This window comes from Thermobia domestica, chromosome 5 (genome assembly GCF_964235325.1).
Source record: "Thermobia domestica chromosome 5, izTheDome1.hap1.1, whole genome shotgun sequence".
NCBI classification, from domain to species: domain Eukaryota; kingdom Metazoa; phylum Arthropoda; class Insecta; order Zygentoma; family Lepismatidae; genus Thermobia; species Thermobia domestica.
In genome coordinates this window covers 136166904-136238992 of record NC_137458.1, presented here as the reverse complement: position 1 = coordinate 136238992, position 72089 = coordinate 136166904, and positions in this window count along the sequence as shown.

The window sequence follows — 72089 nt, the reverse complement described above, 5'->3', positions numbered from 1 at the left end:
TTGTCATATGCTTGGCGACTAGCTAAGAAGAAAAATGAAATCTTTAAGTTTTACGTCCCATGTTTATGCCGGTTAGGCTAAAGTAGACGGTGATAATGAGAAATCAATGAAATGGTGGAATGACGAAAGTGGGAGGAAACGGGATAATCCCGAGAAAACCCACGAGCACCGAGTTTGTAAACCACAAAGTCCGCACTTTGAGCTTATGAGAGTCACTTCCTTATGAAAGTCAAAATGACTTACTCGAGATTTCCTTCTTTAACTCAAAAACAAGTGATATAGACCTTCGTCAATGAGGAAAATATCACGAAACGTTCTTCAAGATAAGGCTACCTTATCGTTTTTAGCTGGTCCCGATTTACATTACTGTAATTCTTCCTCACCGTCTAATTTATAAAGAAGAAAAGCCGGCAGATATTATTTTCGCATTCTATGAATTGCATCAACACGTGTAGAAATAGTGTGTGCTATGTTTATCTCACAAAACTACTAGTTTATTTTCTTATCTTTGTATGTCGAATTGATGGCAAAGTGTGAAAGCAGAGAACTGCCATTTCAGTGAAGCGAGTTCGAATACCGGCGTGAAATTTATTTTTTCTTCATTTTAAGATATTGTTTACGTAACTGATATTGTAATTATGTTGTTCCTTTGTTATTATTATTATTATTATTATTATTATTATTATTATTATTATTATTATTATTATTATTATTATTATTATTATTATTATTATTATTGCAAAGTCGAGACCTGGCTACATATTTTGTATTTTATGAATTTTCTGATTGGATTTCACGTCTTTTTGTTGAATAATCAACATACTCCATTGAAGGGGACTTGGCGGAGGGAAATATCATCCTGTTCCTTTTTATTTCTTCACTTGCATGCTACACCAAGCCTGGATACTACATTTCACCTTTCTAAATCTATGGGAAGTACTCTAAAGGTTTTGATGAATATAAGAGAGTAAGTCAATAAGTGATGAGATCAATGAACTCGTATTAACAACATTTAAAGTATCAGGTTGTCGGAAAAGTCATGACGTATTTCGGTAAAATATGACAAATGATGATTTATGGATATAATGCGCTATCGACAGCGGGACGCTCATCGAAGCAAGAAAATTAAAACGTTTATTTTACTAGTTTTCTCAACCAATTTTAGTGAAAAGGACACGAGCTGGTAACAGTGAAACCAATTTTATCATCAGTTTCGACTTAAAAACGCCAAAATTAACTTTGTCTTTATATGTGTGTTTGCGTAGAACAATAACTCTTTCTTCGAAAAGTCGCTGAGAGACTCTTTTTACTTCAGTTTCCATGGGAACGAAAATTAGCAAGTTACCCCAGTTGCCTAAGTGACATCTAAACTAACTTGTGGTTGGACAATTTTTGGTCATCAACCAATAATGGACAATGTTATATTGGGTGAGTGATTACTAATCACGTGACCCACGGTGACCAGAAAAGGCGCAAATCAGTAGGTCGACGAACATCGAAACCCCATCACGTGAGGGAAGTTGGGCAACGACTACGAATCGTGTGTGTGAAGTCACCCACCCAGACTTCCGGGCTTCTTCGATTTTGGTCCGCGCTTCTTCGATTTGTCGCGGAGAATCGCGAAGGGACCAACTATCGCCAGACATGTGAATGCGGTTATTATTATATATTATTTTTTCCTGACGAATTGTTCCTAAAGTGAGCTACGGGGGTAAAGATTTACCCGTGGCTCTACGTCATGAAGTGAAAAATCTTGAGATGAGTGCGTATAATTGTATCAATTTAGATGACAACTGTAGCCGATCATTTGAAAGTGAACATGAAATAAAGTACATAGACGCGCATTATTTTGTTATAAAATTACATGACGAACGGACTTGATCTGATTCTAAACGTTCATCGTCGAATATACATGGTTACAGGAGCACTCTGACTATCCAAATTAAAAATACGTCAAGGATTTATGCCTCTACAATCGACTTAACACCGATTTAACATATTTTGGGGGAGTAATTTTGTGGTTCATCGGCGTTTTGTCACGTCTCTGCCGCTGGTGGTATAATTTTTAAAACGGAAGAGGGGCCACCCTGATCGTCCCTGCAGGGCCACCATTTTTTAGCGAGATGTCGCTAGTTGCCCATCATCAGTGGTGGTCCACCGACGCTTACGACATAAAGTACGGATTAATGTGAATCCGAACCACATGACCTCCCGCCTGCAATCGAACCCGGAAGTATTTCTTCTTTCTCAACTTGTTCCTCAACTAATATCGATCCTTTTCGATAATTTTTACAAACTAACCCACTATCTATTTACTATATGTAGAAAGTACACCCCTCCCCATAAAGGAGAATGTTAAAAAATGATAATGGAGACGTTCTGTTTATTTTCAACAAAGATGTAATATACTGAATTTCACCTCCGTAAGTTGAACGGCTTGTGAGATACTCAATTTTTTCGCAAATGTTCCCCACTATCCCTTAGGATATTATTAAAATGATCCCAATATAATAACGTCACAGTTTGAATCATGGCCTAACTATATACATAAATCCATTTTATTTGACTGCAATTTGGCCCTGATGATTAGGCAAACATAGTTACATTTATTTTTATATAATAGTTTATATATAACAGTGATTGAAAAATGTATTGTTTCCAGTAGTTAGCTCCTCTAAAACTCACGGGCTGTGTCTCGAAAGATAAGTAGTAGTATACGTCCTATTGCTATTATTACAATTATAAATATCAATATCCAAAAATGTTCAAGTTCTTTTTTTCACGTAGAGATAGTCAACTCAGGTAAGTAAACAGAAACAAATGAAAAAGAGAAATGGAGGCCTAGAAAGTGAAAGGTAGACAAATTCACTAGTGTTAAGAAGTATATTTTTAAATCACGTTCGATCCTAGTCACAGGAGCTAAATACGAGGTTCTGGTAAGTTGGAATTATCCGCTTTTCGCCACGTACCAGAAATATAGCAAAAATGAAGTGTCTGTTACTGGCGGTCTTCGTGGCCGAAAGTATTAGCGCAATGAGCTAGTAATTATAATTGATTTTGGTGTGGGCTAAGGAAAGTATTTATTTTTATATTTTATTTTTAAAAATACTCGAAAAAAGTGGGAATACAATACTCCGGTACATCAATTATTTATTGATTTTAGAAATGCGTACGACTCGGTTAGGAGAGAAACATTATACAACGTTCTTACAGAATTTTGAATACCGAGAAAGCTAATTAGATTAATTAAGATATGCTTAAATGAATCCCAAAGTAAAGTCCGGGTAGAAAAACTTTTGTCCACGAGCTTTGACGTCGAAAATGGCCTGAAACAAGGAGATGCGTTGTCACCATTATTATTTAACTTTGTGCTGGAATACGCCATAAGGAAAATCAAAGATAGCAATAAGGGCCTAGAGTTGAACGGTATTCAACAAGTTTTGGCATATGCTGATGATGTCAATTTAATAGGGGATGATAGGAGAACAATAGAAAGAAATGTTGAGATCTTATTAAACGCTTGCAGGGACATGGGTTTAGAAGTAAATGCAGAGAAAACTAAATACATGGCAGTGCGTCGGGACCGTAATACGGCAAATTGTGGAAGCGTTAAAATATTAAATAATACTTTTGATAAAGTGGATACTTTCAAATATTTAGGATCGATATTAACAGACGAAAATTATATTCACGAAAAAATTAAATGTCGACTAAAAGCAGGGAATTCGTGTTACTATACGGTTCAAAATCTCTTGTCGACGCAAATTCTGTCGAAGAATTTGAAGCTTAAAATATATAAAACGATAATCATGTCTGTTGTTCTGTATGGCTGCGAAACATGGTCGCTTACTCTGAGGGAAGAACATAGACTGAAAGTATTTGAGAACAAGATTCAAAGAAGAATATTCGGACCCAAGAGGAACGGGAATGGGGAATAGCGGAAACTTCATAACAAGGAACTACATAATTTATACGGTTTACCCAACATTGTTAGGATCGTCAAGTCTAGGCGGCTTAGGTGGGCAGGTCATGTAGCTAGAATGGAGGAAAGTAGAAACGCTTTCAAAATCTTGACTGCAAGACCCATCGGAAAACGACCATTAGGAAGAGCTAGACGCAGATGGGAGGACAATATTAAGATGGATCTCGCAGAGATAGGAATACAAAGTAGAAACTGGATCCAACAGCTAAGGATAGAAATCAGTGGAGAGCTTTTGTGAACGCGGCATTGAACCTTCGGGTTCCATAGGCCATAGAGTTAGTTAGTTATTTTATTTTTAAAATTTTCAAAACACTTTTTAATTAGATGAAGATAATACCCAAGAAAATGATTATGTTACGTGTGAAGTTTTTCTATGTGGATCCACAGTATAAGTAGTAGTAGGAGGTGAAGGAGCGGGTTTGGAGCCCCGCAGGGCTCGTTTTATTCCACCTTGACTGCCATGATGTAAATTTAATCTGAAACGTGCCTCGATGGACGCCGTTCTGGGCCGCTGGATATTAAATCCAGGACAACTATATAAAGTATTCGAGGGGTTAGAGTTGTTAGACCTATTTTCTCTATCATAAGAAATTAACTGGGGTATATTCAAATATATGGCTAAAGATTATGAATCTGAATAACTTTAACATTAAATTCAAATACATTAATAATACACTTGCGAACTGCACTAGAAATATACCGTTTTATAGGTAATTCAATATCAGGTTCTTTTGAACGGAAAATCAGTAAATTATCTTTTCTTATTTTATTTAAAAAAAAAAACAAATAAATGAACTATCAAAAATGTATCGAAAATACAGATTAAGTATTGAAACAATTGAAGAAAATATTAACAGTTATGAAATATCTATAAGTACATTCTCCGTTCATACAAGCCAACACGTGTTCAAGTATGTCAATTGGATACATTAACTGACAATACTTGATTAATACTATAATACATTAAATCGTGAATAACTAATAGATTTTAAATTCCTCCTTAAATTCAATAAGTATTTAGAATAATTAAATATATCTCACAATGTGATAAATTGAATAAATTACTTGTATTTAAATTGAAAAAAGTATAACACTCACCTTTAGACAATTTCACTATTATGCCTTGTTAAATACCAGCCAGGAGGAGTATTTCACAATATTGCCTCTGAATTCCACCAAATAATCACACAATTAGACTCCAATTACAGATTTATATAAATTATAATATTATATAACACTTGATTAACTTCAATAGAACTTTAACACTTTTCACCAACTCGGATATTAATACACTTGAACTTTTGAAGAATTATCGTATTCCGATTAAATTTAAATATATATGTTATTGAACCAGTATAATTTCGATGTGCCCAGTTCTACATTTCGTTCCGAATGGCCGCTTAGGTAATCCGCAGCTCATTCGAAACGCAGTAGTTCTATAGTTTTCCTCTAGAGGCGCTGCATATACCGAGTGTTCGGAAGTTTAACATAACCTCTAGGATAACATGATTTCTATCTCTTTCTTTCTTTTTTTTTTTTTTATATTCAGAATTAAGTGTGATAAAACTTATCACACGCAACAAATATCGCCCTCCCGGCATATAAAAAGTTGAGGCAACTTTTTATTTTATTTATTTAACCATATTAAGATATTCCATTTTGACCTTTAATTATGAATAGATAGTACTAGTTATTTTTAGTAGGTTAAACTTATAACTTACTTCTACACTACACTACTAACTATTAATTCTAACTAACCCATCACACTCACTATAATTCATTACATACAAAATAAAAATTTAAACGAAACTTAAGAAAAAAAAATCCCCCAAAAATTCTAACACACCACTAACAATCTATCAACCACTCTAAGTTAGTTAAAATTAAATAGCTATTACTAATGTTGTCTATCTATTCATAAATTTACAATATATACTCATTAGATGTTCTTAAAATACTCATATATACCTTATATTCTAATATGAAAATCAGGAGGTAACAATATACTATAAATCTCACATATATTTAATTTACAAAAATTTTTATCCATTGTACTCATCTGATATAGCACCATTATTTTCCATCAATCATTAGAACTATTTTTCGGATAACCTTTGAAACAATATTTGGAATAATCTTTGGTACCATCTTTGGAATAATCTTTGGAAGCTTCCATATATCTGTTATTCTCGGTTTCCATTAAAATCTCCATGTAGGACATTGGACAATGACAATTCATACAAACAATTCTCAATACATAGACATAAGGACATCCAGATCTGGAATACTGATAAAAACATGCATTAGTAACACATTAAAAACCTTTTTTCTTAAATAAATAATTTTATATAACACTACATTTGTCTAAATAGCTGACTAGATGGAAATTATTTCGAATAAGATCTTATAAACTGACTAGATTTTTTTTTTCTTTAGGCTGACTAGATTATTACCTATTTTCCATTTAGCAATATTTACGATGCATTATTTCTAGGCTCTCTGTACTTTTTAGTTAAACTAACGTGGCTTTTACGTATATCCCTAGGATTATTAACGTTTACTACTCTAATAGTATTTCTACCTAAGAAACTCTCAATCTGATAGGGCCCAAGCCATTTTGCACATAATGATTTAGTTCTCTTTTCTTTTAATGAAGACGAAACTTGTGGCTTAATTAATACTTTATCACCAATCCTATAGTCAGTTTCAACTCGTCTTTGATCATACAATTTCTTTTTACGTTTCCAGGCTTTATCTAGATTTTCTAATGCTCTATTCCATAAGTTTGGATCCTTTAGAGTTAAATTCATAGTACTTATTTTCCACTTAACATCTAGGGGATTGCAAACGTTATAATTGAAAACTAGGTCCATGGGACTACATTTAGTTTCTTCGTGGACCGCATTATTAACGGAAAATTCTATTTCCCATAGTCCTTTGTCCCACGAACTCTGTTTATTACCAAAATATATTCTTAAGGAATTTTTAATTGTAGCCACGTATCTTTCACTGGGATTAGATGCCGCGTGATATGGTGAGATACTAATATCTTTAATCCCGTTAGCATATACAAAATCTTTAAACTTCGCTGAGGTGAAGATTGAGTGATTGTCATGACATATACTGAATATAAAACCATTTCTACACATCAATTTGTACAATTTATTAATTACACTTTGTGTAGATAAGACCTTTATCGGTTCTAAGAATACTCTTTTTGAAAAGGAGTCTACTACAATTAGACAGTATCGTCCCGACTTACTCTCTACCAAAGGACCTAGCAAGTCTACAGCCCAGAGTCCATTAACAATGTTCTCATACTTTGATATTAATTTACCTGATTGTTTTCTGTTATGACTTTTATTTAATTGGCAATCTACACAAGTAGATACGTATTCTCTTATGTCTTCTAGGATACCTCTCCAAGTAAATCTAGCACAGATCTTAGCTATTGTCTTATTAATGCTAGCATGAGAACCTGGTAAAATTTGTGTATGAAAGAATTCAATAATGCTGGGAACTAACTCCTTCGGCAAACAAACCTTATAGGGATTCCTAATTGCTTTTGTCTTTTTACAAAGAATTCCTTGAATTATTTTATAACCTTCAACCTCTTTCCTAGCTCTTATATCTTTTATAATATTAGCTAACTCTGGATCTTTGAGTTGATGTTCTTTTATGGAAATATTAGCATAAGGCATATTCCAGATGTTTATTAAACAATAGTTATTAACCTGTTCCGCATGTGATGGTTCGGTTTCCATTTCTTCAAAATTGTTTTGATCATATAATCTAGATATGAAATCGGCTGAAATATTCATATTCGAGGCTATAGATTTTACTTCAAAGTTAAAAGCAAAGAGTCTATACAATAGCGATCCATATCGCTTGACCCTCCTCATATTTCTCATAGCATATACTAAACCAGAATGATCCATCCTAAGTTCGAAAGGATTATGTAAGTAGGTACTGAAACGTTCCATTGTTTCAATTGCAGCTAACATTTCCAATAAATAAATAGGTTTGTTAAAGTCGTGTTTCTTTAAACGCCGACTGTAAAATGCAACGGGAACTAAGTTATTATTCTCATCGTACTGTTGGAGGACCCCGCCTAAACTCTTGAGAGAGCTGTCAGTATTGACTATAAATTTCTTACTTAAATCTGGAAGTTTCAACATAACATGGTTGACAAATAATTCTTTTACATCGTCGAGAGCTTTCTGTTGTTCCACTCCCCAGACAAATTCCGCTGAAGCCCCACGTAAACGTTCTATTGGTTCCATGACTTCATGGAATTGCGGTACAAACTTAGCATAATATTGTAAGAAACAACACAAAGATATTAAACCCTTTTTTGTTTTTGGTGCAGGTAGTTTTCTTATGACCTCTAACCTTGAAGGATCCATATACATTTTCCCATTTTCTATAATATAACCTAAGTAAGAAATTTTATTGGAAAAGAAAGTACATTATTTAGTTGACAAAGTTAATCCTTTTTCTTCAAGTAATCTTAACACTTTTTCCAATAATTCCTTATGTGATTCAACATCTGGACTTTTACATATGAGGTCATCCATGTACCATTGTACCCCTTCGTCCTTCAATGGATATAATAACTCAGTCAAGATTTTAGACAAAACATGGCTACCTGCAGCCAAACCAAAAGGTAAGACCTTAAATTCATACAGCCCCCTATGCGTAAGAAAGGCAGTAAGGTGTCTACTTTCTTTTGTTAAAGGAATTGTTAAATAAGCCTTCAAAATATCTAAATGGCTAAATACTTTTCCATCTGATAATTCTGCCAATATATCTTCAATCCTAGGAGTGAACTGTGTGTTCAAATACAAATGACGATTAAGATCCGAATAATTAACAATTAACCTCTTGGATCCGTCATTATTGTTCACTAGGAAACATGGAAAAGCATAGTCGCCATTGCTGGGCTGAATTAAATCTGCTTCTAACATTTCATCTAATATTTTATCCATTTCTCTTTGCGAACTCCGAGATAATGGATAAGCTTTCTTACGTATAGGAGTGTAGTCGTTAAGCTGTATTTTATACTCAAAATCTTTTATTTTTCCAACCTGCGATGCAAAGACATTAGAATATTTATTATAAATCTCATCAACGTACCCTTGTAAGTCTGGGTTTGCCTCAAGTACATCTGGATCCACCCTCAATGGACAAACCATTTGCTCCATATGGGTATTAGAACCACTTTCAATAGAAGGATCAACTGCACTGGCAACACTGCAAAACCCATGAACTGGACCACTGAGATGCCCTCCAACTCTGAAACCAATGTCTGACTGGTTGACTGTCCATCAGTGTCCGACTCACGCAAGAATAGCTTGGAAGTGTTTCCGGCTGCTTCACTGCAAAATAAATCACCCGGACGAGTTTCTGTTTTCAAATTAGGGGGGAGGGTGTTTAAAGTAAAGTTTAATGGTACATAAGCACCTTCCAAAGGAAGAAACAACTTATTGTTCACTAAGTCGATGTTCGCTTTTAGAATTTTAAGTTCATTTATCCCAACTATGAACACTGGTTCTAAGTCACTCACTAAGAAAAACTTCATTCTGTAAACACGGTATCTAAACTTAATTGGAATGATCACACACTGATCTAATGTTAACTTTTGTTTATCAACCCCAACTCCTACGAATTTTTCATTAAATATCTTAATTGGGTATTTTAACTGTTTATTCCAATTAATAAACCTTTGTTTGTTTATTAGTGACGCCGTTGAACATGTGTCCAAACCACCTCTTATGTTTTGTCCCAACACAAAAGCATCCACCAATGCTGCAGTCAAAGTTCCACAGGAATTGGCATTTTCTTTTTCTATTTTATTTTTATTATCACTAACTTTAGTTTCAGAATACGCAAATCTTCTTTCCCCTATCACTCGTTGTTGCGAATCATGACAAAATCTATTTTCATTTCTTTTAAATAGGTGATTTTTACTTTTATAGCTGTTCCCTCCATAACCGCCACTGAAACCAAAGTCTCTGCGCTGTTGGTCACGCGTATTACTATCTGTCACTTTCGCATTAACTGATATTGCTTTTGGGACCACTTCGTGTTGTTCTAATTGTACTCCCTTACGTCCATGACTTCTACCTCCCCCATGGGATCGAATCCCGGACCCCTTCATAAGAGTCAACACTTCATCATTACTTTCACTTTTTTGTTTCTCGGACCACCCCAACCTTGACCGATTACCTGCAAAGCGTCTTTCATTATTATTTAAATTAAAGGGTAATTGTTTATTGGGGGCACTAACACCACTATGAATGCTCCGGATTTGATCTTCCGACCCCGACATCTGAGTAGTTCCCTCTAACCGGTCACTAAGATCTGCAAAGCGTCCGTCCGAGTTTAAGTTCATATTCACTTTCACTAACTGCTTATTCACTAGATATTGTTTATGAGCCCTACAGTTAGCAACACGATGCTGTCCGCCACAAAAATAGCACTCAATTTTGTTTTTCTGGGTTTTACTTGTATCGGAGTTTCTCACCAGTGCATTATACGATTCTAAGTTCCGCTGATGTTTCTCATACTCAATAATGTCTCCCATAAGATCTTCCATAGACACTGGGTATCGGTACTTATAAATATCAAACCTAATTTGTGGCTGCATCCCATCCATTATTAAACTAATTAATTCACTAGAGTTATTCTCATTCACAGTACCATAACATATTTCATATGCATCGCATATATTGTTTACAAAATCTAGTAAATTTTCTCTAGGCTTCTGTATTACTCTTACATACCGATTTAAGAGTTCTTGCTTTCCTAAAGGTGTAACTAATTTAATAAACAAATAATTAGAAATAAACCTCCAGTCATGTGACCTTTCATACAAAGCAAGCAACTCTTGATTCAACCTCCCTTGCGCTTCACTTAACGCAGCAACTAAAACTGACTCTACTGGAAAAATTTTTTGTTTCATAATTTTATGTACTGCTAATAGAAATTGAAATAAATTAAGATCATTTGTTCCATCGGTACTAGGTATTGATTGAATTTTCTCATTAAATAAGTAACCTGTAATATTACTATTTAATTTATCTGCCCTAATATTGAAAGGCATAAAACTATTTATTAAGGGATTTCTTCCAGTATTTAAATTTGTAGCTTCATATGAATTACCAACTACAAAAGGATTCTTACTTTCATTTTCTTCGTATTCATTGCTCTCATCGGTAACCACAAGGTCAATAAACGAGTTGGTAACAAGACTTCCACCACTCTCACTTTCTACAGACAAAAGCTGTTGTGAGCTATCACGCGACATACCAATTGCAGCTAGCTTGCTTGTTTTGTCACTAGCGTTTGAACATAAATCACGTGTTTCACTGTTTTCATCAACAGACAACGAATGCCTTGACCTTGACTCACTTTCAGTTTCTAAATACGAAAGATCCCATCGCCGCCTAGCATTAGGAGGAATGACTACCCCTGCATTTCCATTTTCAAATCCATTTAGCACCAACTCCGGCTGATTTCTTTCACCCATATTTTCTAGAAAAATTACAAGGCTAAAGAAAAGTATTATTCTTAAACCAAAGTAATGTCTGCTAGAACTACCTTTCTTTAGGATAAGCGTTTGACTCTTTACAATCATAGATATTAAATTTTATAATTGCTATTTCCGTAATAAATCTATACAGGGTGTTCACAAAAGTTTTACCTAAATGACACCACCTACTACTATTCTTTCCACCTAATTCAGCATTTGAAAATACTAGCCCCTCTATTTTAACTCCCAATTTTCTTCCTATAGAAGAATTTTGGATTCGGAACGAAATGTTTGAAACGTGCCTCGATGGACGCCGTTCTGGGCCGCTGGATATTAAATCCAGGACAACTATATAAAGTATTCGAGGGGTTAGAGTTGTTAGACCTATTTTCTCTATCATAAGAAATTAACTGGGGTATATTCAAATATATGGCTAAAGATTATGAATCTGAATAACTTTAACATTAAATTCAAATACATTAATAATACACTTGCGAACTGCACTAGAAATATACCGTTTTATAGGTAATTCAATATCAGGTTCTTTTGAACGGAAAATCAGTAAATTATCTTTTCTTATTTTATTTAAAAAAAAAAACAAATAAATGAACTATCAAAAATGTATCGAAAATACAGATTAAGTATTGAAACAATTGAAGAAAATATTAACAGTTATGAAATATCTATAAGTACATTCTCCGTTCATACAAGCCAACACGTGTTCAAGTATGTCAATTGGATACATTAACTGACAATACTTGATTAATACTATAATACATTAAATCGTGAATAACTAATAGATTTTAAATTCCTCCTTAAATTCAATAAGTATTTAGAATAATTAAATATATCTCATAATGTGATAAATTGAATAAATTACTTGTATTTAAATTGAAAAAAGTATAACACTCACCATTAGACAATTTCACTATTATGCCTTGTTAAATACCAGCCAGGAGGAGTATTTCACAATATTGCCTCTGAATTCCACCAAATAATCACACAATTAGACTCCAATTACAGATTTATATAAATTATAATATTATATAACACTTGATTAACTTCAATAGAACTTTAACACTTTTCACCAACTCGGATATTAATACACTTGAACTTTTGAAGAATTATCGTATTCCGATTAAATTTAAATATATATGTTATTGAACCAGTATAATTTCGATGTGCCCAGTTCTACATTTCGTTCCGAATGGCCGCTTAGGTAATCCGCAGCTCATTCGAAACGCAGTAGTTCTATAGTTTTCCTCTATAGTTAGTATAGTTATATAATTTCCTCTATAGTTATATAATTACTGAATTCACTACAGCTCCATTTTTCCCTTCTCCCAGAACAGTTATGTCTTAGAGTAGTGGCTTAAGCGCTAATTTCATAATGTTGAAGACGCGAGTTCGATTCCGGTTGTGGCAATCCAGGAAATATTTATAATCTACAAAACTGAACTTCTGATGCCTACTAACATGAAAAATATTCAATTTCTCTGAGTCCAAAGGTTGAGACGAATTCCTTCACAGGTGAATGGCAACAACACAAAAGTATGTCATCCGTATCAACATTCGTTCTTAACTGTCTGGGAAGTAACGTGTTTGAACAAGAATTGATGAACACATAAGGGCTAAACACGTTCTTACTGCTTTTGTATTGGCCAAAAATGAGTTGCAAGGAGTTGTTCCTAGTTGTGCACAAATTGCAAATAATGATCGAACTTACAAGGCTAGTCACGGGAATGATCCTATTTAAGAAGTCACCTGACCTTTCTACTTATAAGAGGGGCGAAACAAAATGCTTTACTGTTATCAGCTAACAAATATAATTTCTTGTTGTCATAAAATGATAATTCTATTTGTAAATCCATATACGTAATAATATTATTGCGTTCATGTGTAAACCTGAGAAACATCTGACATACTGTTATTTTTTTCTGTTCCTATGAATACCTTCGACTATGTTACTTTTTCTTTCCATTGTGATAATAATAATAATAATAATAATAATAATAATAATAATAATAATAATAATAATAATAATAATAATAATAATAATAATAATAATAATAATTAATAATTGGCACGACAGGATTTGAACCCAAGTAGCTGGAATGGGAGATTCCTGCTTTCACATTTTTTTTTTAAACAAATCGTCCCAACCGGAGTATTGTTCACCACTGGTACCTCATGTCCTTTCGACATATTCCAAACACTACAGGAACACGAATACAAAGGACAGTTAAAATTCCGACCTTGCGCTCCACAGGAAATCGAACCCTTAGACGTTTGCGCCTCATGATCGAAAGCAGAATGCCCGAGATTACTCGGCTAGTGCCACCGGCTCAATTTGCAACAAATTCCTCATATGAATATAAGAAAATAAACTAGTAATTATGGAACATAAACATAGAACTGTCTATTTCCACTATTGTTGATACAATTCAAAGAATGTGAAAATAATTTCTGTCGTCTTTTCTTCTTTGGAAATTAGAAGTTATGGTAAAGACGAAATGTAATGTAAATTGGGACCATCCCTGCAACCGGTTACCAGCGCCGTAACTTAGATTCTTTTCTGGAGGGCAAGCATTAATAAGCTTATTTGGGCTCGCTTGAAAATGTTGTTTTTTCTAATTCTTGGGTCCCTCTTTCCAACTTTCTCTTAATCTTTATGGACCCCTAGGAGCCTGTGGGCCCTCCCGCATGGTAAGGTCTGCGGTTCCGTTAGTTACTCCCTGGGCCCATTCCATTCATGACAAAATTATTAAGGGACAATATAGATAAATCTCAATGCCATACGAATAAATATTATTTATAGAGCCCCTAATAATTGACATTTTTTACTGAAATGGGTCCATGACTCATGTTTGTTCTACTTACCTTTTGTGTGCTGTTTTGTTTATGTAATGTAGGGGCCCATTTTGAGACATAATTTTCTTACTGCACATACGATAGGAGTGGAGCTGGTATCGTATCGTATATGGAGTAAGAAAATGTTATCTCAAAATGGGCCCCTTCGAATGGCGAGGAGGTTCTCAGGGGGCAATTGCCCCCCACAAGTTACGGCTCTGCCGATGATGTAGCAGGGCCGGATTTAGGGAGTGCACCGGAGCATGTGCACCCCCTCCGTTATGAATATACTCTACCTAAAGTGAGAAACTGGCAGTGGAAATAGCAATAGTTTCCTAAAATTTCATGTCATGTTTCCGTTTCGTGCTTAAAAGAAAACGGTTTTGCTAAACACAATAGTTTAAGTCAGTTCCTCATAAATATCACAAATGCCTAAAGGCATTTAAAAAAATTAAATTTGATTCAAATGTACTGATAGGTACATTGGTTCACCCCCCCCCCCCACACACACACACACACACTTCAGAAAATCCTGGATCCGGTCCTGTGACGTAGCCTCAACTTGAAGAACGTTTCGTGATATTTTCCTCATTGAGAAACGTCTATATAACTTGTTTCTGAATAAAACAAGCAAATCTCGAGTAAGTCATTAATACACTCACACAAGTTGCTTATATTTTCTTATTTATATTTTTGTTTATATTTTTTATATTTGTTTGTTTGGAAATCCCAGAATATGTAATTTAATGGTTAAAGCACCACTATAGGATCCTTCATTTGTTTATTGTACAAGTAGTGATATTACCGTTGAACGGCAGATGGCATTAGTAGAGGGCGGAAGTTCTGAAAGTAGTGTTTCAGTTGAAGTCAGCTATTGTGGTTCCTATTAACAAATTACAGTTTTATGTGTTGTAGTTGCAGGCGTAAGCAGTTACAATATTCAAAGAGTTTAAAAGTTCGAATCGGCCAGTTTAAAGTAATCGTGACATGTTTTGTGTATTAATCTTTTATTCCGTGAAGTCCGGTAATCGTGGCATAATGAGAAAAGCCAAAGACCTTTCTTTGCATAAAGTGGAAGTTATCATAACATTTTTGGCTGAAGGAAGATATACATAATGACAAAATGCTAGTATAGTTAGGCTGGGGCAAAATCTGTGAGTAGAATCTATGTTGCAACGAGCATGAAGCAAATGTATCTGCAAAATAGGGCTAGGAAGTTTGGGCGAAAACCAAAGCTATCGCTAAGAGGTATCAGAAAGCTAAAAAGATTGGCGCTGGTATAACAGCAATCCAGCGGCGAGGACCACCGAATTATATAACGACGAAATCCCACAGTTCATATAAATTTATTAGGCTACTAATTCATGAAAAAACATTTCGTACACTGCATCAATATATTACCTTTTATTATATCGCGTAACAAATTAAACATTTATTCACCTTAAATGTTGTGCATGTAGTTTACACAAGATGGATCCGGAATTAAGAATTATTTATTTTTCGTTGTTATGACAACTAGAAAAGAAATTACATCTATATTTCTTTTCCTTCATAATCTTCTTCTTCCTTTCTTGAGCAGCTTGTGTATAATTGAAAAGTACTTCTGCCCGCAAATCCAAATAAAGGTATAATAAAGAGTGATGAAATACAAGTATCGTTATACTGGGAAACAGAAACGCAAATTCTAGAGACTTGAGCAGACAAAACTGGTTGAGTATGGTGCAGACATTCGCCTGAAAGTGGCCGAAGGATTCTGTGTGTTGAGGGAATTAAAGCACGCAGGCCAAGAAAGAAAGCAAAAAATATTCCAATCATGGCAAAGAAGCGCTTCGAATAGACACGAGGCCTAGAACATTGGACTGCTGATGATTATAGAATAGTGTGTTTCAGTTTTGAAGGATGTGTCTGTGTGTCCAATGAATATTCACAATATGTACGACGTAGACCTGGGGAGCAATTCAAGTTGGAATGTCTCCAATAAACGGTGAAGCATCCTACTTCAGTGATGGTCTGGGATGTGATGCCTGTCTGACCAATATCTACAAGTTCTTCAAAAACTGTTTCCGAAGACTTCAGTCTGGTTCGATGACGCGCACTTCATCTTTATTCATGATGGAGCTCCACGCCACCGAGCCAAACCTGTGACAAAATTCTTCGAGGACAACGAAAATAGTGTTCTTCCGTGGCCGGGAAATACTCCTGATATGAACCCGATTGAAAAGTTTTCGAGCTTCATTAAGGGAAAGCTAAAGAAGAAATACATTACAACCAAACGTCAATTGATTAAGGAGATCAATAATTTGTAGTATGTTAATGCTGAATTGAAGGCAAAATGTGCTAAACTCGTACATATCATATCACAAAGTTTAAAAGACGTAATAAAGAATAAGGGATTTCATACGAAATATTAATCTTTGTGTGAAAGATCATTTTGCAGTAAGTTTTTCATTTCATTTTTTGTTTCCAATTTGGATATACACACTGTATAGTAATTATATTTGAATGTCACGTACGCATTTGTTTTCTTGATATTGAAAAGCATGTGCCACACCCACTAGCAAATGATACAGAGTTACAATGCTGTAATTTGGACTAACTTCGAACGTGTTTTCTCACGTAATATTGTAAGAACAGTAAAATATTCAGAAACTAAATGTTGGGTCTAATAATTTGAACACGTCTGTATGTTATTCGAGAAATCTCTTGATTGTATAGCAAGGAAATGTAGTATATAAAACTAAATTTTTGAATGCCGATTACGAAAGTTTTATTCCTGCTCGTTTCAATCTGGTTGTCTTATATTTCCCTTGGAATTGAGCCTTACAACCCTAGTAACATTAACGACTATTTGTTGATAACATATTTATAAATCTTGAAGCAGTTGTATGTACTTGATGAAAGATAACGTTTTCCTCATTTTTCCCCCTAAAACTCCAATCCGATATATGTATTTTTCATGGCCCGGGAAAGATTACATATGTCTGGATAAAAGAGAATATAAAATAGTCCAAACTTCTACACGATTCACCTATACAATTCTGTAAAAGTGAATATATTCGTGCACGTCAGTACATATCTCATAACCCAGTTTATTCTTACATTTCTGAGCAACATAAATAGGTTTACGTGTAATAACGTGTTATAATTTAACAATTTTAATTTCACCTTGTTTATATAATCTTGTACTTGGATACATATCCTTATGATGTGTTTTTTTAATGGATTTTTGTACGTTACATTTACTAAAACAACAAACTACATATCCAGTACAAAGTTGAAAAAATTTAAAATGAATTTTGTACCTAAATCAGTTACAATTTTCAATTTAATGTTGAAAATATATCAAGTACCCGTTGCGCTCTCACATTGTACCTTAACATTAGGATTCTCAATGCTAAAAGAAGATAAGTTCCAAAACCTATTGTGGACCATTGTAGTTTTTAGATATGTCTTTATATGCGGCATAGCAAAAAAAAAAAAAAAAAAAAACTCTTTTCACAACTACCTGAGTTCACAGACAATCCTGCAGTAACTTGAAGTGTATGCACAATTTCTTCTTATCATATGCTTCAAAGGTTTCTCAAGTTGTATATACTTAAGGATATTCTTAACGATCACAAAAGACCACCGAATATAAATGAAATTGTAAATGCGAACTACTTCGTCTCAAATGCTCCCACCTGATACAAAAATCTGCGAATGAGTATATATATACGTCACGGTGGCTTTTAAAGATTCAATTTAAATCTAGTGCTTGAAAATTCGAATATTAATATTTTGAAAGAGCAATAATGACATATTAATGCTTATCACTTAACTAGGAACCATTTATTTTAGTAGAAAGAAATAATTTTCTCTTTCTCTTATATTGCTATAATGCTTGAATAAACATAATTTTGGTTTCCCTGCCACCTTCTCTACTTACTTCTATTGGAAGACAACATGGGTACTACACACAGAAAGTACTGGGAGTTAAGTATTTAGCTACAAATGGACAGTATTATCTCTTGAATTTTAAAACTTAAAAAAATTTACATTATCAACCAAAATTACATGTGAACACATCGACAGAAAGAATATATCATATTTCGTTTAGAAGTTAGGCATATATTACGACATTTTTTTTAAATCATGGGTTCTAAACATTCATCTGTGCTGAGTACAGAATTTTAATTTGTTTACAATTGGAAACCTACTATTCATACAATCAAGTTTCCTTTAGTTTTTTCATATAAAAATATTTCTATTTTGAGAAAAACTCTAGTGTTCTTATTCTAAAATAGTATATGATACTTATGGTTGAAACACTATTTTGTCTGGCCTTAAGTTGAAACATACGAAACAATTTCAATGGAAAAAATAAAAAGAACAGAGAAAGGGAGAGAACTTCAATTTTAGTTTGTTTTTGTTAAATCCCTTCTTTCTTTAGTTTTTACCTCTGAACAGATTTCAATCTCTTTCGCTTTCCACAATTTCTAAAATAAAAAGAAAAACAGAGAAAGAAACTATTCATCCTTGTAATGCTAACTCCATCTGTATAAAACCTCCAACCGTCAACCCACCTACCTACCACCTTCCCCAACAGACCTATAATACCAATTTTTTGTTTGCTTTTATATATATATATATATATATATATATATATATATATATATATATATATATATATATATATATATATATATATATATACTATTTTACTTCAACATGCTCGATCTTGTAGCAAGCCCTAGCTTTTAAAGTTTAAGCTAAATTATTCATGCTCAAAGAAGTGCTGAATGACAGGAAGTTAAAGCAGCCCTCGGAGATTATATTCTTCTACTGCCTTCCTATACCCTCCTCCATTTTGTTCTCTGTATATATATATATATATATCACTAACTTTCTCTCCGTTTTCTGTCATAGGAAGATATATAAAAATAAGTAAACTTTTGTTCTTAGTCTTGTAACTGTTTCATATATATTTCTAAACAAAGTACTTTATAATATATACGAATGATCTCCCAGATTTATATCATGTATACTCGTATGTATATGTATGTATGTATGTATATAATTTAGTGTGCGTAGCATGTAACATACTTTTAAACATGCGAGAAGATATTCGAAGAAAACTGCAAATTAAAAACGGCAAAAAATATTGCTTCAAATATTCAACATAATATTGTATCACTCCTTACAAAATGACAATAAAACAACTAGTTGTAGTATTAGCAATAAATAATAATAATAATAATAATAATAATAATAATAATAATAATAATAATAATAATAAAAATAATAATAATAATAATAATAAAAATAATAATAATAATAATAATAAACTCTGCTAAAGGGAGCAAAGAGCATCACAAGATTCCCTGTATGTAATATAGGATATGATCAACCATTTTTCTACATGTTCTTTTAATACAGGTAACCAACTATTCTTTGCTACTGTGCAGGTTGAAAAATGGATTGTTACGGAGTTCAAACTGTATAATAAGGATAGCTAATGTTAGTTTCACCGTTATTGACTCTATCAGTGAACTCAGCCAAGAGCCATTGCAAGAACACAGGTTTTAGAAATTCGCTTACATTCAAGAGTTATCGCATGAAGTGACTGATTACGTACTACCAGTACAATTTTATAGGTCCCACAGCCTGATCCTAATAATAATAATAATAATAATAATAATAATAATAATAATAATAATAATAATAATAATAATAATAATAATAATAATAATAATAATAATAGTAATAATAATAATAAACTATTATACGACGATGAAGAACTACTAATAGTTATAATTACATAATACGTAATTATATTGAAAATATAACTAAGATTGTGTTGTTAATTTCCATTACTTTTTCTGATCGATCTGTGCTTTCTTGGTTCTAGATCATCGTACACAAAAATTGTGGTACATCCGCTTGTTAACACACTGCAAGAAACAAAGAAACTACTTTCGGGCATAGTAGAACACTTTACACATTACCGACAGTGTTTGAACACCTCCAGACGACACATATTCACCCCTTTCAGATACTTTGTTGTCCAGGTATGTCCTTGTATGTACAAAATGTTGAAACTGTATGTCATCACTTTGTTTTGCAACTGTTTGTCGAGAAGAAGTGTTTTAAATATGTCATACTAAATATTGTTTTATGAGAATTGACGCTTTTGGACATGCGAAGCACACTTTATAAATACAAGTTCACTAATTTTCCTTTCAACATCTGGCTAAAAGTGTTCCAATGGTGTTTCATTTTTTACAGTGTATGCATATAAGTAACCGTACGTATACAGAAGCAAACGTTATACACTTATTGTTTTGTAAAATCATTACTAAATGCAATTTAGTGTTTGTTATCTTTGATCAAAATTGACTGGCATAGTATCCTTTCTTCAGTTTCCCAACAAGAAATAAAGAATGAAGTTTGTAGAATTAGTTAACATATAAATATATGAACGTCAACAGTATTCATTCACAATGGAAGATCTCTGGTCAAAATCTCGTTGCTGCCTATCTAACATGATTCTATCGCAGTTCCACACTGAGATCTACCCTAGTATACATTCTCCAAAATATTCCTAGCACTGTGCGACATTATGATTTATCCAATGATCGATCTATATGTTCAAATATTGAAATATCGATACTAAAAATACTAGTGACCAATATTTTGATATTTTTTCGTTATTGTGAAATTTTAATATATTTTTAATATTTCGATATCCATCATTTTTTGATATTTTGATATTTCATATCTCAGTCTTTCGCGATATATCAGTATTCGACTTCTAATATTTCGATATTTTTAATATTTTGATATATCGATTAATTTTGATATTTTATCGAATATTGACTTCTGATAATCATTTTTTTATCGCACAGTTCTTTTGTTCTTACTTCCTCTTACTAACAGCACGTAATACATAAGAAAAAATGTAGCTGATATGGGACAATATTTATTTACATCTACATTCAAAATAAGTACCGTCTTCAATCTTAGCCTAGTTGATGAAATCCTGGACCGGTCCTTTTATATATCGATTTGTTGCAAAATATGTATTTTGCTATCATTCTTCGAAATTTGCGAAGTGGTGCGGGGTGCTACGTATTTCCTGCATAACGTTGTACCATAACGTAAGGCGAAAGCTTATCACATGCTGGAAGATGCAAAATGCCGTTTACGCTCTGTCGCAAATTAGACAATTTGGCACTTTCTACTAACTGAAAGTTCACAAAGGGAAACAAACGGGCAAACTAATAACAGTTGCTTGGAGCATTCTGTGATGAGTGGTCACAATGTGTTTCTCATCACTTACTGGATATCATATCACGAAGAATGGAAGCTTTACATGTTGTTGTACGGTCATACACTATCTCTAGCATCAGACATGTTTTCTTTAGTGCTCTAGTAGCAACGGCTCACTCTCTGTGTCTATCTATTTATGGGATATCCGTGTATATATATATGACGTAATTTAGTGAAACAGAATGTTTATAGGCGATAAGTTAGTTAATTTCCTCCTACTTCCCATTTCTAATAGCAAATAATACATAACGGAAAATCGGACTAATTTTTATTAAGTGAAACACATTTACTAAATCTATGGCTGTCCCACTAGAAGGATATAGAACCGAGGCTTCCTCTTCAATCAGGAACGCTGATTATGAATTCTTAATACCTGAACCAGAGATTCACTTTAAAGAATTTATCTTGAAAGTATAAATGAATAATGCATCTTTTCTGGTACCAATATTGAAGATTCAACAAATAAATCAGGGAAGTATATATATATATATATATATATATATATATATATATATATATACGGTTGATCATTTCAATATTTCCACGGAAATATCTCAAAAACGGTTGAACATAAAGGAACTTAATAAAAACACAAATAGGAAATACTATGGGGCAAATCGAATGGTGATGTCACGGTGCCCCCCAGGGCCGCCTTACATTGTGGCCCAGACCCAACTTTGAAATTTTAAACAAAAATATGGGTCAAGTGATGCTTCGTTCGATACATCTTCATACACTAAAGAGCGTTGTGGCAAAAGATTGTTCATATGGGTCACCGTTTTCTAAATGGCCGCCAAGACATGGTGCCTGTATCATATAAAACGTCCAGTACCACTAATATGAAAATGGTTGAAGATAATAACGGATGAACAGAATAAAACTCCTATAGGAAATCACAAAGGGTATTTATCGTTCCACGGTTCGAAAATGTAGCAACAGAGGAGAAGATGATTAGAATAAAAGTGCCATAATGCAAAGCAGAAAATCTAATTCCTAGAAAATTATCGATCCAACCTCCTCCGTAAATAGATGAAGCGGAGATAGATGTCTGTAATGGAAAAAAGTAGGTAAAATTCTTGTTAAATTGTTGCAGGCAAAGATTTGTGCAAAAATGAATCAACTGAAAACCGAAACCAATTTGTCGAACAATACAATTTTAGAACAATGTGTACAAACGTTGGTTTTGCTCGAAAGTCGTCCTTACAATATTGGTTCATTACAGTACCAGTCATTTGTACACCCAAGTGTTTCAGACAAACCATACCTATTGCAAGTAAAGTGAGGTTCTCATTTGAGATTTTACCATTCATTCCCGTTTCACCAATTTACGGTGGGAGATCGGAAAGATAATTTTCAAAGAATTATATTTCCTCTTTAGCATTATGCCACTTATACTTTAATAATCTTTTCCTAAGTTGGATTATTCTTGAGGTGTGGAATGATAAATACCCTCTGTGATTTCCTATACCAGTTTGATCCTGTTAATTTATCTTCAATCGTTTTCATATTAGTGGCACTGGACGTTTCATCTGATACAGGCACCATGTTTTGACGGCCATTTTGAAAACGGTGTCCCATACGAACAATCTTTTGCCACAACGCTGTTTAGCGTATGAAGACCTATCGAACGAGGTATCACTTGACCCATATTTTCGTTTAAAATTTCTACGTTGGGCCTGGGCCACCATGAAAGGCGGCCCTGGGGGACACCACGACGTCATTCGATTTGCTCCATGGCTTTCCTGTTTGAGTTTTTGTTTGATTCATTTATGTTCAACCGTTTTCATTTTAGTGGTACTAGACTTTTATGTGATACAGGTAACATATCTTGACGGCCATTTTGAGTACGGTGACAGATATGAAAAATCTTTTGGCACATCGCTTTTTAGTTTCTAAAGATCTATCGAATGAGGTTCACGCGCCCCATGTTTCCGTTTAAAATTTTAAAGTTGGGACCCGGGCCCCTTTGAAAAGCGGCCCTGAAGGGTACTGCGACATCAGCATTCGATTTCCCCATTGTATTTCCTACAATGGAATACAAGGTGTGGAGGATGCTGTGCTATCCGAAAAGACATGCACCTTACTGGTTTCATAAGAAGTCTTTGCACTTATGCCCATTTGCATTTCATTTGATCTCTCTACAATGATAGAAACTTTTTATTTGGGGTTATCACATTCATTTGGGCTGTTGACACAAAAACAAAACCAACTTGTCACCAAGATCAAAGGTTTAACATTATTCAATAGAATGGTAGGTCAGTATGCCCTGTGCCCTGACAATAATGATCAGTATTTAATCTTTTTTTCTTTAAAGGGTGCGGGAATAGGGTTAACTTCATAATTCTTTATTCATCAATTATTTTATAGGAGCAAAGAGACCTCTACTCCCAGCCACTAGAGGGTTACGCCCTCTCTTTGGCAAAGATTCTTGAAGGATTTCTATTGATGATAAGATAAATGAAGATGGTCCAAGTGCAGAAAGTATGAACATAAGGAATAGTAATAATAATAAGTCACAATTTATATTGAAGTTGAGTGCAGATATATGATTGAGGTGCTAAGGTGCTAATAGGCATTGAAATACATAGAATAAAGAACAATGATGATGATGATGAATGAGGTGAAGTGCTAACACATCACAAACAGAGTTTGATTAGTGAGACAGATGCAGGGTTAAATCTTCTGTCCCGAGGCGACTCGGGACTAATGAACACATGGGGAAGCCCTTGTTAATGGTGAGGATCTAGTGCTGAGATGGAAAAAGATGTGGTATATGATGATCAATGACGTATATATCATATATTTCCCTTTCAGCCGCAGGAAGGTGCTCGTTTTTAACATATATAGATACAAAAGTATTTAAAGGTGAATGTTTGTATCGATAGGCTGCGTCAGTAAGAACGTCGGTGTGAAGGATGTCCAAGAAAAGTGGATGGCCTGTTTGGATGCTAGAGCTGATGTATCTCAGGCAAAGTTGTGCGAGATGCTCGGTGATGTTTGGAAAGACTATATATTCGTATGTGAGCCACGTTGGGTATAAAAGTTTAATTCGATACGCCAGTCGAATAGCATGTCGTTCCAGTATGCTGAGTTTTTCATAAAAAGAAATAGAAGCATTGTACCAAGCGGTATGCCCAAAAGTAAGGATCGGACGGATGAATGCTTTATATGTATGAAGCAAAACATCTGCTTTTAGTCCCCAAGATTTTCCTGTGAGACGTCGCAAAAGATTTAATCTAAGATTGACCTTATCCGTTAGTTTTTTCAAGTGAGCATTCCAGCTGAGCTTCGAATCGAAAACCACGCCTAGATAGGTAGCAGTGGTGGAAGGGCATACATGATATCCATCAACAGTTAGTTGTAACAGAGTTGGGTTTCTACGGACTTTGGAACGACGCTTAGGTGGTAGAAATACCAGAGCTTGCGTTTTCTCGGAGTTGATCGTTAACTGCCATTTCTTGCACCACTTGACAAAATTATTGATTGTTGTTTGTAAAGCAATGTTAAGCTGATGTACAGTTTTGCCGAGAGCATGAAAAGCTGTGTCGTCAGCATATTCAAAAATGGAGACATTACGTGGTACAGACGGGATATCGGAAGCATACAGTATATATAGTAAAGGACTGAGAGCTTATCCTTGGGGTACTCCAGTAAGAGGAAAAATCGGCCAGGAGAGTGCCGTACCAACTGTAACATAAGCAATGCAATTTGAAATAAAAGAATATATTAGCCTGAGATAGCATATAGGAAGATTAAACGACTGCAATTTTTTAATGAGGCCATAATGCCAAACCTTATCGAATGCCTTCTCTAAATCCATGAGAATGAGACAGGATGGAAAAGCTTTGTTATATTGATTAGTAATTATTGAGCTGAGACGAAGTAGCTGATCATTTATGGAAAAACCAGGGCGAAATCCCGCTTGATGAACAGGTAGCAGAGAAGTGGCGTCAAAATACTTATGGAGTCGGCATACTAGAGTTTTTCCAGTATCTTACTGAAAACTGAGGTGAGTTGGATTGGTCTGTAAGAAGCTACTGAATGTACAGGTTTATTCGGTTTATGGAACATACATATTTTGGAGACTTTCCAATCTGAGGGGTGATATACTTGATACGGAGAGACTCAAGATGGAAGAGAATATCTGCAAAGGGCATACGCTGATAAAGTTCATGTGTCGGACTAGGTAGTTTGATTCTATAGGCAATGCGAAGTGCATGTCGTTTCAATATCTTCAGTTTATTATAAAATGAGAGACGTGCGGCGATCCAAGCTAGATGAGCGTATGTGATGACTGGACGTAAAAATACTTTATAGGTGTTTAGTACAGTGGTTGGACTGAGACCCCAAGTAGTGCTTGTAAGACGTTTGAGTAAATTAAGACGATTGTAAGCTTTGGTTGTGATATGCTGCAGATGAGTCTTCCAGGTAAGATGTGTGTCTAAGATAAGTCCTAGGTATGTAACAGTTTTGGTGAGTGGAAGACGTGTGTCGCTTACTGTGATATGAAGAAGATTGGGGTTTCTCTGCAACTTAGTGCGCTTTTTAGGCGGTAAGAAAACTATAGTTTGTGTTTTGAGAGCATTAATCTTTAGACGCCACTGTTTGCACCAATCGACAAATAAATCTATAGCAGATTGCATTGAGACGTTCAACTGATGGATGGTTTTACCTAATGCTAAAAAGGCGGTGTCGTCTGCGTATTGGAACACATGGATATTAGTGGGTAGAGTTGGAAGGTCAGCTACGTAAAAAAGATAGAGCAATGGAGAAAGAGATGATCCTTGCGGTACTCCAGAGTGAAGAAATATTGGATGGGAGAAGGTGTGATTAATGGTAACATATGAATCGAATATAAGTAAGAGGGAGACGAAAGTTCACAAGTTTATATATAAGCCCGTGGTGCCAAACCTTGTCAAAAGCTTTCTCCAGATCGAAGAGAGTTAAACAAGACGGCCGGGAAGTATTATAGTGATTGGTAATGTAGTTAAGGAGACGTAATAAGTGATCATTAATGCTGAAATTAGGACGAAATCCTGCTTGATAAGATGGCAATAGATTATAGCGGGTGAGATGTGTATGTAGTCGTTTCACTAGGATTTTTTCTAAGATCTTGCTGAAAACTGGAGTCAATTGTATGGGTCGATATGAGGAGACATTGTCAGCTGGTTTGTTGGGTTTAAGAAACCTAAGTATTTTTGAAGTCTTCCATTGGAATGGTATGTAGCCAGTGCGAAGAATGAACGTAAATATGAGAGAAAGAATATAGAAAACTGCGTAGGGACTTTTTTTTTAATATGACGATGTGAGATATTGTCGGTGCCAGGTGCGGTGTTACGATTGCGTGCGATGGCTATACTGATAACTTATGGAGTGATGGGTTTTGTGAGAGGGCGATTTGTGTTGAGTGGATGAGCAATGTCTGGCTGAAGGTGACAGGAGGAGAAGTCAAAGCGATCCACTGGGTGATTTCGAACAGGATGGTCAGGAATAAGTGGTGTGAAAATATCTTGTAGGTATGTGGCGAAGGCATTGGCTTTGTCGAGATCAGTCTGTACTGGAGAGTCATTAATGATGAGTGGGTATGTAGTTTTTGTAAATTTGCCAGAAACAGCGTTGAGTCGTTTCCAATATCGTGTAGGATGAGAAGTTTCGGAGAGGGAATTGCAAGTTTTGACTCACTGTCGTAACTTAAAGGCTTTTACATAATTTTGAACAGTACGCTGAAGTGCTCGATGATGGCGAAGTGCTTCACGATTGCCAGTATGGATATATTCACGGAAGAACTGTCGGGATCGCTGCACCATAGCAAGGTATTGTGGTGGAAGTTTAGGCTTGTGTGGTGTATACTGAGATTGAGGTATACATAATGCAGATGCTTGATTAATGTGGTGGGTGATAGTCTCCAATGAATTATATAGATCTGGTTCTGTTGTAGGGGGCTCAAGACCTTCTAAATGTTCACTGAGATATGATCGGTATTTTTCCCAATCTGCTTTGTCATAGCGAAGAATCATACGAGGTGGGGGAGCGTCGAGATGTTGAGGTTTCCGACATTGGATACGAAGTTTGATCGGCACATGATCACTCCCGAATGGATCGAGGACGTCTATGGTGGAGCATGACGTTAAAGAAGCTGATGTAATAGCGATATCAGGTGTAGTATTTGATTCTGGTCGTGTAGGTTTTGGAAGATGATGAAATGTACACGTCGTATGGGTAGTAATGAAATTCAGAAAGGATCTTTGATCTCTGTTAGATCTACTATGGAAATTTATGTCAGCAAGAATAACGTAACGTTGAAAGGTGCTTGAAATGTATTGGAAAAATGGCAGAGGAATTGGATGTCCTATACGAACATAGATAGTGGCTATTGTGATGTAATCCGATTTGTAGTAAAGAGTGAGTACAAGATATTCTGGCAGGTTCTGAAGTGCTGGAGTGTGAACACGATATGGTACGTGTGGTGAAAACCCTATTGCTACACCGCCATTTGCCCGACGTGCTAGTAAAGTATTGTCGTTGCGAATGATTGTATACCCTGCTATTTTGCCTTTCAATTTTGGAGTAAGATGTGTTTCGTCAAGTAGAAAAGCATTAACTTCCTCTTCGTGCAACATTGTTCAAATAGTATTTTGTGGGTGTAGAGAGAGCGTATGTTAACAAACATAAAAACAATACCCATAATGCCCATACTGTGATGATATTTACAAGGTTTGTGAAGATGGGAATGTATGAAAATAGGCAGTTGGACCATTGTAAGTAGCTTGGAACTGAAGATGGAAGACTGATTGAGCAGCATACTGGACGTGCTGTAAAACTAAAGGACGTGCAAACGGATGGATGTTTTGCAGAGTGAGAGTAATGAAAGCAAGAAGCTGTTTAATAGTTATTGGGTGATCAGATGTGCTGGGATCAGAAGTTTTTAATCTTTGTAACTGTGGATTTAATATTTGTCTAATTAAGGGGTGCCCACAAGGGGGGTCTATGACGCAAACTGCGTCATTGAAATATTTGGGGGGGGGTAAAAATCTATATAAATATGTTTGATGGGGGGGGGTAAAATTAATCGAAAAGAAGATTTTTTCATGGAAGAACACCTACGGATAGACAATTGGAGGGGGGTGCGTCATGGACATAAGGGGGGGGCACCACTGTCTAATTGACAGATTGAGAGTAACTGCTTTTGTGCTTTGATAGTTGTCTGTTCTTAATTTAGTTGGTAATGTTACTTTATAGTATATATGATAGAATTAAGCTACAATTTATATATAAAAAAGACATTAACTTGAATTTTGAGACATTTATTCTTAGTTTTGAAAAAAAAACGAATCTACGTTTTAAATAACGTTATCGTAATAATACTAAAGTATAACGTTTATTGAGTTTGAAATAGAACTTTCCAGACAACATACCATCAAAACTTCCTTTCTTCTAGAGTTAATTCAGCAGCAGGGACGTAAACAAACCTAACTATTAAGAAAAATTCTATTACCAAATAACTTTGATGAACACTTTAAAAAAAGAAATTTAAAAGTAATTAAAGGGAAGAACATTATCCATTGAGTCTTTTAGAAAGCAGAGTCATTAATTGATATTATTAAGTTGTTTACTTATACGCTGTTTATTCGAAAGAGAGCGTTCTTGGGTGGAAGGGGGTAAACATTTCAATTAGTTCTGTACAAAGTAATGTTAAATACTGCTATTAAATCTCTTAAAATTGGAGCTACGTAAGTAAGCTGTACAAGAAGAGGAAGAATTATATACCTGCCGTTTATATTGCAAAAGATACTTGTTTCCTGGATGTGTTCGTGAGGAGGTAAAAAAAAAAATGCCAATGAAGTACCGACATAGCGGAACTTTATTGAAGTTCCCATACATACACACCATCCTCTTCGACTTATAACAGTGAAAAGGATATATATTTGAGCATAAAGTACTTAATGTAACTGCAGACAAGAGAAGTTAGCTTCGTATGTGTATATACGTAAAATATATTGGCTGGTTTTGTTGTACTTTGTTTAAACAGGTAAAAGACTTTTAATGGCATTATAGAAGCTAGTTTCTACGCGGCAATTGCTATTTTAATCCCTTTTAAATTCACTAACACACACACTCACATATTCATATCGTTATATGTATATATAAAGCATAAAGTACCGTATCTACTGAATATTTTCTTTGGTTATCATATTATCTTGTATCTCTTTTAGCCTTGTTTTTACTTAAGCCTTTTACTCAAGTCTTATTATACAAAACGAATGCAAGTCCGACCCCTTTAGGGCACGCTTTGTTGTTCGTCTTTATGATCAAATTTGCAGACAGTAACATAATTTTACAAAACTTAAACCTACTCAACGTTGACTTTGTTGCACGTGTGTGTTGAAGCAGGACAACCTCTTTTCAAGCCGCTTTTAAGTATTTCTCTTAACCCTTTCCGTGAGCCTTAACTGAACAGCCTCACAACACCTTTTTGTTAGCCCCACCCCCACCTCCCTATTCCCTCTCTCTTGCTAGCTTGTGGCACACGAAATAGGCTCTTGTTACCGTTCTGTCTCTTATTCCTTGTGTCAACTACCCCTTAGGCAGTTCTTCGCTTCTCATCTCTTCTCCCGACAGTAATTAAATACTTTCAATTAAAAGTGTGCTTTTCACTTTTCACCCAGGATGCTTTCACTAAATGTAAGGCAAATAATTCTACACAAGAGGAAGGTGAGAAAACAAGATATAATTTTCTATTTATTTATTTATTATTAAAGAAAATAATTTGAGAAAATAGTGAGAAAGTTTCAAGAGACGATATTTGCACATAGCAAACAATATGCAATACGAGTTCAAGTCATTATATTTGTCGGAATAATAATTTAGATCAATGGTTTGCAACCTGCAGGTTCCACTCTAGGGGGCGTGAGAAGTTTGCAAGTGGGTCACACAGCACTGATAAAAAAAACTACATTTTATAATTACGAATTTCACGAATATTGTGACAAAGAAATTAAATACTGTACAAACACAAAATAACTATTGGCTAAGAACTGTGGTTTGATTAGGAACAAAGCTGGTGGAAAAGAATATTACACCACAATGGGATGCAGAAATCTTGGAAGTAAATTTTTATTACTATTATTAATTATTTAAGATTTGAGAATTCGAGGCTGCATCTGAAAATCACAAAAGAATTCAGACCGACGATCACTAAGAATTGGAGGGACACATCTAAATTATTGTCTATAACAATAATTGTGGCCTCAAGTGAGAAGTACACGATGAAACAGTGAATTGGATGTACACTTTTCTGCAACTTTAAGAAGAATCACTAACGTAACAAAAAAAATATTGCAACAGAAAAGTGTTCGTTTCAAACTGGAATTGATATTCTCAGTTAATAATACACATTAACCGCCATATATGTTGGATTTAACTCATACAAAATTTAAGGCCAGGGCATCATAAACCAAAATATAACTAACACAGTTTCTTTATTTTGGAATCCGTATGGTGTATAGGTGACTCAAACTACCTTGTTGTAACATTTATCGCACGCACGATTTGGGAGGGGTCCAAGTTTTGGGAGGTGCAATATTATAAGCCACTGCTTCTATGTAGTATTGAATGGTATTATTCTACACTAGAAAAGACGATAAGTAATAAAATACACAACACTTCCATGTATATTTTCAGAAAAAAAATAAGGAAAAAGTAGAGATGAATTTTAGATTAAATTTTCATGGTACATCAATTATTTCCGTATTGAACAAGTATTGTTTTCTTGAGGGTGTATAAATGAATGTCTAGTTAGAAATTTTGGGGGTCCGGGCCCGATGAACCCTCGTGTGAGTGTGCCCCTCCATTTAGGTAATCTGATAGGTTGGTCCACTAGCAAGACACCTGCGACATCGTTATTTTACCAGAAATTCAAAAGTCCATACCCGACCTTGATTAATTCAATAATTGAACGTGTATTCGAAACTGGTAGTACACGTCCCAAGGGAAATGTTTAAAACACACAAGGCAACAAAAATATATTGAATGCTAAAAGATTTTACCATATGGAATAACAGATGTCAAGTTGTAAAGTATTATGCGATTCATCCCACTCTAAAACACTAGAATCTTATTTAGGAAAAAGACATGGTTCAATGTCGAAAACTATCACTGGCTAGAAAAACTAAGCAGACATACAGTTAGCAGAGACCAAGAAGGACAATTCTCAGTAAAAATGATAAAATATTCTCTAAAATATTCGTTTATACTCGTATGTCGCATTACTAATCAAGCCCGATACTCAAGTCCGGATAAAAGAACTGAATAAGAATATCTTACATTCACTTTATTTTTATTGAACTTCTGAATTGTCAGACCCAGGCCCGTATCGAGGGAGGGTCTAGGGGAGCCTGGCCTCCCTATATTTTTACTGGCCCCCCTAAGATTGTCACGGTAGGCTTGCAAACGAACTATAATATGGTTGGATCGGACCCCCCTAACTTCAGTCGGGCCCCCCTATATTTTTGGGCTGGCTACCGGCCTGTGTCAGATCACTTGGTCAATGCATTACTTAAAAACTGGTAAGTCAAAATAATATTTCTGATATTAGTATATAATTATTAAAATTGTTTGTTTAATTATAAAATAATTAAATAAACAGGAAGTGCACACAGAAATTGAACAACTGAAAATGAAAAGATTTTTTTTTTTCCCTGACATAACCAATGTTCACTGTCCGATCCACGTATTACACGCTGTACGCATTACACGGTATATATAGTTCATAATCTAGTTCTTAACAAACTCGCAATCAATGTTAATACTGACAGAAACGTTGATTTCTGTCACTTCCGGTAAGTATAGAGAGTTAATGTGGTGAAAAATCCTTAGACGCTAAATTGATTCCAAAAAATTGTTTCTAGCTATCTTTTATCGTTTTTGTCTATATAGAATAATATTAAAACCGGTAGTTATAATATATGTCTCACTTCCCGTTTTAGTAGAAAGTTAAGGATTGATATGAAATGTGTTCTCATTACGTTTAGTCGCTTATGAGGAGACCGCTACATGCAGTACTGTCTATATGCTCTATAGTGATCAATGCTAAAACTGAAATGGTTAATTTCCAGCACTTCAAAATCACCTACATGAACGAACTTGATTCCTTTTAAACCTCTGCACCCTGGTCAAAATTGAAAGTGTTTAATCAAACAGCTCTTGTGATATTTTGTCTCCTGTGCAGACTGATACATATTTTTAGTCTCTCAGACCGACAAATACACAGAGTGGAGTATTTGTGATTATCCATTTTGAAAATAATATGCTCGACACTAGAGAGACTTGAACTGTAAATATTTTATTTTATCTTTTTTTCAACACTTGTCAATTTACATGTATGACACGTAAGCTTACTATTGCAATTTGTATGCATTTCGGAAACTTATTTTTGAAACACTAAGTCTGTAATTTACAACTTCGGTTAGAAATGCATTGCAGAGGACGATTAGAGACATTTTGCACATATATGACACATCGACAGCATCTGGGGTTATGCTCATAATTTCTTTCCTGATTAGCCTCATCAGCTCTTTCACATTATTCTACTCTCGTTAAAATCTCCTTATTCTTCAAACATATCTAGAGTAAGAAGCCTGCAACACCTAGGTCGTGAAGAGGAAGATTACGTGAGCCACTGAATACAATCGAAACTCGAAATGATAGACCGGGAAAAAAATTCCATAATGTACGAGATAATATAAAAAAGTTTCGAAAGTAGTTCTGTAACACGTCAACAAGTGGCAGTGCAACGCTGCACGCACAAACACAGGGAGCACTAGCCTTCATAAGTCAGCGTACCAATATACATCGTCCTATGTACATCTTGAGCTGTGCAGCTGGTGCTCTTCTGACCACGTGCTTTACCACGTCTCCAATTTCATCATGAACAGCAAGTTAGAGCATGAGCGAAAGTGATTTTTTTGGTAAAATTTAGCAAATCCGCCACAGTGTTGCTTGACATGATTCATCAAGTGTACAGCGATGTTGCACTGAATAGTTCCAGATGTTTTGAATGTCACATACATTTCAAGAGCGGAAGAACATCACTGGAAGACGACAAGAGGTCATTATGACCTTCAACGAGCATAGCATCCAAAAATATTAAAGTTTGGCGAGTATGGTTGCCTAATCATTTGGCAACTTGTGCATGAGGATCGTCGAAAAACAACCTACAACATTGATGAAACCGTCGTCGGTGTGTCATTCGGAAAAGTGCAGGCAACTCTCTGATTTGAACATTCCCCGTGTTACATCCAAGTTTGTCCCCAGACTGCTGACCCAGTCGAAGTCTGCCAAAAACTCTGTCAGCGTACCGTGAATAACTCGTTTTTCATATCGAGCACCATTACCGATTACGAAACTTGGGTGTACGGGTACGACCCTGAGACAAAGCAACAGTTTTCATGGTAGGAAACGTGATCTTCACGATCGAAAACGGCGATCTGAGGCATGGAAAAAACTTGCACTCCGCGAGAACAATATACCATGTCACCAAGCTCTCCTGACACGTTAGTTTCTCAACGGAAACAAGATGATTGCACTTTCTAACTCACCATACTCGCCAAACATAGATCCTTCGAACTTTTTCATCTTCCTAAAGCTGAAGATCCAACTCAGAAGTTGCCGTTTGGACACCATTGCGAAGACCCTATGCAAATCGCAGAAGGTGCTTGATGTGTTTCGAAAAGAAGACTTCAGAATACATTCCAGGAGTGGCAGAAATGCTAGGAGTCCTGTATTTCTGTACAGGATGACTATTTTGAAGAACTACTCCTCTGGTGCTTGGGGTCCCGGGTTCGATCTCAGACTCCGCCAAGTGAACTTTGTGCTGGACAAACACTTTGTGTGTGGGTTTTCTCGCGGTTCTCCCGTTTCCTCCCACTTTCTTCATTCCACCATTTTCATTCACTACTCATCATCACAGTCTCCTTTAGCCTAACTGGCATAATCGTGAGACGTAAAATTTAAAGATTTCATTTCATATTTTCGTGGTATGAGACCTGCTGTGCAATTGGCTGTAAAATAGGAAAAACCAAAGTTGGGACACTGTACTTTCATCTGCAAGATAGGCAACTCACGTTACGCCATACAGTTTTTGCCGGCATGAATACTGTCAGAAGTCAAACATAGTCGAGGTTGAGTATCTGATTAGTCATGAATGGCTCCGTTTTAGCTTTGGAACACGCACACGCACATGAAGTGTGTATGAGAGAGAGAGTTAAGGGGAGAAGAGAAAGATGTAAAGACGATAGGGAAACGTCAAAAAAGAGAGAGAGGGGGACGAATATAAATATGAAACATACATATCATTGTAGGGTATGATACAGAATGCACACACTGTTTATTGGAATTATCGCCAGTGATGTCTTGCAAGTTCTCCAATAGAAGATGAATCACTGTTCGCAGCCATAATTTTATGCGAAAAATATACTACCTGATGGGAAATCGAACCACGATTTACCATTTGGAACTCTAGCACTTTACCACTACACCACCGATTGCTTTACCGAAATCGTGTTTTACAAATTGTGTAGTGTTTCTTTCTGAGAATGATAACACGATAAGTGTATACTGCAGATCAATAATGTGTTTGGAATGTCCTGGTAATTCCCTTGCCATGCTGCTGCTTCCCTTGCAAATAATGGCTGCAAACAGAGATTCATCTTCTATTGGAGAACTTACAAGGCATCACTAGCGACAATTCCCATAAACAATGTGTTTGCATTCTACATCATACACTGCAATGATATGTATTTTTGATATTTATATTCGTCCCCCCTCACTCTCTATCTTGACGTTTCCCTATCGTCTTTACATCTTTCACTTCTTCCCTCCTCTCTCTATGTCTCTCTCTCTCTCACACACACACACTTCATGTTCTTGTGTTTGTTCCAAATTTAAAATGGAGGAAGAGCCCAAAATACTTGCTCTGGAAAATCTAATTAACGGGGAACTTGGGCGTCGTGTTTTCCGTGCTCTGGGGATAACATCTCCAGTAATGGTCATCTCTGACAGAAATACTGTTTAAACGCAAGTTAATAATTAAAATCTCTTTTTCATCCTCTGGGTTACCGAGTCTCAGTCGAATTACCGGGTCACTACGGGTTTGAATCCTCGACCCAGTGGTGGTCTATAACCTAAGCAACATCACCAGAATGCCATGGTGATCCGTTTGAGCTCTAGCCTTCTGTTCATTCTATCTTTGCAAATTACGTTATATTCGCAAGAGAGGAAATCGATGCTGGATGTTCGGAACAGATAAATCTTCGGAAAATACTAGAAAATGGTAACCTCTTTGGTTATTTGAAAACAAAGTTTTACTTATACTAGTTTGACACAAAATTTGTTTCCATCCTATAGATCAATGTGTTTTATTTACATTGAAATATGAGGAACATAAACTTTTCCATTTGATTTTGACTTTTAATATAGGGTATATCTGATAGAAATTTAGCAGTAAAATAGCACTTATTCAATTTTTTCTTTCTTTCTTTCTTTTTCTCTTCGTTTTTTTTTGTTCAGATTGCATTAGTAGCCTAAATGGGTTGAGTTGATTTTAGTTTAGCATCCCTTTCAGCAGCGAGGCTATATGACACGTGTACCTACTGATTAACGTGGAATCCAAACCACATGAGCTTTCGCCGAGAATTGAAACCGAATCTCCCAGGGTAGTCTGAAATGAAGGATATGACCAACGCTACCTACTGGGTTTATTAGAATGTATTTTGGATCAGTGCGTCCATAAACACTAACGAATTTGCAATCGAACCACGCGTGTTAAACTTTTGACATTATCCTAGATGTGTCTCGGAGATCTATAGCTCTACTGAAAATTGAGTTTGCTATCCTGTATGAAAGTGACTTAATGAATGTTTAAAGCATCCTCTATATATTCGAATAGTTCTGAAAAAATATGTAATAACAAACGTTATTTCTATATTACTGTTGGATTTCTAGAAACGGAACTTTATAATGTTAGATTTTTTACGTTTGAATTCCACATTTTTATCTGTTCGCCCTCTCCTCTCCTCTTCTCTCTCTCTCTCTCTCTCTCTCGCTCTCTCTCTCTCTCCCTCTCTGCCTCATTTCTGAATCTCTGTGTAATAGACATACATTGGTTTCAATTTTTCATTGTATGTGTTTTAGTTTCTTCCTACATTAACTTATGAATCTGGTTTCGGCTCGGTTTTGTTATTTCTTTTTATCGAAACTAATACTTGTGTAGTTTGAAATTAGAATTTCGTTCATGTTGTTAGCTAATTTTAGTATGGGAAAGAAGAAAGGAAGAGAGAGAGGGGGCCTATCTACCTGACACGATTATGGGATAAGAAGGTGTATATTGGGTGTCTTAACTGCACGGCGTTAGCTGTCGCAATTTTTTTGATGCGGCGTGTACAATGTTCCGACTTTGTTTTCCTCATTTTACATCAAGTTGCATCGCAAGTATCAAACTACGGTCAAAATACAGTATTATTATTATAGGGGGATTGATGCTGTTTCTGTGGTAGAAAATAGAAGATAGCTACTCAAACATAAAGCTAAAGTATTTTAATTCAAATAATTTTGGCGCACTTTTCGCTAGAAATTTGAAGGAAGAAATACATGGTTTCTTATTTTCGAAAGATATTACTTCGAATGAATTTAAAGTGGTATTTTCTGACCAAAGTTATCTTTGGATATGAGGTACCTTTGGTATAAATATTACAGCAATTTATGTAAGGGAACTTTTCACTCTCTCGTCTGGCTATACCTTTACCGGTAATACTAAGCGATACAACAATCAGATTTCTTAAGCTTAGTACTGCAACAAAAGCAGCAGTTTATTTAAGTAGCTATAAACAAACGATTAATGCTGTATTGTTAACGGCACTTTGGAGTTATTAAATATGTTTATGCAACTGCCGCGAGAAACTTTGGATCATATCCTCCACAAAGTGTCATCAATTTGTGAAAGGAATAGCAGCGACATAAAATGAAATCTATTAGTTTTAGTCCAATGGTTATGGAGTGTAGGCTGAAGGAGACGGTGATAATGAGAAATGAATGAAACGGTGAAATGAAGAATGTGGTAGGAAACCTAAGAACCACGAGAAAATTCACACAAACGGTATTTGTCCATCACAAAGCCCACTTGGCACGAGCTGAGATCGAACTGAGGATCCGATGCTCTAAAGATGAACCACTGAGCCACCGATGGCCCGGTACCAGTGACGTGATAGGACGTATACGGAAGTATACATTATATACTCACCTAATATTATTAGAATATATAGTTCAACGTACTCCCACTTTAAATTTACGCAAGAAAGAACTTATAAGCGGGACTGGGATTACAACTGATCTTTGGAAACTGTCGAGCATTTACCCATCGAAAGTTTCTAGTCCTACAAAACGGGGGAAAACGTTTGATGTCAAGGGATAGTGAGAGAGCAAAGAATTAATACCAAACGTTTTACATCGTAAAATTTGGCCCCAAATCTTGGGTGCGCGTTACGCACGGAAATATATTATACACAATAAAATATCCTACTCGAAATATACATTTTTGTTCTTCATTTGAATTTTTCTAAAAAAAAATCAATATTAGAAGAACAATACATATACATATATATATTACACGATCGATGGAACTAATCCGATTTTGCCCAAAATTAGGATTGTTATAAAGCTTGAGGAGCCTTATAAGCTAACGTGTATAATATAAAGTACCTAATATGGTGTATTGATCTTTAGTTTCTGGGTTATTGGCCATTGAAGTTCAGTTTGAACTCACGGAAATGAAGAAATTTCACTGTATCGTGATTGATAGAACTCATTCGAGCTTGATCAAAATTAGGACAGTGATAGAAGATGACGAATTTAGTGCATTGTATTATAGTGTGCAAGACTTTGGTTCCTGAGTTAATTACCATCAAATTTGGGTTCAACTTAGTAAGATGTCATTACATGAGGTATGCTTTCGACAATACTAATCTGATATTGATCAAATTTGGTACGTCAACAGATCTCGTGTAGCATAGTACATTTATGAAATATTATAGTACATAGACATTTTTGCTTTTGATCTATTGACAACCCAATTTATGTTTGGACTGAATTTTACTAAATCACGAACGGTGGAATCCATCCGATTTTGACCAAACTAGGTATGGTGGTAAAGGTTACGAGCTTTATACATGTTCACGTATAGTGTGAAATGTCGTTGTGTACACATCTTTACTTCTCAACTTATTAGCCATCGAAATTGGGTTTGAACTCAGGAAATCAAGAACTTTCACTAAAAGCGATTGATGAAACTCGTCCGATCTTGACAAAATTTGATATGGTGATAGACCTTCATGAGCTTAACACGCATATGAAATATTATGCTATGCAGGTTTTGGTTCTTGACTTGTTTGCTATCGAAATTGAATAAGAACACGTGTTTAACGTGACGAACTTTGCTAAGCAAACAGGCTGTAGGGCTCAGGCAATCAGGAGGTAGTGCATTGTTAAATAGAGTTGTTTGAAATTGCACCATGGATGACACATACAGTAATTGGCAGTGATCTTTCTTTACCACTTCTACTGGAACATTCTGTACAGTAAGTCGAACGAAAAACATTAACAGATCACTTGCATCAGGAAAATGAAAAATAAATCCACTATTCTCCGTTAGTTTGTTAGAGTGACGCACTATATCAAGAAGTGTTCTGTCGGTACCGATCAAAATCATATTCAGATGATCACCCCAACAACATTATTGAAGAAGATTCTCGGAAAAGTGTTGGTCCCGTTGTGGACGAGATAGTCTTACACCAACACCATTACTATTCGGTGAATTCATGGAACTAACATTTTTTCATTGAATGTTCAGTGGAAAAATTAGACTCATGGGCGTCCCATGAGTGGCACCAGACAACAAGTGATTAATCTAAAATAATGTGTTGGTTTATGTAAATTATGATTGTACTTATTATGCTAATTGACCTGTGAAAATTACCTCGGTATTAATTTGTATAGTGGCAACTCATGATAACGCTCTATAAGTACTTTAATAGTTAATTTGCGAAAGGAAAAAAATCTGATGATATAGGTTTATTACAGTAATTTGCATATCTGTAATAATGTTGTTACTTTAGCAGAAACTTGTTGATGTTAATAATCAAACATTAGTTCATTAATCAAGTGAGCTCAAAGGAGTCTGCAAATTCAAACAACATGAAATCAAATTAACAAGATAATAGTAAGTTATGATTTGAGAGTAGTTATCAAAGAGGTCTTGCAGGAGACTTCCATGAAAAAATTACTTCTTCAGAGACTAAGATTCAAAGAAAGAGGTTAGAACTTAGTGTACTTTTCAAATTCGGAGGTCTCTCTCTCTCTATAATGCCGTGGTAGTGTGAGCTGAAAATGTTCATCGTCGGAGCTTCGAATCAGAGTCCGAATAAAGATTAGGATCAAGATGAAGATGGTTCTGTTCTAATTTTCCAAGTTTATATATTAGTCTGAGAGTCCACTTTTCTCTAAAAAGTTATTTTTCTAAAGGTTTTTCTAAAAAAGTTATTTTTCTTATGACGTTTCAGTTATTTTTCTTTTAGTATAATACTGGTAAAATATTTGTGATGGTTCACTCAAATGCAAAAGATTCGTTTTTTGTATATTTCAATTAATTTAGACTTTAATAACCATGACACAAGAATCACCGTCTGGAGAAAAGCTACTCATTTTTTCGACTTTGGGGGAAACGTCCCATGTTCAGACGTGCCCTTGTCGAGATTTTAAAATGTCCAGAGTTTCATGTTTACTGATGAAGTTAGTAACTATTATTACTAGTACTACTAGAATTTAGTTTCGTACTATTATACAGGGGAACGATAATGCAAACAGTGGCAGGCAGGAAGGGACATAAATTGGCTTTTTCCATCATACTCTATATTATATGATATATATACTATATGAATTAAATTGTCTCATTTTGCTTGTATCTTTGGACGCGTCAAAGAAGGTGCAAGCTATATATTAGTTGTAATATGAAACCACTCCTAACACACCCAATATTTCTCGCACTGGCTACTATCGCAAAATTAATTATTATTATTATTTAATCAATTATGATTTCCTCCTAGCTAAACAGACCCATTACAGCCATTTCTCATTCCTGTAGGTGCATGACTGTTCCTGTATTTTACTTCGAAAATACGGCAACCTTAATCTGAACGCGTGTAGTTCTCAGAACAATTTCCTACAACGGATTGGATTGGATATTTTAGTTTAGCGTCCTGTTAAACAGCGAAGCTAAATAAAACGTGGATCTATACCTTAACGTATAATCGAAACCATATGAGCTCCGCTGGAAATCAAACCCGGGTCTCTCATGCTAAAGGCGTGTATGCTATCCACGTAGCTACAAATGAGCTCGATCTCATATTCACTTCAAATCAAAAATAGATATCTTATGACAAACCAAACGGGCCCGATAATGGTTGAATTGTTATCAAGTCCAGGATGATCTAATCCACCTCTCTATCCGCAGAAGGTGATGTTACTGGTATAGTATTCTACGATAGCAGTGATTCATAATGTCTTTTTCAAACGAGGCGAAGCCATTAATACAGATAGTTACAGTACTGGACTCCATGAAATACACCTCAAACTTGGCCGCACTTATCTTTCAATTGTTGCCATCCAAGTATCAAGCAAGGGTCAAATTCTTCCTTACATACCCATCATTTCTCGCACTGACTACTATCGCAAGTGTGTGTGGTTTCAGACAATGACTATTTTATGTACCTTTCTTTCACCTCTTGGAGGGGAAGTCTTCGAAAATGATGGCCCTGGCGCGGATATTTTATTTGCTCCAATTTTATAGTAATACATTAATATACTTGCATGGATTCGATTTTCAAAGTCTTCATTACCTTTTAATACTTAAAAGTACTCAAGAAGTGTTTAAATTAAAAGAACGGGTACGTATCACTTCTATTTTTTTAGCAGCTGGGAGATTATTTCGATCGCTTAAAGCAAGAGTGTCTTCCCAAGCATACGCGCCAGACTACATGAGTAAATTAATTTATCATTGTTTATTTATTTTTGGTTTAACGAACTGCTGTCATGTAGGGAGACTAAGGGAGGCGGAAATAAGATGATGGAATAAAGGAAGTGAGAAGTAATAGGAGAACATCAAGAAAATCAACGCAAACGATGTTTTCCCACTATAAAGCTTACTTGGAGGGAGCTGGGATCAAACTAGGGACACACACACACACAACAGATGAGAACGCTTTACCACTGAGCCACTGCTTTTCTCGTCTGCATGAGGTTCTCGAAGGAAGGCACCGCCAATACTTCCCTTAAGGACATTGATAATAGTTTAATTTCCATATATTGCAGATTTTACACAAATAGATGCTAAACTCACTGGGTGACTTACAATGATCTCTCTCACATATTTTCTATAGTAAAGATTTAAAGTAGGTGTCATATGTAATGATTTACTAGAACCATAATAATTAAATATCGGCACCCTCACCAATATGTTTTAGTCCATTTTCGTTCACCTATTGATGTTTCTTAAACACAAGTATTTATGAGTTTATTTGGGGGTGACAAATTTATAAATATCTTAATATTCCTCAGATTAGATTACAATCAAATTTCCTATTTCTGCTTTGCTACAATTTTAAAGGCAATGAAAAGAAAGACAGAAAGATTCCTTAAAGCACCAGAAACAAGTTTATTTTTCATTTGATTGTTAATTTGCAACGGCGATATCTAAACTCAATACGTGGAAAAGAAACTTTTGGTGAAATATCAAAGTTTCTATACTTAAGACTAAAAACGAAAGTGGTAAAATTCAAATGATAAAATAATTATAATTGGTATAAAGAAAAATAAGTAGCAGATAAACAATGTATCCGGCGAAAGGGGATAGCTTTAGTTCGCTTTACATCCATCGCTCCTTAGTATATAAATTATATTATCCCAGTGGCGGCGAAAGATGAAAACCTTTGCCCGGGATGAATTCTGGGAGAAATTGTTTTGTTCATCGGATAAGAAGCAAAGTTCATCGTACGTTGTAATCCCTCCCTCTCTTCAATACACACTGTGTGAAATTTAACTTTTAGACTCTAGTGAGTTATACGAAGAGAATCTTATTTTTAACAAGTGACATTATCAAATAAGAATTGACCATTACATTATCACAATATATTCAAGATGAAAAATATTCATTCACAAGACGTCGCACTTAGTTGTCTGCACTGAAATTCCCATAATAAGCTTTCTTCTTTACTGACATGAGCTTCTCGGCAATGGTACTGAATTATTTCATAACTTTCTCGAGAATATCGTTGTGGCAATGAAGAATCATCAAGTAGGATAGTTCATGTTGGGTCATGCTACTCCTAATATAAGATTTCATTCTTCATAGAGCTGAAAATAATCTTTCTGTTGTCATTGACGTCATAGGAACAGTAAGGTGAAGCATTGGTAGCTTAACCTCTGGAAAAATAACCATGAGTTATCTCTTTTGGTTCGGATTTCAATAAGACAACCAGATCTTGAACACCTTTAATGGTGCTTAAAGAATCATTTTTGTTTCGGTGAAGAGATAAAAGCATATTTAACAGTGCTTTTAAGTTATCAAAATGTATGTCCTTTAAATAAATGCCGATTAAAACTGGTGACATGTGAACAGATTTTCAATTAGTGTTACTAATCAGCAACTGTTAAATATCCTACAGCACAATCTTCTGATCATGGTGTTTAAAACCAAGTCGTAGGCTTCAAGCCGTATGAAGTTTTCTTTTCTGCCGTGGTAATGTAGGACTCAAAGTTAAATTTGCTGCGATCTCCAAAACTTTATCATAAACTTTAACGCGTCGTTAAGTTTCGACTGAAAGGAATGCTTGATTACTTCTGCTCGTCTATTCATCACTTCAGCTTCAGCACCGATATTACTTTTTGGAATTGTTTTGAACAATGTTCTGTCAAGGAAAATGTGAAAATATATAACACTAAACACGTACTTGTTATTGCCTTTGTTCATTTCCTTTTTCTCGTACTCTTTCGTTTCGGTCATGTACCATGTGTGATGTTAGAAATAGATTTTACCAGCATTTTACCAGCAAAGTGGATCTATAATTGTTAGTGTTCTCCATTTTTTCAAAGCTGGGTGTTCTCTAATCAACCTAAACAAAGTGCCGGAGAGAAGAGCAGAAGCGTGTAGAGTGAGCAAGAGCTCTGTTCAACTATACTTGATTCTAGGGTGTCGAAAAATCAAGTTTCTTTCTTTCTTGTACATTTATGTATCTGATCATTGTCACTCACTCGATGAACAGAGTTGGATGAAGAGCAGAAAAGCGACAAAGCGACAACGAAACAATATTGTCCATCTTTCTGTTATTTGACTCTAGTTCATTTGAGAGAATGTTATCCCTACAAAGTTTACGTGGTAGTTAAAAGCGGAAGAAAGAAAGAAAAAGAAATCTATTGGGAGGTATGGATGATGGATGTGAAACAAAAGCAGTACACACAGACTATAGAAGTACAACGTTATTTTTATTATTACATCGTTATCAATAATTGATTCCACGGAAAAAAACTGAGAGTGGTTATTCGTTACTTGATTTATATTATAATTTTTATAGGTCGTGATTTTTTTTAACTAATACTTCTCTAAATATTGGTCCTATAGCCCTGGCAGCCCAGGTGGTTCCGCCGCCTCTGTATTATCCTGAAACACTATTTCATAAATACATTTAGTGATTTTGACGAAAATTCGGCTAGACACGGCGTGAATAGAATCTCAATGTCCCATTTATTAGTGGAGTAGATATAATCAAATGATTCATACGTAATCGGTAATTAGCAGGGACTTCGATTTCTGTACAACATTGGTGGGTGGTGCTCAGGTAGATTTCGTTATCAGATGTGTTTCGTTGCCAGATATTCACACAAATTTATTCAGAACAAGGAGTTCAAGCAAACTTTGGGTGGAGGGGAGCCGGCACCTTGTCCCCCCCAAGTTCGTCCTCCGTGGTAAGTAGTATAGTGTATTACGTTTCAACAAAACGAAAATTATTGGAATATATAATACTGTATGCGAGGTATTTATCACAGAAAGACCCAAAGAATTCACTATTTGAGAGATGTTTAAGAGATGGCATCATCAATATGACCACACTCAGAATTTATAATCATTACATGAGTATAATTTCTCATGGAATAGAGGTAAAAGCATCATTTTTCTATTAAATTCAAGAGAATTAATTACACAATGCAGAACATGGAGTGTTTTATTCATAACAATCGCAGGTTTTGAGATATAGGATAAGAACCCCGAATATGAGACCCTAGAAGTTAAGATGCTATATACTGGTTAATTATAGCATAAATAAACACTGTTGTTACTTTAATATATTCTGTGGAATGTCTAATTTACGATACAAACTATTTCAATACACAAAAATATAACAATAAAAAATTATATTGAAAAATGTGACCAAAGTTGCTACACTGTCATTTTTATGAGGGGTACCTAATAAAAGACCTTTTTGTGTAATCTTAAAAGAGTTCCTTTATTAATTAACAATTCAACACTGTCTTTAAGCCAAATCCTGTGATGGCACAAACATAAAAATTTACACTTTCAATCTAAATTAATTTCTTCAATTTTAGAATATACGTTCTAAAATTTTGTAATTTTTGTGCGCATAAACTGCGACGATTTTTGATATCCTCTTTTAATGTTCAAATATGTACCAAATGAGAATAAATGTGTCTAAAATGACAGTACAATGCCAACAAAATCACTAGCTCTATGCACAGGACTAAGTCTAAGAGACTACTTTGTGAATACAGAAATGTCGATACAAATGAGCTCCCAATATAATACCCAATATTATTATACGGGTTACATTATGAGACCGGTCTCATATACTGAACCCGTTGAGAGTCTCATAATAAGACATTCGACCGATAAACAAATGACTAACGCCATCTCAAATATAAGTGGAAGAAAGTCGGTAATTCATTACATGTTGCAATTCGCATATTCACTGGCATAAAAGAAAGTAAAGATAGAATGAATATCAATTTACCTTCTCCATTTTCAGCGCCTGATGTGTGCACGTTAAGAAAACTTTGTAGGGGGGCAATTTCTTCCAGACTCCACTATACTAACAACTCTATACAGAACAAGATCACATGACTTCCGGTACTGTGGTGGGCTCTATTTCCTTTTGTTTTAGCTCGCTTCCACTAGATTGCAGCTCTTGCCTCACCAGAGAAGTAGGGGTCTCAATTTAGGTGTCTATCCTCATATTAGGGGTTCTTACCCTATTAAAAGAAAATTTTAAAACATGTTTTCTAATTATATTTTCATCTTCAAGTACAAAAACTAGTATTTTACATTTTGACATTGTAATAAAACACAATATCAGAGCTCTGAAACCACACCAAAATCATTTCAATACCACTGCATGTTAATTTTTTTAAATGAATGTTACGGTAGTTTGATGGTTGTATTTTCTCCTTCCCTAGTATCACTTTCTTAAGACAGTTTTCAGCTGGACTCTCCCTTCTGTTTCCGATTTTATGAATTTTATTTATTGTTGAGAATCAATAACCTTATCTGCTGCATCTACCTGTTTATCTATCGAGGAATTAAATGGAACAAGTTGCTGTATTTAAAAAATACTGCTAAAATACTGTATTGCAGTTGAAAAGAGTGCAAATGTGTTTTAATCAGCCAAAGTTAACGTTCTAATATTTTGCAAAATAATACTGTTCTGCACAGAATTCCTTTCTGTGATAAAAATGATAGTTACCTGTAAGTTGGAGAATGCTGAATTCAAATATGACAGCTAAATTGCTCCATCACCCACTAATTTTGAAGGAGAACACGTTTTAGAAAACTTTCTTTCGACGAGTCTGTATAGGGATTATATAATGTAGTCGATAGATGGCCCTGCATATGAATGGGGAAATAATTTCGTTTTATTTCGTCTCGTTATTTTAGTGAATGAAGATTTTCATTGTGTTTAAAATAATACTTTACGTAATAACTTCAGCATTGCAATTTTTTAATGGAATCTATTTTAAAACGTATATATTAATAACTTATCTTTATTTACCCAATGATTTGTTTGAGAATGTTGATATACATGTTGTAATTTCACACAAATATTCATTGGAAGTACGTTTACATAAAAAAATCGTAAGTACTTAGTAAATGTAAAATTCAGGAAAACTATAAATTAAACTAAAATTACTTCACAACAGCCTCTCTATTCCAGATTATGGTATTTACCACTTTAGGGTATATGTTCTTCATTTGTATCTTCCTGGTCCTGTTGTAAATGTAAACCTCCATTCACATCGTCTTCAAAATTTACGTCTTCACTGATGCTGCCGTGTTCCACATAATACATACAAATGGATGAGCGTTTTAAAGTACTTTTTGCAACACTCACATCTTTGTCAATCATCTGTACAACAAGAGACATGATGTAGCATGTCTTTAGCATGTCTTTTGGACCAACGATCATCGAAGTTGATATGAAATGCTGATATTTTTCATCTCAGCAAAATGAGTTAATCTTAAGTCGACACCATTGCTCTACCTGATAAAAGGCTCGGAAAGAGTGATGACGAGGGACGGCTTATATCGAAGGAAATAGAGTCAAGTTATATAGAGCATTTTGTCACTAATCCTTGAACAACTGGTATGTGATAGTTTTGTCAAAAATGACTTGTTACAAAATGAGCAGAAAAGCCATGTTGCACCCTCCCTTATATTCCTATATGTAAATATTTAGTAGTAATCTTATATGCAGAAACAAAAATGACACTTCTTAACAATATAAATAATGAGAAATAACGTTCCTTGTTTCTCCTGGAACATTGCCAGTTTTGCACACAGCGGTTTATCGAAGTGCAGCGACGATTTATAGGTTCACACAGACTCTGCTTCACCTCGTCTTCAGCACTCTTCTCCGAAGCTTCCTCCATGGCATTCCGAATCTTGAAGCGATTAATCGTAGCTATAACATCGGGTTATGAAGCCTTAGACGATAGAGCAGTAATCTTGATCGCAACTTGTAATTATGCATAACATGCCCATGCGTGCCCATGCCCATGCGTGTGTTACCCATGCGAGGGGGCGTGGGTAACACACGAAGCTCATTTAGCAAATTTCTTGAGTCGCCAGGGGCTAGTTTGCTTCAAGTAAATGTACGATAATGTTATCCAAGTTCTTGCAGAAGGAAGGATATTGTGCGATGGACTTTAAATGACAAATTATGTAGCCACAGGGAATGTAATCTATGAATATGTTATTGGTATGAAATCACAACTAGTCAATTGGTGATAACATTATTCACTATTTTTTAATTCTGCGCAGTAATATTTGCTAAATATATGCTTGTTGTTGTTCACCTCAACCATAGGTTGGTAGGCAACATAGAAATTTTAAAACTTCTCTCTGCCTTGAGAGAACTGTTTTATACTTTGATAAGGTCCTTCTTCGTAACCGCATCTAGATATTCTATCCTTCGTCTTCCTCTTCCTGGTTTTCTTCTGCCTTTCCCTCTATCAGCACGGTAATTCAATCGGAGTGGCAAATAAGATGGCGAACCATGCTATTTCTTGTTTTTCTTATTATCTTCATGATCTGTCGTTCTTAGCTTCCTTTAGTACTTCATTCCTTTTCCTTTTGGTCCATGATATGCGCAGCTTTCTGCACCAATACCACATTTCAAATGCTTCCAGCTTGGATATTTAAGTTTTTCTCAATGTCCATGTCGCTGATACGTTAAGCGACATCCTCCATATCATTGTTTTAATAAATCGTTTACGAAAGTCCAACAACACATTACTTGATGCTAGCAGACTTCTTTTCCTATTGAATGCTTCTTTAGCCTGCGCTTTTCTGGAATTTACGTCTTTTTCACTTCTTCTGTCCGAGGGTATTAGACTTCCTAAATAGGGAAACGTCTTAACGTCTTCGATTTTCTCTGATGTAGCCATATGCTTGCCCTTTCTGTAATGCTTCTGTGCGCTTTATCACTTTGGTTTTCTTCTTATTTATCTTCATTTTGCATGTTTTTCCAGTTGGACGTTCAAGTTTGAAAGTGCTTCCTGCAAGTCCTTTTCGTTCTCCGCTATGAGTGCTATGTCATCAGCAAATCTTATTGTGCTGAAAATCTAGCCATTTACTTTTGCGCCTTTCTCGTTTTTATCGAAGAATCCTTTTATTGCCTCTTCTATATAGACGTTGAACAGGAGAGATAAAAACTCATCCTTGCCTTACTCCTTTACTTATTCTTGTTTCCTTCTTATCTCTTCCTATAGCGGTTGTATAGTTTCTGTAAAGTTGGTATGTTATTCGTTTGTCTTTGTAATCCACATTCAGATTCTTCAGCACTCTGAAAATGGTATTCCAATCTACGTTGCTAAAAGCTTTTTCTATATCTACAAATGCTATCACAATTGGTTTGTTTATTTTGATGTGCTGTTCCAAGATCAACCGTGGACTCAGTATTGCTTCCCATTGTTTTTCCGAAATGTAAACTGGTCCTCCGATATCCGGTTTCGGTTATTCCTTCTATTCGTTCTGTGATAATTTTGCATAGTATTTTTTATGCATGGAAATCAAGTTTAGCGTTCTGTGTTCTTCATATTTCTGTGCGCCTTTTCTCTTCGGGTTAGGCACAAATATGCTTTTCTCAATGTCTCTTAGTGCTTTCCTCGAGATGTAATTTTCATTAATAAAATTAAATAGTTTCTTCTTTGTTGCTATTCCGAGATTCTTAATCACTTCCGTTGTTATTTGGTCTATTCCTGGGACTTTACCATGTTGCATTTTCTCCAAAGCATTGTCAAATTCGCACTGTAAAATTCATAGTCCTAATTCATTTTCAGCAAAGTTTCTTCCTTTTCTATCTCTTCTTCGTTCACTCTGTTTCCTTTGTAGAGTTCCTCAATGTATTCCTTCCAACTTGTTATCTGCTCATCTTCTATTAGCGTTGTCCTCTCCTTGTCTATGATAATGTCTGTGCACTTCTTTTTCTCAATGAACTGCTTCTAACTTTTGTATGTATTGTTTCTGTATTGCCTTTAACTATATTTTCCTCCATTTCCTTGGACAAGTTCTCTCTTTCCAGTTTTCTGTGGTCTTCTTTACTTCTTTGTTGATCTGATTTCTCCACTTTCTGTATGCCTCTTCTTTGTTTGTTACCTTGAACTGTCCTCTTTACTCCATCATTTACAATATTTCTGCTGTTGTCCAGGGTTTATACTGGTTCTCGTTTTTCTTCCTATGTGCTCGTCAGTTGCATTTGTAATCCCTACCTCCATGGCTTCCCCTTTCGAGTTGATGTCATCACCCGCTAAAGCTACCTTAGACATCTCTTTGTCTGTCGCAGTTGCAAATTTTCTTTTTGTGTTTTCAGCTCTTCGTAGCTTGATTGTGTTTCATCTTGTTTTGTGCTACTATTCTTTTCTTCTTTAGGCGGAGTTCGCTCTTCATGAAAACTAAATTATGGTCTGAATCCACGTTTATACCTTGGTAATTCTTACTGTTCTTCACTTAATTTCTAAATGCTTGTCGGACTAGTATATAGTTCTATTTGGTATCTTTATTTGTCTACTGGTCTTGTACATGTGTATCTTCTTCTTAATGGTAGTTCGGAGAGACTGTTTGTTACAGTCAGATTATGGCTTTTGCAAAATTCAACTAGTCGTGTACCTCTCAATTCCTTTCTCCTAGGCCGAAATTCCCAGTTATATCCTCTTCTTTGCCTTCATCGACTACTGCATTCCAGTCACCCATGATGATTAAGTTGTTCTGGTCTTGAACTTTGATCAATACTTCTTCTATTTGCTAATAGGTTTTTCTACTTCCTCATCTGTATAGCTTGATGTAGGCATATATACTTTGATTATCGTCATATTCCTCGGTTCGATTGCTATCTCCAGCTGCCTATAACTTTCTGTCCTATCTTCTTATTCAAGACAAAACTGTCTCTTGCTGTACCGTTTACAGCCACTGAGTATATCATTCTGAAATCCCCGCTTCACATGTCTCCTCCATCATGCCACCTAACTTCGCTGATTCCCAAGATATATAGCATCATGCGTTCCATTTCTTTCTTCAGGTTTTCAAGTTTTCCACACTGTAAGAGCGATTGCACATTCCAGGTTCCTAGCCTGTAGGAGTTTCATTTGATGACGAACGAGGAGGCCTTGCTTTGTTTCCCTCCACCGCCAGAGACGACCCTCTGTGAATCAGCAATGTCGTATTCCTTAATATTACATTTTCTTATTTTATTTTACATTTTGTTTTATAGGGACTGAGAAAGGTGGTAGTGTCCAAGTCCTTCCACCTCACATTGAAACAGCCAAAGAAAACATTCTGTCCCCTCTTGTTTTAGTCCACATCTGAGCCTTGCCGATGTAAATCATCTTCAGCATCAGTGTGGTAATGGTAGAGTTGCTGCCCAGTACCATAATACAGGGTACCCACATGAAACCTCCCTGAATACAAATATTAATTGCATGAAAACTATTAGTGCCAGAGAATAACTGTTTGGGGTGTGTTGAAGAGGAATTCAAACAGCTTTTTTTGTCCATATATGCACTTTTATATGAGCCCCGTTAGTAGCTCTCAGAATATCCAATTGATATTAAATTTCCCGCCATGTGTTGTGTAGCATGTCTGGTAAACCGAGTTAAAGGCTTCTTCAATTGGGCGCGCATTGTGACGATTGATTCACCTTGCCTGATGTGTGGAAGGTTGCCTCATCACTAAAAATCACCCTCCTCAAGTAATCGGGTTCTTCCTCAATCCGTTACAGAATCTCTATTGCAAACCTGGTTCGTTTTGGTAGGTCATCGGGCTGTAGCGCCTGAACGATTTGCACATTATTTGCATACAAACGCAGTCTTTTATGGAGCACCTTATGGACCATTGAACGTGGGATGTTCAGCTCACGTGAAGCTCTGCGAACTGACTTTGTTGGGTTTAGTGAAGGCCTTCCTCGCCTCATCCACAGTTTTCTCAGAGGGGTAAATATATACACATATAAAATTACTTATTACATTTTTTTCAATTAAATAAGAAATGATAACAGACAATTTCATAATAATTATAGTGTATTAATGATTCGTTTTACTGATCCGTATAAACGTCTGAAAAGGAAGACATTTGTCCCATCCAGAGGTACGAATAACATTAATTTAGAAAACTATAGACCAGAGGTATTAAGTACACGTGTAAAGTTAGGTTTAGAAGGTTAGTCTTTTACAAAAGTTAGTTTTAATTTAGTACTGTAGAACGCAACAGAGTTGCCTTCCGGAACAGCTTATAAAGCACAATAGTAGTTTCATCCCAAACTTCTATAGAGTAGAGAAGAAGCTCACATGCAGTAATTTGTTTAGTACATAGCAGAATAGTTTCTTGAATTGCATGCAATAGTTAATTTCTTGAATTGCATGCATTTCTTAATTTAAACATAGAATTGTAGTAATTGCATGTAAGTAATGCCCAAATTAAACTTGTAATAGTTTTGAAAGTAAATTCACTAAGCTAGTTAGTAGTAAATAAAATAATATTACTAGATGCTTCGCCAAAGTAGTTGTTAGTAAGTCTGCTTCACAGATATCAATATAACACATTGTGAAAGATTGTTCAGCATATACTGTATAACATTCGACCTAGTATTTGCTCTGTAGTCCTGGATAGCGATTCTCTATATACAGTCAACAAACGTTCACGTTAATATGCTTATGATTTATTTAATTAATTAAAGTACGTAACTTTCCTGCATACCTATGTTTTAAATAACTTTATTGCTTATTCCTTTCTTATAGACCGTTATCCTCATTTTCTCACTATTTAATATTATTATTTAAATAATTACCAATTAAATAGTAACTAATTATTTAGTTTTGCATATTATATATATATATATATATATATATATATATATATATATATATATATATATATATATATATATATATATATATATATATAATTTAACTTTCTTTAATTATATTATTTATCATTTATATTTACTTCTTACTACAAATACCTTATAGGAACAACGATGTGATAACATTTTAACCTTCAGAAACTACATCATATAATCCGGGACAATATATGCTCAATCATTCAAGTAACACCTGAACAATATTTAACACAGCAGTCATTATTTATTTATTTCTATGTTTTATAAACCTTGTCCACATTCAGTGTACAGCGATAAATGCATTTTGACTATTACTTGATATTACTTCTCCAATCTATTTTCTTTTTACCTCTATTGAAAGCTCGATTAAAATAAAGAATGCAAAATGGTTCGTAATGTATGCACATACTAACAATTTTAATGTTTTCTTATCCAATAGTTAAGAGGTAGTCAGTGCCTAAAGGAATACTACAAAGGGTCGCTAAGAACTATGAATCAGTAGTCATTGAGAGTTAGAAAACAAGTGACAGAAATGATTTTAAAAAACTATTGCTAAAAGATTTTAATAAGACCGTACATAACGTGTCAAGGAGATGGACCATACACCATTCGAGAAAATCAAATTATCGTATTTGGAAGATCCAGACATACATCTATCAGGGCTGCATAGACATGTGCTTGACTAATTATGAAATTGTATATTGTATGTACTAATCAAATTGTAAATTTTAATGTAATCTGTTGTTCATCTTTTGTTATAATTAAGCTGGCATTCATCAACAGCGCCGTGTTTCAAGCCAGGGAAAACATTCTGTGTCCTTCAATATTTTACTACTTCTACTGCTAGTTGCTTATTGTAATTGCGTTTAGTGTTCGAAAAACGTTATTTGTCAAGTACCAAAAGGATACATTTGTGTAGCCAGCACAATGAAATAGTAAAAAGAAACAATGTTATTTGTAGAGAATAGTTTAGTTTCAAAGAAGTAGGGTATATCGAGCGATTTCGCACATGCATCGATACATGATTCTTATTTTACATGCATTATTCTTATTGCATATTTTACATGCAACCAAGCAATCGTTACTAAATTTCATATTCCCAGTGCACAGTGCCTAATTTCAAGGATGGACAAGTTTGTCACTACCAGAAGTGCCTAATTTCTATGCCCATAACATTCAACCATTCCCTATTTGTATAATGGTAAGTACTCGAAGCATTCGAGTTTATCACAAGAGAAGATCGAAGAAGTGAGCGAGGTTATTCAGTACAGTACTATGAAGGCCACATCAAGAATAACGTGCTCTATATCTCACTCAAAACACATTTTCGGAGTTTATAGGTGAATATGTTCAAATTACAGCTCCTGGGAGCAATACTTCGAAAAGGTAAAAGTTCTTCATTCTGCACTTATAATGAACAACTCAATGAAGAGGAGAACTTCTACGGCAAGTTAATCTTCAGCGACAGGCAGCTTTTTACTTTTTGGATCACTTAAACCCTTATACAACGCCTTTCTCTTTTTTCGTCAACAATTACTGGAGCTTCATAACATACTGAACATTCTAACAGCTGTGACATTGGGTGGCGCATTTGTAACTAATGAATTATACCTGATACTTCATCTTACACTTACATGACACTTTATCATACTTCAATAATGCTACTCATGTCTACCGAAACGAAGAATTTGGTTAATTGTTGCATTAGCCACAAGACATATTGTCTCCATACACGACTTGACAATCACACGCTGACAGTCAAGATCACACTTGACAATCTAATTCTTTCTCAAGAGGTAACATAAGTATCACTTTTCCCTAATAATATCTTTGGGAGTTGCATAGATATCAAGACCTGTCACCCTCGATCTGTTTAATTGGATATGGATCGAGCTTAACTAGAGAGTGTGTAGCCAAAGGTGAACACATTGCTCCAAGTTAATTAAGGATAGACATGTTGCTCCATGGATTTATAGTGATAATTCATACGCATATCCATGTATTTCTGTGAAAACCCATCTATTTGCAATGTTTTACAGACTTTATGTACAATTTGCATTTATATGCTTTTATCTTATTTGATAAAAGTGTATGAAGAAAAAGAACTATCGCTAATGCAACTATGGTGAAAAGTTCCCACATGGCTGGATATAGTTCTAATTGCGCCCTTTTATACTAATTAAAGGTGTTGAATCCAATGAAAGATATGGACAAAAGAAAGTTAGAGTAGTAGACTAAATAAAACAAATCCCTTTAAGTGAATATCCTTAACAGAAAATGTGTAGTAAAACAGAGTTTCACTCTGAAAGACTGCTGACTTCAACAGATGACTGTGAAAGCTCTCTTGATGAAGGAATATCGGAAAACTGGTGTTAGTCAGACTAGAATATATAATGTAAACCTTTCGCCTATATGACGTAAACTAGGATATATATGATGCAACTTTCATTTTACTATATTTGTAAAGATATCCTTATCCTTCCATACGGTCATGAGAAAAATGACTTATTGAATGTGTGAACTACCGCTTATGCCAATGTTAAAAGTATCCACGCTTGGATATGTTTCTAATTCCAATTTTTTTATACTAATTTAAAGATGCTAAGTCAAATAGAACTTATTTTAACATATCAACCCAGAGGCCACGAGAGAAATTGCCTCAAGTTAGGGATATTTACGTAGGAATATTTATATCCCAAATTTGCCATTTTTTTTCTCTTGACCACTTGCATGTATATGTTAAGAAATATTTTAATTGGATTCACCATCATGAAATTAGTATTAGAAAAGGGCAGTTAAAAATGCATCCAAATCTGAGTACTTTCACCATTTCCTTAAGCGATAGTTCAAAGAAACCAACTTAAACGTCATTCTTCTCGTGACTTGATCACAGGTAGATGCGTTTGAAACTAATTCTATTCCATTCAAAGTTTTCTAATTAGTAGAAAAGGCGCAGTAAGTAATGTATCCAGACGTTAACACTTTTACTGTTTTGCAAAATCAGTTTAAAGAGTCCAAATGTTTAAAGAGATTATTTTTAGGGACCTTATAGACAGATGTTTTAAAATAGTCCATTGGTCTCAGTGTACTCTAATTGATATAGAAAAGCGCAATTAGAAATGTATGCAAGCGTAAGAAATTGATCCGAGATTGCTCCCTTTCTACCAGTGGCATTAGCCAGTTCTTTCACAACAGCAAGATTTTCGAAAACACCTTTTTCTTATGCAACCCTTCGTATTGTGAAAGATAGTGGGTTGCATAACTTGTGTCTTTTCTGTTTAGCACCTTTTTATAAATTGTATACGCTCTAAGAACGTAATAAGTTTTAAGGGTACTTCGGTATTCAATTAAATTCACAAAGTGCATTTCTTCTTAATTGCAACAGAGACTTCATCTTTTCAGTTTAACGTCCCACCATTATGCCCTGTTAAGCTAAGGGAGACGATGATTAAATCAAGTGAATGATGATGGAAGAATTTGTGAAATTAAAATGTGGAAGGAAATGGGAGCACCAAAAAAACTCCACAACCACGATGTTGTCCACCACAATATTACTTTGCAGAGGATCGAATCAAGTACCTCACGCACCAGAGGTAAGCACTTTATCACTGAGCCACCGTTTCCCCCGAGACTTTCATCCAACCAGTCTTAGTGTTTCAGATGAAAACGAAAGAAAAATTGCTTCTGAAACTTAGATTGTTATACCTTTACGAATTATAGAGAAAAAAAGAGAAAAAAAATTATACGCAAGACCTACACTTCATAAAGCTTAATATACAAGCATTTTGTGTCCATTAAAATGCAGTATGTTTTCAAATAGTATTATGAGCATCTTTGTCGCTACATGGTTAGCGTTAACACCATTGACGCAGAAGACTCGATTTGGATTTTTGGGAAACTTCAAATATGATATGGATCCTATGTTAAGCAGTATATTCAGTCTCGGTGCAAAAACAGATGATAAATTCCAAATTAGAAAAAAATAGACGTCGTTATAGTTAATTCTCTTCATCTATAACTTTGACTGAATCCAGGATTGTTTCCTCCGCCTCCACTTTTAGCATTAATTTTCCATAATCTAGTACGATTTCTGGGTTTCTCTCAATAATGTTGTCCTTTGTTAAATTTTAAAAAGTTAAAGATACGTATGAACTTAAGCCACTATATCGAGATAAAACTTGTAAGCTTCTAACTCGCTATTATTTTTTCTCTTAGTTTATTGTGTAAAAGGCTGTAAAATAGAACATAAGTACCTAAATTTTCTTGTTCTTTTTTATGTTTAATAAGTGCCTAATATTTTTTTCTTCATGATCTTTAAACATTTACTTAAAATACGATAATTATTTATTAAGTATTCGACCTATTGACATGTTCTGAGACTAATGATTTTTTTTTTTTAATTTTAGGTTTGGGCCTAGAAACGTTTCTTACACGTTTCTCAATCTTCAGCTTCTTCTTTTAATTCCCAATATTTTCTTCTATTTTTTTTTTAAAATATCGATCAGCTGTGTTCTTCTTCTTCCTATTCCACCCTTTTGTTACATTGTTGAATGCTTCTTTGGCTATTGCAATTCTTGAGTTGATCTCTGGTGCAGTAATCGTCATTCGTCAAAATATTTCCCAGATACTTGAAATTATTGATCTCTTTAAGTTCTCTTTGTTCTACTCTGATCTGTAAGGGGGCGTGTTTCCACGGGATATTCTCATGGCTTTCAATTTTTCAATGTTGATATCTATTCCAACTGTCAACTATATTGTCAACCACATCCTGTAGTCCTTTTTCGGTTTTAGCTATAATAACCGTGTCATCTGCATATCTGATCTTGTTAATGATCTCATCTCCAATCTTAAAATATACACTTCCCATTAATGTTTCCTTCATTAATATTGATAATTGAGCATTTTTTTAGATTATTTATAATGTGGTTAGCAATTATAAATTTTATATCAAAATATCCATTTAATATTCGTAGAGCAATCCCAAGTATTATTCTTATCGACCATATTCTACAGGCCATGTATGTTATTATGTAATTTATCTATTAATGATGATAAATTTATCTCTATAAACTATTATTCATAATTGAATAATACTAATTCTTTAATTTGTTGCATAACATACAATAAACACTTCTATATACATAATTATATAAATATGAATTTGTATTAACCTTAGAGGGTTCTTGTGGCTGTAAAGTAACATACTCGCCTTCGGGGCAGATAGTCTGAAGTATGTGACCAGTAAGAGTTCATGTGGTACGGATTACATGTTAAGCTCGGTGCTGAAAAGGATATTAAATTCCAACTAAATAGATGTTGTATACAATCCTACATTCTTCAGGTGAAGCCATAGATGAACTCTATTGTGGTTATATGTTAAGCATACGCGTCTTTGGTGCAGTAGACCCGTGTTCGATTCCTAGTGGAGACTCGTATGGTTCAGATCCCACATTAAACTATAGGTTCACGTCTTCGATACCCTCGCTGATAAAAGGGACGCTAAAATCTGGTCAATCAATCAACGTAGCCATAGATATTTCAACAACACAACTATCAATACATGCTTCTTCTTGATTCCCGGACGGAGCTCATGTGGTTTGGATTCCACGTTAATCAGTAAGTCCATGTCTCATATAGCCTTGCTGCTGAACGGGACGTTAAACTCAAAATCAACTCAACTCACGCTTCTTCTTCTCCTTCTAAACATTACAAAAGTGAACATGTTGAAAACTTAAAAAAAATGGCCACATATACACTATCACTTTTCTTCCTAACTAACTTCTACAAGATAATAATCACAATAATAATAATAGCATATTGGTTGCCAATTGTCACAAAGTGTATCAGGACTGCTAACTAATTAAACAAATTACCTGCTTTTAATTTTCAAGACTTAATTAAAGCTATCATTAATGGAATGCTGAAACGTAAGAAACTATTGGATAAATACTCGTAGAAAGATAAATGTTACCACATTAGTATGAAATTCTGCGGTAAATGTGGCTCTTTAATTAAACTACAGGTATGGATGCTTTCTCCACCTTGAAGGGATCTCTGAAAGAAGCTCTTCAAGATGTGAAAAAAAGTCTTATGAGTTATTTATATATACATTTCCGTGCTTCAAACTCCCCCTCGAGTCTTAGAAGCAGCGAGAGAGGGATAGCGTGAATAATAAGAATCTTTTCTTTTATATAAAGATGGAGGTTGTTAAGAGAGCTTTCAACCAGTCTGTAAAGGGGGGAAGACCAAGTGCTAATCTCAAATAAAGATTAATGTCTTAGGGAGTACGTGCTTCCAGTGAAACTCACGTTAATACAGTGAATACGTTAGGGAGGTAATGGTTTTCGTATACCTCAAGACACGGAAAGGGAATTAGCATTAGAATAGAGTATTTTCTTGTAAGATGTGAGTATGCTTGTCAATTTTAGGAAGGCTAGTTGAGCGGTACTCGTATATATTTAATTAAATACATTTTTAGTCGTTTAATTAAGTAATTTTAAAATAATAAAATAAAAACGTACAGCTTTTCACCTCATTTTAATAAGAATGTATTTTTCTTCAATATTTGACCGGGACCAATGGTTTGTTTCCCGTCGAGGTAACATATAGTTAGAAACAAATTTTAGAGTTTGGCTAGTTTTCTGTCAATAAAAGATAGATTACATTATTCATGGGGGCCGCGGTGGCTCAGTGGTAGATCGTTCACCTCTGGTGCTTGGGGTCCCGGGTTCGATTCCAGCCCCAACCAAGTGAACTTTGTGGTGGACAAACACCGTGTGCGTGGGTTTTCTCGGGGTTCTCCCGTTTCCTCCCACTTTCTTCATTTCACCATTTCATTCATTACTCATCAACACCGTCTCCTTTAGCCTAACCGGCATAACCGTGGGACGTAAAACTCAAAGACATTATTCATCATACTTACAAACATTACCATCATCCATCTTGAGATCGGATACGCAACGAAATACTGGCTCTCAGTTTGTTTTACACTATAAATATGGGATTTATTATTAAAATAATTGTAAATGCTAGACTATGGCAAGATGGTGGACCAGGTTTACCCCTATCTTTCAAATGTTTTCGTATGGATCGACATTATTGAAAATAATCTAACAATATTCGAGAGATCGTTGCTCAAACTTCAGTCAAAAAAAAAAAATCAGAAGATAATCCATGCAATCTTAATTAAGTATACAATAATTGCAAATTTGGAGCGAAGCGATCGACCTACATTTATTATTTCCGTTTTTCGGTGATTATTCCTCAATGGTATATTCAATCCAGACATGCAACCCCTAACAACGCTCAGCGTGCGCCCTCAAATCCCGATAAACGTATGCCTAAGTCGATTAAAGAGGAGCTTTGCGCCAATTATTTTGATTTATTCATTGTTGAGAACACTTAATTTTACTCTTCAGAAATGCGCTTCCAATCATAAAACTCTCCCACTAAAGAAAACAAACATACATAATTTTTAAAAAAAAATTGCATGGACTTATTATCTGATCAATGACTCAATTTGATTTTAGCTGAACTTCGAATTTTAACTCTTGAATTTGGTTTTATTATTTTAAATGTTGTCAATCCACACCAAAAATATAGGAAAGATGGAGAAAACTCTCTGTCACCTAGTGCTTATAAGCTCTCCTTTAAATTCACTTTAATGTTTACTTTATTTAGCAAAGTTTTATTAGCCTGTAAGGCCAATGAACCTTGAAATTGTAGGATATACTTTAGATCATATTCAAGGCATCGTGTTCTGGAGGATATTGAACCTACTGTAATGCTCATTGAATGTCCGTGGGATATTACTTATTAAAGGAGACTAATATCATATTAGCCTGCGATTGAATGTACAGATGCTTGTCTAACTTTATATTGGTGCTACTAAAATATTTGATTGATGTCTGTTAATTCCAAAGGCCAAAACAAAATGAAAACTTTAGAGTACTTGGCTAGGTAAAATAGTTGGAGCTTGCAGCACGAATTTTTGCATCACTTAGACAAGAGTTGGATTCTATGGCGAAGCAAATCTGAAGTCTACCATACGAAGAAGTTCTCAACTGCAAATTGTATCACCCACAAATCAGAAAATTTTTTCTTGCCAAGAAGTGTGAGTAATAGAGATGACGAAAAAGATGGTAATCGTTGGCTGATACAATAAAGAGAATACGGTGAGTGCGGATTAATTTCAAACTGTAACTCATGAAGAGTGTGGATTGTGCGTGATCTGCAACATATGAGAACTTAATGCCAGTTAACCATTGCTGAACGCTCACGGATTGTATTTCATGAAGTTTAGCACTGTAATAATTCAGGGATGTCATCCACGAATATAGTGGTAACTTCGCCTTGATTGTCGTAGAACAACCACTTTTCATCGGAAGTGGCAATCCTATGCAAAAAATCTTCCCTGTTATTCCGTATTTTCAGAGAACTACTCCTCCAGATGGCGATTCTAGTTGACTGCTGTCAACTCATGGTCACCCGTGAGATCAATTTTTTAATCTTACCCATTACTCTGAGCCAGTGAATGAGAATGGTATGGTGTAAACTTAACACGTCTACAACTCCGTAAATCCTTTTCCAAGTAAGTTTCCACGGTGTTTCTGAGGAGGTATCAGAACATGCTGTTAATCGGGAATCGGTAAAACTACACTCTCCATGTAATTTTACCAGCATAAAGAAACGGAATATGATGCATTTATTCTCCACTCTTAGCTTAAACGCACTGTTAGCGCTTTTAGCCAATGAATATAAAGAAGGTGTAAATTTAATCTTGTAAAGTGAAATCACTCGTAACTGCGTGTTTTCCACGGTTCACGTTTACATGGATCTATTCAACAATACACTGTCTCCTGACTGACAGCATCACAGCCTGTTCTATGAATATATACTGAGTTTGTTATCTCGTGAGCATGACCACTTTTTTTATCCATTGGTTGCTTTGTGGGTGATGAATTCCCATTAGATGTAATATCATACATTTCAATCGCAAAAACACAATACATAATGGCTACACAGATCTTTGTGTTTGCTCGTTTGTGTGAAGTATAGCCTTTCTTTTCGTACCAAGGATATATGAAATATAATTAAGCTGTTCAACGTATGATCAGAAACCACAAATACTACCAGCATTGTGTGTAAAACAAAGAAACACACTCATAGAAAACGTAAGTGATAATGAATATGTAGATTGGTAGTCAAAAACAGTCTCATAAGGAATTAAGTTTACATTTTGTGTTATGATTAACGTTACTAATTAACAGTTCTGTTTTGAATGAAGGTTCCAAGGTTTCTCATACATAATACAGGTATTTACTTTGTTTTTGAGATCATACGTCATAATCATACAATTTTGCAAAACTTTGTAGAATATGTATTTTTCATGCGTTAGAGTTTGGCAACAATGAGAAAGATGGGAAACAAGTAGGTAAGTATTTCATCAATCATTTTTTAACTTTCAAATACTAAGTTTCTAGGTAATTATTTGGTACATACGAAAAATGATATAACTTACTTATATATTTTCGAAATATAATAATTGCATAACTCATTGAGAAGCGATATCCTTAATTCAAGGAACCTATTATTTAAGAGACATATAATAAAGCGAGGTTATAAAACAATTCAATATGCATCCAGAGCTCTCTCGTCGTGGCTAAATGGTTAGCGTACGTGCCTTTGGCGTGCAAAAGCCGGGTTCGATTCCCGGCTGGAGTTCATGTGAATTGGATCCTACGTACGTTAAGTTGTAGATCCAAGACTCATATAGCCTCGCTGCTGCAAGGGATGGTAAACTAAAAATCAGTTCAAATCAAATCAAATACGCAACCAGCAAAATAGATATTTTGTCTTCACATCCATCCCGTTAATATAACATTTTTTTAATGTGTTTGGAAAGTATATTGAAGTTGGCATAAACATAGTTAAATGCCTCAACATTTCATCCTATTCTCTCCTGGACTTAAAGTAGTCTCATCCGGAGTTCAAAACGTACAAACATTATTGTTATTTCCATTAAGGTCTTGTTTTCTATGAAAAAGTTAAAACTATTATAAACATAAAGAGCGTAATTATTGTTCCCTTTACCCACCTAATGAAATTATTCGTTTATTGAAGAATGACTTGATCTCAATGATTATAGCAATTATTATTAGTTAAAATATCTTGAATATGGTTATTCATCGATAGATAAAAGACATATTCTTAAAGGATATAATGACTTTGTTTCGAATTGCCATTAGTTTATACTTATACTTTTCAGATGAAATTTAAAAAGCTATTATTGCTGAATTTATCAAGATTTTTTAGAAAAACTAAAAGAAATAAAATATAGTTAATTCACAGTAAAAGCATATTTTAGGTAATTGAGCTTATATACAGGTTGTTAATGAACTATACTCACAAACTCAAATGATTTCTCACATCAAAATAAGGAAAACGGTTTATATGAACCTATAAGCAAACGTCCATAGAAATGTACGCTGAACAAAATCGTGGAAAAACTAAATCAGCACGTACTATTTCGAATTCGAGAAACCGTGGAGTAGCATTCACATCAGTGTAAAGGAAGTCATAATGTAATCCAAAAAGCACATGTTATCAATGTGCAATTGATATACAAAGGATTTCCAGTAGGGTATAAAATTCAGGTATTAAAGTACAATAGATACCCGAATATCCAGTCTAATGTAGAGGAAGCGCAGGCCAGATAACACAAAAACCGAATAGGCCGGAGTTCTATAACACCCACTTCTTGCTCCATCTGTACTATTAAATACGCGTTTCTTAAAATATCAAAACATGGTCTTATTTAGATTTTCTGACCTCTTAGTACAGGTTAGTAACTTATAAATGTTTATGCACTGTACAGTAGATTTAAAAAAAATATATTACAGAAAAACGAATTCTAAAAACAAAGATATTGTACAGATTCTAACATAAATGTTATAATGTGTAACTTAATTGCAAGAAACATAAATTATATACAATGTACATACATACAATTTTAAAATAAATAAAACAATAAAGAAACGTAGGCCATATAATAATAGATGATATAATCTTGTTTTACTATTCATTAATAAATGATAATACAAATGTGAAAATGTAAGCCATAAAAAGTGAAATGTTATAATTGTTAGTTGCTGAAAATAATTGTTTAGTTTCTTGATAGGATAACTGTTTTTGGCAGAACTGAACTTTTATGAGGGCGTTACAAATTGAGTAGATAGCACAAAAAAATACATCCGTGGATGTATTACGAGTTTTCTTATTTTTTTTTTCGGTTTTGGAAAATTAAATAAAAAATTTTCAGTTTAATGTCCTACAAATATGCCCTTTAAGCTAAAGGAGACGGATAATTAAGTTAAGTGAATGACGATGGAAGAATTGGTGGAATGAGAATGTGTAAGGAAATGGAAGTACCGCATGAAAATCCACGGATATGACATTGTCCACCATAAACTTACTTTTCCCGGCGATCGAACCAGGGACCTGACGCATCAGAAGCTTTTTGGTTTTGGAACTAAGTCAGAATGTCGTGGTTGTACTGTAGCATGCTTCTAAAATAAACGGATATAGACGGTAAAAAGAAAAGATTCCGTTATTCTTTTGTTATTTTGCTTGGAGATTATAATAAAATAAAGTTTAATGGATTTTTGTAAAGACACAATAGGGAAAGTGGGTTGGTACATTATAAAGTGTTTGAGTATTAGAGCAAACGGGCTGTTTGTTAGTCATTTAAATTAAGATAAGGAGGTCTGAATTAAATTCCTTATTTTATATGAATAAAATAGACACGTATTGAAGTGCCCTGTTTTATGGTTAGTCTATACTTAGTTGCCAGCGTCTCGAAATCGATCGATAATATAATTTGAAAGACTCTTCTGTTAATAAGAAGCAGAATTGTAGAATATGAAGTACTTTCTCTTATTTTTAAGTACGTTTTATTTCTATTAGGTCCAAAGTTTTATTAACACACGGAAAAAGGATCGATCTAATGGCGGATCTAAAAGGTAAAACTGGGAGGGGCAACCAGAACCCAGACTATTATAAGTATATCATGAGTTTAGTGATAGTTTCAATTATTTTTGTCACTCAAAATATTAGGGGGGGGTTGGGCCACCAGCCCCGGGCTAGATCAGCCATTGAAGCTAGTCAACTGAATACCATTATCCCTTCCTGATGGATCTACCTGTGGTGCGTATAATTTAATTTTCTTAACAGTGCAAATGAATTGTTCACGTTAAATTTCTCTACATTGAAAATAAAACAAAAAGCCCAGAAAACTACAATCAATTATACCTACATTGTTTGTTTTTCTTTCCCGGTGGTTTCCAGCAAGCAATAACAATCAAACAGGGTAATATTTTCTTTCTTTTCGTATGTGTATTTCTTACCCGTTAGTCACATCCATTACTATGAAGGAAGAAAGCTTTCTACTCGCCCCCCACCCCTCCGTCCCCAGTTACACACACCGCTTTCAAAAGACGAGAAACTGGTTGCTTTGCTACACCAGCTGATGAAGATAGATTTTCCTCCTTCAACAGCCGGCCGGAAATAACAGTTCCGGAACAGATTCGTATCGTGACGTCACATAGGAGGCAAGTAAGAACCTGCCTGCTTCTCGACGACTCCTATCCACGTACCTCGCGCCATCTATTTTTTTTTTTTCGGGAAGTGTGGAAAGAAAAATTGCTACCAGCTGGTCTAATATGGCACTGACACAGGAACGTGGCCTTTCAAGATACGAAATAATGAAAAGATATTGGAAAGTTTTTATAAACAGATCTTTCTTTTCCTTCTTGTTGCGTTTCGTAGTTTCTCTTTTCATCTCTCCCTTTCTCCGTTTCTTCTTCTTTCTCTCTAAGCTCTGAAAAGTTGTTCTTTCAGGAGACAGCCGTTTCTTGACACAAGAAAAACATATCAAGAGTGCTTTTCTGCTGAAAACATGTTTCCTGATACCCTACTTTAATTTTAAGATATAAGTGCCATCTGTTGGTGTAAATTTCAGTTACTGGCTTTTAAGAAAATCAGAATATTTAAAACCGTAATACCAAGTACTGCCATAAGTATCACAGAAACTGTTGACAAATAAATAGTAAAGTGTTATAAAATGTGAGTACTGTTAATCAGAAAAAAAATTACTAATAGATTTTTTGTCACTTTGTGTACTTTGAACAATATCATATTTTCAACTTGTATACAACTTAGTACCAGGATCGCAAATAGATGGGACTCACACAAGTTTCTAATGTAATATGGAATGTTTCTATGTCAAATATCTCAAACATTATGTGTCTTATTTTCAGTATTTTGATACATCATGAAAAAACGTACATTTAAGATGAATTAAAACACAAAATTTAGTTTAAATATCCATAGGATTGAAATCATACTTATAATATTGGTTCCTTAAACACTGTCTGAAAAGTTAAGAACGTTTATTAAAGGCTCGAATCCTAAATATGACTAATCTTAGATAACGCCACCTGGAGTATAGTGTATAGATATGAATTTGAACATAAAATCTTTATTTGCCAGTTGAGAGACCATAAACCAGGGGCGTCATTTCAGACTTCGCTTGAGGGGGGCAAGAGCACGTCCGACATAAGACTTCCACGTTTTGTACTAATATATTAGTAGACAAACTATTAAAGTATATGTATTCCTCAAACTCTTGGGGGGGGCAAATGCCCCCTCCTGCCCCCATAAATGACGCCCCTGCAAAAAACCATGGCAACAAAACAATCAGACGATTCTCTTATGTTTGTAATGGTTTGCCTTAAAGTAACCAACAATGAATAAAGTAATAACATAATGCATTCAATAAGTTAAAAGCACAATAATGTCGGATATAGATTGTAACGAGATCGATAGTTGTTAATATCTTTATATTACTAACAATGAAAACTTTACATGTTCATGATTAGCCCTTTTTCGACAATTGTCGCGAATAAACGACACATTATGCGTGCTTCCATGAGCCGATGTGTGGCTTCTGCCGCAGGTGTTGATTGCAACGAATTCACGACGTACCGGTCAACTCATCCTCGCTTAATACACCATATATCGACGATTTTGTGTACTTTTGTGAGTGGAAGGATTACGGAAGTAGAATAACGAGTTTTTCTGCTTTTGCTGTTTTCATCCATTGCTCTACTGCAAAACAGGTAAGTGCTTGTAATATAAAAACTGTCTAACACTTATGAGTATTCAACGGTACAGGGACGTAATATTGTCCATTTTGGATGAAACGTTTCTCAAAATATTACAATAACGGGTATATCGCTTTCCTGCGACATTCGGCAGTAATGGCTAATATTCTTTAGATGGTGCTGATAAATATCACTAATGACTTTTGTATCATGATAAATACAATAATACGCACATAGTAATAGTGTGTACTGCATGTTTATGCTGCAAAAGAGTTTTAAATATGCATCGAGGGAGAAGAAGATGAGAAGTCCTAGGGAAAGGGGATTCCCAACGCTTCAAGTTTTTCCCTTGCAAATCCCTATAAGTCACTACTTTCTTGTACACATGTATGATGTTGCTTACCTCGCCAACAATTTCGTACGCTGATTGAGGGAGGATTAGAGGGTTGTTTGTACATTTTGGGAATTATTTTTGAAGAGGTAAAATTTCATTCAGGGTCTTCGTAGTTTAATGGTTAGGTGCTATGATCATGTCCGATTGCTGTGGTTTCGACTCCCGACCGGAGTAACCCAAATTTGGTGTCCAGTAAACGTCATGAAGTAAACTATCAACTCACATAGAGTTGTAACGGCCACCTAGTCTAGTAATCGATTGTGACACGTCCGTTAGCAACTATAGACGTAGTTCTGACAGTTGTTTGTAGCGTGAGAATCATACCTTTCAAGGACTGTAACGGGGTGGTTATGTTTCGAAGTTAATTCAATATAATTTGCTAGTGTATCTTGAAATATTTTCTGATATTGTAACATAACTGCCTAGTACTAAACTAAGCATAATAACTTCTTGCAGGATGGATCCGAAGTTCTGTTATGGGTCACGGTGGAATCCTGGTATGAGTATGTGGGCAAGACTGCCACCAGAGAATGATAGTGAGGGTAGCTGCTTGAGTGACAGTGACAGCAACGATAAATATGTTCCAGAATGAACGTGGAGTGTTTCCAGTACTGATGATAAGACGTCTCCAGATCACAAAGCTATAGGTGAGTCACAAAATAAACCGGGAGCTTCAGGTGCTGCTTCGAACAATGTTGCAAAAATCCAAATAAAGAAACTGTGCTGGAAGAATATTTCGAGAGCAAGCACAACTAAATCTATTCCAAATTAAAATGGTTCAGCATACGAAGCAGCTGAACTAAAAGTACTGGTTCAGTACTTTCGATATTTCATTGATGAGCAATTACTAGATCAAATGATTGACCAAAGCAATCTGCACTGTACACAGCAAAATGCTAATAACTCCCTTAAACTTACCAGGCAAGAACATGAGCAATTTCTTGTAACGTTGCTCTACATGTCTGTGTTCCGTCTTTCAAGGTCGCGCATGTATTGGTCAGCAGATAGCAGAGTTCATCAAGTAGCAGATGTTATGACAAGATACAGATGGAAAGAGATAAAAAAAAATAATCCTCATAATAATGTCAATGACAATCAACTACACAAGGATGATCTAAACAAGAACAGGTCATTCAAAATCAGACCTTCGATTTACTCTTTCCTTCCAAAATTTAATCAACTGGAGATAGACCAAATTGTCTGTCGATGAGCAAATGACCCGTTCAAAGAAAAATCATCGCTGAAGCAATGCTGAAGAAACCCCAAAAATGGGGCTACAAAATCTTTGTATTATGTGTCACAAAGGGACTGGTTCACTCTTTCGAAATATTTTTAGGAAAAATTCTACCTGTTCCTGGGAGCAAGATATTGGTGCTAGTGGCAACATCGTTTTGAAGCTGACCGCTGTTGTTCCGAGTGGTTTGATTCATTTTATTTATTTTGACAATTGGTTTTCATTCCCAGTTGTTCAGTTGTTCATCGAACTTGCAAAGAATGGGCATTAGGAACAGTACAACTCAATCGAAAGCAAAGCTGTACCTTTAGTACTGACAGTGATAGGAAAAGAAGGGGATAATGTAAAGAGAAAGAAGCACACGTAGACAATGTAGCCATTAAATGTGTAAAGTGGTTTAACAGGAAAGACGTGACAGTGGCAAGTGCTTTCGCTAGTGAACACCCCACATTACTTGCGGAAAGATGGACAGAAGTGAGAAGAAGAAAATTACTGTCCCACGTCCAAGCATTATCAACCAATACAATAAGTTTTTGGACAGGGTCAATGCTCTAGATGCTCTTATTTCATATTACCGGATACATGTGCGGTCTAAGAAACACTACATAAGGTTCTGTTTTTTTCATTTCATTGATGTTATTGTCAACAGCTGGTTACTTTACCGTCGTGACTGTGAATCCCTAGGGATTTCGAAGAAGAAGCAGAAAGATCAACTTTCCTTCAGAACAGCAGTTGTAGCGTCTCTTTGTATGGAAGTTAAAGATCTTTCCAAACACAAAAGAGGGCACCTGTCCTCAACCATTAATATAGAATTCCAACAGAAAAGGCATCGTGGTCGAGTGCCTATTTTATGAAATTAAGGTAGCTTTGCAGGAAACCAAACTGCAATGGACATACAGTGATAAAGTGTTCCAAATGTGATGTTGAATTGTGTCTGAACAAAATCAGGGATTATTTTCCTGGAATTACATGAGTAGTTGAAAATACAATTGTGGTAAATGTGACACAAAATTGTCAAATAAGATAAAAAATTTATTAAGTAATTTAGAAATAATTTGTAATATTCTAAATGTGAAATTTATAAGAATTCTTATTTTATATGTGAAGGATGAAATGTAACCTGTCCGCTGAATGTCTCGAATTTGGAACATTTCGGAAATAAATAGTAAACAATTATTTTCCGCATATTTATCAAGTGATTCAACTTTAGTAATCCTAATCCACATAGAATATCTAACTGAACATTTTTGAACTGTTTTCAGTAATTCCGGCGTTAAGGGGTTAGGAATCGTGGTCTAGTAGGACAATTACAACTTTTGGTTGTACATTCAGATTACAAGTTGCAAGTTGGAATTGATATTTAACTTTCTGGGAATTGTGTGTTTTACCTCATTTACGGGACACGTCTGATTAGTGCACTTGTTATTTCGATGTCCGTAAAGGTAGTAATTGTAATTCCTACACCAGCCTTGGTTAGCCTCGTGACTGGCTTCATTTAGATTTTTGTCGTATCCTTAGGCTTGTTGTATCCTTATTGATATCATCCAGGCGTAAAGAGAACATAATCTCACAAATGGAACCTTCCGTTCTCAGACTTAATCGAATTTTTGTTATATCGAATTTTCTGTCTTCAATCTCTTTGTTTTCCATGATTAGATGGGTTTCCTATATTACACAAATGAACATATTTCTTTCTTCTGGGTATTGTGGTGTGATGATTTCATGTTCTTAGCAGGTGTAGGTGCAATATTTTTACTGATTTCTGTTGTGTGTGATCTTTTTATTTGGGTCCGTTAGCTTGCTTTTCTTTGTTTGACATACTCTTATGGTCAACTCGAGCCCTCTCCGTTGGTCTAGTGTTTAGCACGCGATCCTTTGGTGTATGGAATCACTGGTTCGATTCCCGATAGAAGAGACTTGAAATTTGAACACATTAGATAGTTTTTTTAAGATTAGACCTTAAACTGTAAGCCTTGGCTGGAAAGGTGCGCTAAATTCCAACCAATCATCAGTAAACTTTGCTCGACCTCATGGATTTCGTAACATAAAAAATAATCAAAAGTTGAGGATGATGTTGTGGAAACATTAAATCGATTCTCTAAGAAAGAATAGCCTTAGTGAAGTTAAAAAGTTGAATACTAGAATGTGAAATATTGAAAAAAAAAAACATAACAGAACATTTGCATAAGTACTTTTAGAATGATGCCAGTAATGTTGATTGATTGCTATTTATATATGTCAGCGGCGAGGTTATATAGCAAAGCACGAATTCCTGTCGAGCGCCTGATCCTGTCTCGCAGGAAATAAAACCCGGGGCCTCCTGCACTACAGGTATGTGTTATAGCCACTAAAACTAGGAGAAAATGTTGTATGTGAAGCCCGTTTTACATTAAATGCATGTACTCCACGACATTCCTCAATTTATTATATATATATATATTACACTCATCGCATTTAATTCTCGTTCTCGCTAACAACAAAAGAAAACGGTTCCTCTTAGACGAGTAATCATCAGTGAAAAGAACCGTTATCAAATTCACTTGAACACAAACAAACTCACAAAAGGACCAGTATTCAGGAGGACGTTTGAATATACGGATCGTGAATTCAAAATTGACTACAGGCATTTGTTAAGAAGTCTGAATACGTTCCTGAAACAAAGACGTCAGGAGGTTTCGATAGAGTCTAACGAGTAATGATGTTTACCAACTTAATCTGGTCAATTGTTTGTTGTTTTTCTTTGAAAGCCTGAGAGAGGGAGGAGGAAGGAGAAAAACTTGGCTGGAGGAATAGTATATACGTAGTAGTAATAGGAGTAGTAGAGTTGAAAACAAAAGCCATGATATGATGTCTGTAAGATTTCCCTTTAAAAGCACCTAGAAACCCAGTCCAGTGGATAACTTGTGACTTAAAGCTAAAAGGGATTTTGCGCTTCATGCCTCGGTTGTGCTGTTATCCAATTTCCTGCTTTCAAAGACCATCTTCCTTTCTCAGATTCCATTCACAATCTCTATTATCACTATCATCATTATAGACAACGTTTCTAATACTACTAACATCAATAAAATAGCTTCCATAAACAAAATCTCTGTGTGTAAGCGATAACGCATTAAATCTTAAAGGAGTGATTTTCATGCAGCATTCACCCTATTCTTTACTTAATACGTCTCCTCTTATGGGCGTATTCAAAATATGCACTTCTTTTAGATGTTACGGAGTATTGAATTAAACTCAAATTATATAATTTGAATATTATTTCTAACCTCTCATGGTATCTTTCTTGATAAGGAAAAGTCAGACCATTATTTGGTTTATTAATATGCCTTTATGTCCTTAGTCAGGAACGAAACTATACAGAAAGAGGATGAAAACAAGTTTGTCAGAATGGAATGGTAAAACATTTCTTTTTATAAGCCTGTATCTTATCTCATCAAACCAACCCGTAATAGAGAATGGAGGTGTAACGTGGGTTCCTGTCACCACGGCATGGCGCGTCCTCAGGTTGCGGATCGAGGAGAAGGCCTCTAGATATAGAGGTTAGCTGCGAATATACTGAATAAGCAGTCGCGGACAGACGACTAGGAGTGGTCCTCCAGCATGGGGGTTTGGGTAAGGCTAACACCCTCA